The 72,089-nt window shown below is 36.1% G+C and overlaps 1 long non-coding RNA gene across 1 annotated transcript; it reads right to left on the bottom strand.

The window, feature by feature from the left end:
* Positions 1–12,656: 12,656 nt before the first annotated feature.
* On the bottom strand, positions 12,657–40,314 carry LOC107311363. The gene is made up of 5 exons (XR_001554026.1): positions 40,268–40,314; positions 32,109–32,299; positions 27,070–27,127; positions 14,793–14,874; positions 12,657–14,189 (listed from the first exon to the last, which is right to left on the bottom strand). It is a non-coding gene; the product is annotated as an uncharacterized LOC107311363 (long non-coding RNA).
* Positions 40,315–72,089: the final 31,775 nt, after the last annotated feature.

Here is a 72,089-nt window from a genome sequence, read left to right on the forward strand (position 1 = left end):
AAACTTAAAACCATTTCCCCTTGTCCTGCTGTTATCTACCTTTTCAAAAAGTTGACTCCCTCTTACATAGTACATAGGGTCTGTTTATGTACTGAAAGACTGTAATGAGGTTGCCCCGCAGCCTTCTTTTTTCCAGGCAGAACAAGCCCAGCTTCCTCAGCCTGTCTTTATAGGGGAGGTGCTCCAGCCCCCTGCTCATCTTCATGGCCCTCCTCTGGACCCTTTCCAACAGCTCTCTGTCTTTCTTGTACTGGGGGCTCCATACCTGGACACAGTACTCCAGATGGGAACTCACAAGGGTAGAGAGGGGCAATCACCTCCATGTCCCTGTTGGCCACTCCTCTTCTGATGGAGACCAGGATGCCATTTGCTTTCCAAGCTGCAAGAGCAGACTGTTGGCTCATGTTAAGCTTTTCATCCACCAGGACCCCCAGGTCCTTCTCTGCAGGGCTGTTCTCAAGGACTACTCCTTCCAGTCCATATAGATGTCTGGGATTCCTCTTGTACTTTGCTGTGTTGCACCTCATTAGGCTTACCTGGGCCCACCTTTCAAGTCTGTTGACATTCCTCTGAATGGCATCCCTTTGAAGGATGAGAGAAGGGCCCCACAGTAAGGGAGAGAAAGGGACTTCACAGAAACAGAGGTAGTGAAAAGATTATCTAGAATATTTAGTTTATTTAGAAGTTGTTAGAAGAATGGGGATTGCAGATACTGGGTCTGGAATAACAAGGGAAATGAAGGCCATAAAGATAAGGGTGCAACAGCCCAAGGACAGTGAGGTATTGAAATGTCCACAGGGCAAGCTGGAACCGGTTTGGGGGGTACCCCTCCCACAGGGTAAAAAGTTCACAGCAAGGAAGACTATGAGCCTCCCTGAGCCTTCATCCTACAACCACCCCCACAACTCACCACACACATGCAAGGGGGGAGGGACTGTATGCTAATGGTATTGCAGGAATGTAATGAATATGTATCCAAATTCTTGCAAACCACTCATTATGCATTAATTCAGCCTATATCTGTAGCATGCTTTCTGCTAATGGTGTGCAAGTGAGGTGGAGCTATCTTTCTTGCACCAGTGTGTATGCGCATCACCCATTAAACATATCTGCTTTATAACTACTTTGTGGATATAAAGTTTGATTTCTGCATGTCACCTTCTTTCCACTGTGTCAACTGCACCACTCAACTTGGTGTCATCTGCAAACTTGCTGAGGGTGCACTCGATTCCATCATTGATGTCACTGATAAAGATGTTGGAGAGCACCTGTCCCAAGACAGAGTCCTGGGGGTTGCTGCTCATTACCGACCTCCACCTGGACATAGAACCATTAATCACCACCCTCTGTCTGAGGCCTTTCAACAAATTTCTTATCCATCAAGTGGTCCCACCAATTTCATATCCCTACAATTTGGAGATAAGGATGTGGTGGGAGACCATGTCAAAGGCCTTGCTCAAGTCCAGCATGACCTTCCCCTGGTGAAGCTGTGCTGGCTGTCTTAGATCACACTCTCATTTCTCATGTGATCATTATGACTTCTCTGATTATCACCCAGCAGTTATGTTTTGCAGTTCAGCATGTGGTCTGTTTATATATTTCAGTAAGACGATAGTTAGCAAATCAGTTTCTTAGAATAGAGTGCATAATTCTTGTCTCAGTATCACCCTGTGATTTATCAAAAATAATGCATATAATTAATGCAGGAAGTTGCTTATGTTCAGAACTTCACATCAAACCAGTTGCAAGTGTTTCACTCCTGCTTCATAAGTTAGACAACTTCACCAGGGAACACTTGGAAAGACTTCAGACTGGGTGCTGATCAAGGATAAGATCCTCTATCTTATCAGGTCCCCTATCTTATCAGACTTCTGACAAACACAGTGTAATTACACCTGTATATCAAGTCAGGAGAGATCCTCACCTAGCTCCCAATGGCTGCAGCTCAACAGCAGGAACTTCCTGCCCCATGCAGGCTGCCATCAACTTTCTGTGGCAAAACAATAATGATGAGACAGGGTCAAAACATTAAGAATCATTTATCAACCGGGATTTGACATTCTATGCAGTTGTTCAGATCTGGTACTAAGATTTGAATTTTTGTTTAGACAGCTACATCTTTGGTCTCTTAAGTTCTTTAATGCATTTTTGCAAAGTATTTTCTAAAAGACTTTTAGTGTACTACTAAAAATGAAATGTTGTGCCCTTCTTTATTTCCAGATTTACACTTCACAGAAACAAACAACAACAAAACAAACAAAATAAACAAAGCAAAACAAAACCACCAGGAAGATTTAACACATCTGAATAATGTAATGGTACTCTGTTAAACTACAGAGTTATTTTCACACTCAGAGACAACTAGTAACTCTTCCCATGGGGATAGTTAGGCTAAGATGTTTATACATAAAAGCCTGAGAAATAGATCACAAATATATTAATCAAAATTATTTGTGTACTAAGTGAATTCCATGGCAATTTTCAAATCCATAACTCAATTTTAATATCTCAGTTTCAAGTTACTGTGTCATTAATATGAAATTTACTTGATTCAAGCAAAAATTAACAAGTTCCTTTCCTATCTCTCATAGTTAATTTGACAGGTTTGGCTTCCTTTGTGTCTATGTATATAAGAGTTTATACGCAGGTTTAAAAGGGTCTTTAATGTATGTGCACGTATCCAAGGGAATAATTGAGAAATGCTATGAAGAAAGATGTGTGCTGCATCACTTTTTTCAGCATTCTTCAATAGTTTATACCTAGGGATCTAAGTAAAATGTTTTCCTCTTCTACAGGTCAGGAGACAAAGGGAGGTTGGATAAGATCAGTATCAAGACTAGAGGTCATCAAGTTTGGACTGTCGTATAATGATTACATTTTTCTGCATACAAATTTCAGTTCCCAGTTTTCTTGAATCTATGTGATTTTCTTAAGAAAAATTAAATAAGTGAGCACTTTGGAGTGTTTAACATTATGTATGTGATGTGAAATATCAAACACTTAACTACTGTTGAGCCACACCTAGGCTGACCTTGATTAACTTGCCTGGGTAAATGATTCATAGTTAATAGAAACTGCAGCAGCTAAAATGCTTTTTTTTTTTTTTTCCCCCCCTTTAAAAAAAATAATTATTATTTAAATTTTGTGTACCAAATGTATTAAAATATGGTAGCATGTAAGCACTATACTATGCACTGTCTAGAGAGTTACTATTATTTCCTTTAAGTTGTTCTCTTAAATAATACCATCTAATAGGAAATAGAGGTTCCTTTACTCCAATCTCTACATTTTTGTGTCTGGAATTAAAATACTCTGGGTAAATTGTGTTATTTAGCTGAGAGAATGGACCCAGGGAATTGAGAAGGAAAAAACCAAACAAACAAAAAACAATTCAGCTAGAGGCAGTAGTCATGAAAAAGTTCATCATTATCATGGAGCTGCAGTCTAAAGAGCTGCTGGCGAGACAGTGACATTTAAAATGTGAAATATCTTTGCCTTCAGCCCTTAAAAGTTTTGGATTTTTTTTGTTTTGTTTTTTGTTAAACACAGAGTTGTGTTTGTGTGTGTATGTGTGTTTGTATGTGTTGTTCTTGTCTTTGTTAAATCAATGCAGTTTGGGATATTTTTCACATTTTACAATTTTTTTTTTCTTAAATTTTATTTAACCTTAAATCACAAATACATCTGAAACCTATTAAAATAGAAATACATTTTTTTCTTAACTTGCCTCCAACTTATAAAATAGAGACAGTGAGCTAATGATCTATCATCCAATAATTGTATTTTATAATTTAGGAAAAGGAGAATTACCACAGTTTATAGACGTGCTAAATCTTTGTTGAAAATGTCAATATATTTTGGTATATTTACTGTATTTATCAACTTAAAGATGTTTCTAGCTTGATAGATAAAATTTGTGTCAGAGGTTGTGACTCAGTTTCACAAATATGGGCTTTCACCGCATCTCTAACTCAGATAACCCTTTTACAGGTATGGACAATGTTCTATTTAAGTTTTTGAAATTCATATCACTTACTTGCTTGAAAAATAGGTTAAATGTCATTCTAGTCTCATGAAGTTTAGAACACATCTCTGAAGGACAGTATCAGAGAATCCACATCTCACTGCCTTTCTCATCATGCATAAGAAAAAGGCTTGTAACTGATTAAAACAAAACAAAACAAAACAAAAAAACCTTAATTCAAAACAAACAAACCCAAGAACAAAACAAAACAAAACAAAAACCAACAGGAAATAAGTGTAAAGATGAGCATCGACAAGTATAGAAACAGTGTTAAAGCTTTACTACAGGAAACTTCACTCTTGTTCTCAGTTTATAAGCAAATGCTTTTTACAGATGACAGTCACCAATGACAGCTTGGGAAACCACAGCTTCACATTTTGGAGAAAAATGACAGCTGTTAAATTAACTGAAATGACTATTGCCTGTGCTGTTTTAGTTAGCATCGCCACAGAACCAAGAAATAGCCCAGTTCCAATCTCATTGCAGACTTGGAAGCTTTCCTTAGCATGCGCAAAAATACATATTTTCCATCTTAATTTCATAGTAGCGTCTCTTTCTCTATATTACAACTTTCCACCTAGTTGCCTTTTGCTACTTTCTGATGAGGGTATATAACAATCAGAAAGGTCAGCATGGTGGAAGGGTAACACAGGAGCATAGTAGCAAAGCGACTAGTATAAATAGAACGGTGTTACCAAAAATAAATAAATAAATAAATAAATAAATAAATAAATAAATAAATAAATAAATGATCTCCCGTATCTGAAGATATAGGCTCAGAGGAAAAACACCACAAGAGAGGGATCTTCATCCTGAGACCCTTCTCCAACTGCAGCCAGCCCATAAATGAGGTCTAAGAGTGGTGCAGCCTTCCAGTAACTCAGCTGAATTGCCTTCACCTGTGCTTCCAGAGCTAGTGCACTACATGACGTTATGATGTGGAGTACCAATAAGCAAAAATCATAAAACCACAACAGAGGCCCTGGACTTGGATGCAGTACTCCAGATGAGGCCTCATGAGGGCACAGAGAGGGACAATCACCTCCCTGTCCCTGCTGGCCAATCCTTTTCTGATACAGCACAGGATACCACTGGCCTTCTGAGCTGCAAGAGCACACTGTTGGCTCACGTTCAGTTTTTCATCCACCAGGATGCCCAGGTCCTTCTCCGCAGGGCTACTCTCAAGTTCTTCTCCCAGTCTGTATACATATCTAGGATTACTCCAACCCAAGTGCAAAAACTTGCACTTTGCTATGTTTGTTCTCATTGGGTTCACACGGGCCTACCTAGATCAATTTATAGGATTTTTTATTGGAGGGCTTTATTTATAATTTGGCTGATTGCTCTGTTTACTATAGCTTTTATGCCTTTCAAAAGTGATTAGGTTGTCACTCTGCTATGTTCCATCCTGCTTAGTCACACTTCACTTAGCTTTGTTCATTTGTTTGATGCCTTTGATTTTAAATCTTTGCTGGAGTGATCACTGTATTTGCAATTTATCACATAAATATCTTCCATTCCTAAATTTTTTTAATCAAGTAATTGACTGTAATCAAGGACCTTCATGTTGTTGAGCAGTGCACATTCATCTGTCTGCTTTTTATTACAAACCAAAGAAAATAAACACAAACATTTGCTTTATCAGGGTTTCTTCTACAAAGGGATATTGCATTTTCAAAGAGCATCAAAGCTAAGCTGCATTCTGACACCAACTTTATGATGTTTCATAAACTGTGTATTTAATTACAATAAAAATATTATTTTCTTTTAAATGCTTATTTAAAAATATCTATAGAGTTAGTTTTCTCATTTGAATCTCTAAGACTGGCATCTAATTTTATAATAAAAGAAGGCTAATCTGCACTTGTTAAGATCCTGAATGTTTATTACAGGGTCACTGCATGGAGCTAATTTGCTTTCATCACATCTGCTCACAATTAAAAATATATCTAAGTCAGAATGGGTCCACCTCTATGAAAACAGTCATTCTCATTTGAAGAAGCTTAAATTGTTTATGTTACTTTTAAATAAGAAATAGCAAGCCAGTTCAGTGCTTGATGGAGAATTAGAACAAATAAAGGGAAAACATTAGAAAGACTGAAGTATTCAAATCCATTCCTTTATATTCACAGAAAATGAACAAACCCAAGGTATTTAAGGCTTTTAAGTTCCCTCACAGAGGAGGAACAGAAATTATGCTAAGAAAATATCTAACTATTTGTATGAATTAGACCAATCCATGTCAACAACATCTCAGAATTTGATCCAACAACCTCAATTTTCATTCATGGAAAATGTTCTGTGCTTGGAAGGTGTGTGGACCCAAACAGGGACTCCAGGCATTAACTCTTGCCAACTACACAATTCCTGACATACAACATTACTGGAGTTAGAATTCATGTGCTGAGAGTTCCCACCTATGCACATCACTGTATCAAAGGTCAAACAAACCTCACCTAGGCCAGAGTGTCAAAACAAGATCACACCAAACAGGGGTTGTCAGATTGTGTGGAGTCTTTGCTGGTGGGATCTTCTACACTGTGATGCCTTGGAGGGCAGAGTTCTGACTGCCTTGGGCTAAAAAGCGTTACTAGGACTGGTTCTAGGTTTCTTTGAGACCTTGTATTGTTCTTGTCTCAAAAATATGGATGAACATTGTTGGACCAATATTGCTAACATGAGCTGCTGAAGATGGTTCTCTTCAGGAGAATTTAGCTCTGTGAGGATCTCATAGCAAGATGCTTCCAGCATGCTGAGGGAATTCACAAGTAATACTTTTCCTAAGCAGCGCCCCAAGACTCAACAACTCTGCCCAGGACCCAGGGCTCCTTGTCAGCCCAGAGTCATCAGCACCCACTCTAAGCAAGGCCACAGAATGGCCAGGCTCCAGCTCTCTACAGCTTTGCCCTGCTCAGCCCTGCTGAAGCATGGGCATACTTCCTTTAATGGCCCTGTCACCTAAGAGGAACCTAATACCCTTGTGTGCTTGCCAGCCCTGGGAACTCCTTTTACTCCTGAGGAAAGCTGTGCAATGCTGTCAGGTGTCTGTGGGACTCACTAGCTCCCATAACATTACAAGAATATCCTGACCAACAAACAAGAGCAAGAGAAGTGACCAGAAAAGGCACTGTGGAGATCTATTTCCCAATACCCAACAGGAAAGACTACAAAGCAGGGTAGTTAATCTTTGAGTTTTTAAAATCTCCCAATTCATGCAAGCTCCTCTGCATCTGGCTTCCACCCAGGCTTTTCTGAGAAGTGTCTCCTTCCCAAATCTGCTTGCTCTCTGTGTACATTTCATCATTTTCTCCAGTGCTTACTGCCAATAAACATCAGTTTTATATTACTGGACACTGCTCCAGATGGACTGCAAAGAAGTGGCATAATGATCTGGAAAAGGAGAGACTTCAGTCCTGCTCAGCATCGCATGGATGTTCTGGGGTAGCATGTTGGATGCCAAGAGCTTCAGCTGTGGCACTGGTATTCAGATAATCACAGTATCACAGAATTGCGGGGGATGGAATAGATCTCTAGTGATCACTGATTCCAACCCCCCTGCTAAATCAGGTTCCCTACAGCAGGTCACAAAGGTAGGCATCCAGACAGGTCTTGAATATCTCCAGAGAAGACTCCACAACCCCTCTGGGCAGCCTGCCACAGCTCCATCACTCTGACAGTGAGGAAGTCCTTCTGTTTGTAATGAACACAACTGCTTGTACCCACTTCACTGTGAGTTGTACACCCCTCAACAACAACCAAACAGTATGCTCATTATCATCCCTGAAGAGCTCCACAAACTTATGCCACAAATGTTACAAGAAAAAGAAGACAGCTCAATCTTAGATCCATTTGAGAGAGTAAAATGTTGCAATCTGTGAAAGCCAGAAAAATAGCAGAATAGTGAACAGTAAGGCAGGAAAGGACATGGAAGAGGAGGATCTCTGTATGCTAAATTGATTCATGTAACTTTTTGTGAGCTTTTGAAAAGAATCAGGATCAGAAGCACTTAAATTATTTCTGCCTTTTCAGACCACTTCTAAGCTCATTTCTTAGATTATTTATTATTAATCACTAGTATTGTCATAATGTACTACTTCATTAGAAACATTTCAGTTATGAAACTTCTGAAATGAACTGAACACCTATGCAACACATGAAATTAAACACTGATTTAAAAAAATCTTTTTGAAAATAATGAGGGAGTAATAAACAATCACTTTATTTTTTGTTGCCTTGCAACACAAGACTGAAAGCAAGATTTACAAATACTTAATACTGTTTATAAATAAATTACTCAGGAAAAAGCATACTCCAGGACTGGGTAGAAGTGATTTAAATATCAATAAAACATAGTTTACTCTACTCTCAACATCTTCTGACAGGGAAAAAAATATATCTGCTATGTCTCTATTTCCTTTCACCTTTTTAAAAGAATTATCATGATCTCACAGGAAATATGAAATTGATAGAAACTTTTCTGTCTAGTCATTCTGTCCAGTGCCTCGAGGTAACAAAATTAAGAAGCTGGCAGAGAAAACAATTGATCTGTAGCAATAACATCACTATTTAGGAAAAAGCTCTTGCCCTTGAAACAAAGGGTAAGTGTATGAACTGAAAAGCTGTGACTTAGTGTAAAGCAATAGAACTGCAAGATCCTTGCAGAGTACAGATCTTACTATAGATCTCAAGCAAAACATCAGCTTCTTTTTAATCTTCTTGTCTTATTTCCCAGTTCAGACTGTTTAACTTTTACTTGAGAATCAAGGAGCTTTTGCTTAATTAGTTTTTCACATATGTTAGAAAGTTTATTTCCTTTTACAATTGTTCATTGCGTCTCTCCTCCTCCCAGAGGAAAAAAAAAAAAAAATACTGCTATCCTGTCCACACAATAATCAGACAATGTGCACTGCAAAGGCATATTTGTAGATCATGACAGTAATCAGGTTTATCAAAGAAATGTTTGTTGACTGTATGGGACAGCAGTGACTACATCAGCAGAAAGACAAGAAAATATCTGCACTGTTTCATATACCTGAAACAGTGTATGCTCAATGGAGACTGACATCTTCAAAATATTCATAACGATATTCAGATTCAAACAGGTGGCTTTTTTTCCTTAGTATTACAATACCATGACTATATGTTCAGTAATAGAATCCAGTTTCACTCAGACCTTTTGTTTTCAGTTAGATCACTAAACCTGTGTAACCTGTTAAGCTACAGGAACTCACTGCTTCCATTGTACTGGATGTTTATTTTCATATTTTTATGCAATTACTTTGTAGTAACAGGTATGAATCTATGTCATCAAATCTGGCTTCTAGACTAGATCCGGTTGGGAATTTACACCCAGTATCTGAGATGGGAAGGAAAAGTAGCAATGATTACAATTAACACAGCTCCTGCATTTTTAAAGTAATTTCTTACCAGGTAATTGCTGTATTAAAAACTGCCAAATTAATTCTGAGGCAATATGTGACTCCTGAAGACCTATTGGAGAATGAAAACTTCAAAGAAAAAAAAAAAAAAAAGGACAAATCGTGAGACTGTAGTTGTAGAAAGAAATGCATAGAAAGTGTGTGGTTGTAGATAATAGAAGTTTTATCTTTGACTGTTTATATCTAAGTACCATAAGTTTGAATTTCAGCTACTGAAAGAAGGTGTGGAAATCCAGTAGAATTTTTCCTAGCCTTAAATAGCTTGTCTAGTTTTGTTCTAGTTGCAGTTCACAGAATAACATCTCTCTACCTCAGGAAGAGAAAATATTATGCTTCTGAAAATCCAATACCAAGTATTATCCAGTGTTCAGCATGAAATTAAACATAACATTAATCAGAATTTTTGGCAGTACTGCTAATGCTTCTCATTCTCTGGATTTCAGAATGTTTTACTAGTAAAGACAGTGCCATTCTACAGATGGAGAAATGAGAAACTAAGGCACAGAGAAGTGACATGGATAAACTGCTTCAAGACAAAACTGAAGTTCAAACTCAAAACTCTTTCATTTTAACCAGTATCTACTTACGAGTTTATATTTTTTTACAACTTCTTTGGTCACATATTTTTATTTATTTATTTATATTGTTATTATTATTTTTTACGTGTAAAGGGAGATCAGCAATAAGAAACAAAAGTTCTAACACACTGCACATTACTGCAGTCTGTTTTTGTTTGGTTAAATTTCTTCAGAAATAAAAAGACACATCTCAAGAAAAACAACTAGCATATTACAGATTGTAATAATGGTTTATGAGACTAGATTTAGCTTCCATGTAGCCTAAGGGTTTTTGTTTTTATGTGGCTTAGATTATCTAAATAGATTTTTGCCTGCAGCACTTGTATTTGCAGAACAACTTTGCGCAAACCCGACCAAATAATTATTCTTATCAATTATCTTTAAGTTAAGAAGAATTACAACTTTGATAGCCTCAGCTCTAATTTCAAGAAAAAAAAAATTAAAAATGTTGCTATCAGGAAACCTGCATTCATTTAGTGTACATTATGGAAAGGTTTTGTCAAGAGGTCAGAAACTTGGGGAGTACCACATATGATATACAAGATATGATCTGAGATGAAGCACGGGAGATCAGCAGAGTAAGCTCCTCTGCTCATTTTTCTTCACTCTCACAGTCCTATCTATAAAGGGCACTTCAATAAGGAGGGAACTCCTGGGGCATAAACCTTGTGTCAGGTTCCCAGGTGGTCAGAAACGAGTCTTGAAGGTTTGCGGCTTTATCTGCTTCAGCAGGAAGGGGCAAGGAGATCTCTTTTGCCTGGCTGAGGTAAAGAAAAAGAAGACAGGATCAGAAAGGAGCTTATGCTCTTTCAGCAGGTGTAATGTCTTTCAGATATTTTGAATGACTGCTCTCATTTCCAACTGAAATCACAGGATGAGCATTCCTCAGAAATCAGCCCTTTTGCAACCTTTGGCAGACTCATGCACTCCCCTCTTGACCTCTCCAGCTGACAAAAGCTTGACACTTGTTTCAAATAAGTTTCAACTCTGTCATTCTCCATACTAAGGAATACTTCAACAACACATTATGGATAGTACCTTTTCAGTTCATTTTTCAGGTTGCCATGTGCCTTTCCAGAAAATTGAAGCCGGTGTTACAAGCTCAGGAAATTAATCAAAGTACAGACCCTGCCTCTCTAGAGCCAGCACTAGGCACAGAGAGCTACCTGCACATAAGAGTGCAGGCAGTGACTTAGTCATTACTGCTCTAGGGATTGATTAGATGAATCAGCTCAGGAGAGATATCATGATAATCTGAAGAAACATGGAGATTGTTTTAAAGGATAAAGCAGAGATATAATTAGACTGCAGGAGGAGCAGAGTTCTGTCGCCTACCTGAGGGAGGATGAGAGAGTATATTTTGGAGATAGCAGTGCCTGAGTAGGTGCTTAGCATACAAAACAATAAAATTTGAGAGAAAAGAATGGGAAAAGAATCAAAGTGCCCAGAAATACATCAGCTATTTGTTTCTAACTGAAAACTTATTTATTGATCACAGAACAAATCCAAGTGGATTACAGTGCAGAAGACCTATAATTCTGTGATTCTATGACCTTTTGGTTTAGCAAAGTATTTATGACTTGTCTTGAGGGTGTGATGAGTGGTCTTCACAAATGGGCTGAGAAGATGCTTGCTGGTTCCAGGCACATTAAACAATGATTCAGTTGCAGAAGGGAAATAAAGGGCTTCAGTGACAGCTATGCTGCCCTGCTTGCCAGGGTCTAAGGTGTGAGTCACTGAATGTGCCTTTCTGTCAGGAGCATTGCATTACAAGGCAAATGCAGTTCTGCCTAATTAAGTACTTGCTAAAGAATACCTCAACTGTTGGACAGCGCTGAAGTCTTGCTGAAAACTCTGAAAGGTCTTTCAATAGCAATCTAATATTAAAGAGAAACAGGCAGTGACTAGCATCTGGGTTCAGATGTTTAGTTCACTTCTAGCAGGAGTTTCTATTTCTATTTAGCAAAGGTAAACAAATACATGGGTTTCACAGTTTGTTTTCAAGTTAATGAAGCAAGGACTTTCTCATGATACTTTATTGTTCCACACTATATCTGAGAGGAGGATCAGGTGAGAATTAAAATAGCAGTGGAGGAAGAAAACTTTGTCCAAATATTTTGCAATCTATTATAGTAGGATTTAAGCATGAAATCTATATGTTGTTTAAATTATTATCTGTGATGAGAACATATATGTGTGAACTTAATCTTGATTTCTTAGTTAGTACTGAATCTTCTGACTTTTCTAATTCTACATATCATCTTTTCTTGTCATCACTGTTTTGAAAATCATGCACTGCTATTGACAGGAATTGTGATCTCTGATGTTGAGGTACAGGTTCCTGCCAGCTCCATTTGGCAACTGCCAATTTGAATGCGAGCATCCATGAGACTGGGAGAAGTTCATCTGAGTGACAATAGTCTACAACAGTTTTCCTATGCTTTTCTAAATTGCCTGAATGCAGTGAAATTTTTGGAAAAATTGATAGGAAGGCATTCTGGAAATATCAGAATTTCTGACTGTGTATCTGTAACAATCCTGACTGCTCACACAAGAGGTAAGTATACCTTATCAAGGCTTGGAAATGTTTGAAAATCTAACTTCAGGAATATAACATATGAAAATTAGCAATATTTATTCATTTGGCATTCAAAATTGGCTAATTATCAGTTATCCAAGAAAACAAACAAAAGAATCATACCAATGTAGGCTCTGATTAAAACTTTCAAACATCCAAAAAGGAAACTCCAGTGGTTAGAAATAGAAAGTACATTCCCTCTTCCTTTTCTTGGAGAAAAAAAACAAAACAAAACAAACAAACAAACAAAAAGTGCATCTTTGATACCACTTTACTGAATCATTAACCTGAACTAAGTACCTCACCTTTTTGTGCTAAATCTGATGACTACCTGAAATATTTTGTCTGTTATTAATTAAGTCTGAACTGCACGCAGATAATATAAACTAATTGCCTGAAAGCAGATATGCAGGTTTTTTTTGGTACTGGAATATCAATTCACTTCCCTTTCTTGGGCAACTCTTCTAAATTTAGATTTTCATTTGGGAGAACCAAAATATTTGGAGTGTGAACATAGTTTTAATTTGTCAGAAGTTATTTTACATAAACATTGTTAGAATAGAAGTCCTTCAAATTCATCTCTGTCCTCTTTTTAGTCAAAGAAAACACTGCAAAATATTTCCACTAAATATGCAGGGGAGGTAATTTGTGCCTTCAAACCATTCGACAGTATAAACAAAGTATGCAGGTTTGTTTTCAGTAGCTTGAAAGTAATAATACCATTCAAAATCAGAATTAGAGGAGCAGAAATAATACTCCTGTTTTCTAGCTATGGTTGACTGGCTTTTCAGAGACACTGAACTCAGGCAACTAATATTTGTTTCCTGTTACAAGCAGAAGCACAAAGAATGTATTTCCTTTAAACTCTTTGATAAGAAGGACTTTTTATTATAATTATTTTTTGCAGTGTCTGCTCTGGAAGAGTAGTATAGAACTAATGTTCACATAAAATGAGTCCATAAAACACACTCAAAACTGTAACGTAAATTTAGAAACTTGTATCATTATTTGCTTTTTAGGCATTCACCTTATTCTTTCTGTAATAGCTAGGAATCTGGGAAAATATAAGAAAGCCAGCTCAAACTGCTTGCTGCTTTAGAAAACAACTGTTTTAATTATTTGTTTATCTAGCCTCCGTGGCCTCCTTTTTTCAAGGAAATGTCTGAAATCAAGAAGGAAGCTACAAAACCATTGAACTCAAAACTCTGGAGTCAGACCTTGGTTTAAATCATTAAGAGAAACTCTGAACTGTGGTTCGGACCTCTCAGCCAGAGCTGTTACTGCCCTTGTTGGGTATAATTAGAGAGAGAGATTGCAAGACTTTTTATGCAATACTCAGTACAGCAGAGGGTTACATCAAACGTATCCCTTATATATTTGGTGTATTTGTAAAGAGAGAACACATTAAAATGGCAAAACCTTCATCTGATGATGCATTTCTGCCAGTTTTATCCGGTGGAACGACAAGGGAAATTTCTGGAGAAGCAACCTTGCTGGAGAATATGACTGCTGCATTCAGTTCTGTCTGCTCCCAGCCAGGGAGATCCTCTTCAGCAGCGGTAAGGGCCTTTCTGTCATTACACAGAAATACAAAGGAAAAGAAAACAATGGCTTGATGTGCAACATCACTAATCTAAAATCATATTGCTTTACAGAATAACATTACAGTGATCCCAGATCTTTTCTCTAATAATCCCAGAACTCAAGTTAAGCAAGAACCATTATCTGACTTCAAATGCAGTGCCAACTACGATGTCCAGACTATGCTAGATTTAGGTTTCATAAATGTAGTCAGCAATGCTCAAAACATGTTGAGAACAAACAATGTATCCTCCTCAATATATTATTATTTAAAAAGAGGAAAATTCCACCATATTTAGATTTTTCTTGACAATAAAGTATTTAAAGAATAGAAAGTAAACGTGCTGAGAGAAAAATAAATTTTGGTGTGTATATGTTTGGAAATTAGAAAAGTAGTTCTTTGGATTAAACCACATCTCACACTCATTGTTATTGTGTAAAATAAGCACTTGAATAAGAGAGGAAGAATGCATAAAAGGTAAAGATCTTCTTGCACATTTTCCAATTGAGTTTACTAAAATCATGCATGTCAGAAAAGTTATGATGGCATAAATGAAGTTTAACTGGGAATAACTCTAATAGAAAGGACTCACCAGATAGCAGAGAAAAAACTTCACAGAAAGGAGTTGATCCCAAATGAGCCTTATCCTATGAGATTAAGAAGCAAGTAACATTCTGAAATAAAAAGTGATAAAAGACATTCAACAATAATGAATTTTTAAGCAATGCTATCGAAAAACTAAACTTTTTTTTTTTTAATAGTATTTCCAGCTTTTGTTCATTTAACAAATCAGAGAGGAAAGCATATTTCTTTTAAGAATGGAACAGAGTTAAAAAACATCACTCACAATTAGTTCTATGAAAAAATGTATATGGATAAGGAAACTGCATCAAATAATTCCCAAGTACCCATTCTGCTTGTTTTGGATAATAGAAGGAAAAAAATGCATTTACATGCTACTAATATGACCATTTTTCTAGATCTGGAAAACACACATATATGAAACACATACAGGCTTTGCAAGGCATCGTACTCAACCAACTGAAAATTTTGGCAGCATTTATTAACTTGAAAAGGTGAACAATGTTTTCTTATTATCAGAGTTAGAGAAGCACACAGGACAGTTAGAAAGCTAAGCAGCACTAGGAACATCTTGAGAACTGACAGAAGCAGAATTAAACTAAACAGTATAAAGTCAAGCATACAACCCAGAAAATTTTGGGTGGATCAGCTTATGCTGATGAGAAGCAGTAGGCAAAACATGATTCTTCACAACTAATTGTGAATAAAGTCATTGTTGTATTTAGTATAGACAGCGCATATCTTGTTTTTGAGTGCATTCACTGAAATAATGGTCCTGGGGACAAATTTGTTTAAACTTGTCTTTCACCCAAGCTTAGATTTCAGTGTCTCAGCATTCTAGTAAACTGCAGATTTGTCCACAGCACCAATTTCAAGATCCTAGACCTTGTAACATATTCTCAGAGATATAAATACAGTCATATTAAGTACTATTGTTAGTCAGTTAAGTTGATCTGAATTCCATACATGTTAATATGGCTTTTCATCGAGATAAACTGGACTAAAGGATTCATTATTTTTTTTTTTGACACAGAGGTACTGTGTGATTAGTGGAGACTACAAACATTTCCTGCTAATTCCAGTACCCTGCTCCTTGAGAATTAGTGTTGCACAGCATTATGGCATTACTGGCATTTTCTGACAGCACTTATTTTTATAGTTATTTATTTACTTTATTTATTTTAACACACCTACTTGCAAGTATTTATGCTAGGATTCATTTCCAAGGAGTAAGGGACTTCACTTGTTTATTAGAGAGCAACTTGATCGAGCCTTCTTTCTTCAAGCACTATTGTGATTACTTCTTAGGAAATGATTCCTGTGGTGGTTTTCAGTGTTCCCTGTCAGAAACTGAAAAAAAAAAGCTCCCATTTTGAGACCTCCTTCCAGAGAATTTCTTTCAGAATCAGTGTAAAAGACATTATAGCACAGAACATCATGTGCTTGATCAACCAGTCTTTCATTAGACATCCTGATAGCAAAGGTCAGTCTTCTGTATTGTCCTTTTTGTTGTTGTTGTTTCTTTTATTGGGTTTTTGGTGGGTTTTGTTTGTTCATTTACTTATTTTTCACATGTAAAGGCAAAGCATTTCAACTAGTCAGTGGGCAATTTTGGCCCATTCCAGACATATTTTTAACAAAGATGACAGAAGACCATAGTAGCAATTGAACTATTGAATAACAAATTGCTTACAGATAATTATTTTCATTAAAATAAACAAACTAAAACAGTATAACCAAATGTGAGCATTTTACACTGCATAAATACTCCTTAATAAGGAAAAATTACACAACTGACTGTTTTAGGCTTCTAGGTACACCAAAAATTTCTTACAATGCCTGTATTTTTGTACAGTTATTTTTCCCCTCAACTATATTCATGTTGTTGTTTTGATTCTTATTTTTTTTAAAAAACTCTGATTGTGAGAATATGGAATTACAGAAATGCCATCCTTGTTGAAAGGCCTTAAGGTATCAGAAAGCAGTGTCCTGTGCTTTTCCTGGAAGCAAAGTCTCCTACTGTCAGATTTTTCTGGGAATATTACACATGCTCTACTACTCACATAATATTAATTAGGAAATACCTGCTGGTAGCTTTACTCACCACTCCATAGCAGAAGTGTTATCACAAAGGGAATTTTAAGACCAGAGACTTTGCTGGATATTGTGACAACCCAGAGAATTCCACTCTGAATCACATGCAAGTTCCAAAAAAATAGAGAGCTGATCTAGGGAGACTTCAGATTTAAAGATTAATATTTTTAAGAAAAATAAATTCACATTTTCTAATAAAAGAGAAACAACAAGTCTAATTTTAAAAGGGGGAAAAAATAAAAAAAAAAAAAAGAAGAAAAGAAAAAACAAAAAAAAAGGCTTCTACTTCCAATCATTTGCTGAATAAAAGCCCGGGGAATAGGACATCCCAGTGTCTGAACAATTTTCATATTCTATAGGTAGTATGTGTGGTGCACTGGGAGAATCAGAGATAGAATATGCCTCTCAAACATCACCTTTCCCAAGACATTAAAACATGTTTTTCTTTCCTCTGAGCTCTGCAGGGACACTCAGGAGCTACAGTAGGCAGCATCTGGAACCTCCTGTATGCGTGAGCCCCAATTGTGAAGGAATCACAGATGACTGACAACAGCTTTTGCTATCAACATCCTGCTGAGCCATTAGCTCACAGTTTATACTGCTGTTTATGCCTCCTGACAGCCATGAGCCATGCTATGTGAGCAGTTACTGCAAGGGTATTACCTGCAGTTGTATAAGCTGTGGTAAATAAGATCTCTATTTGCAGTTGCATTTATTTTCAACATCATGGACTCTCCAGTAAACAGGAAACAATTATAAATGTGCAGGATGCCAATAATGTTTTAAATTGGCTGACTTCAGTGATTCTTCTGCTTCCCTCCCAATAGGGCTTTTTCTTTGCAAAATGAGCAGTATTTCTAAGTTCATGGATAAAAAACAACACTATTTTAAATGCACTGCAGAAATGAAAAAGCATCCTACTTATTCTTCTCTTTGGTAATATCTTGTGGCAAACATAACACAGGTATTCACACTTCCAAAAGATGTCTCCTACTGCCTGAATTAATCTCAGTTCCACAAATACAGTATGCCCATAAAATATAATAATAGTAGTAATAAAAATTATATTATTAGCTGTAAAACATTTTCATTTCAGTTTGCTATAATCTACTGAAATCTCAGAAAAATTAATTTACATAACCCTGCCTTCTCTTGAAAATAGATAAAGATTGATTTTATACATATGGGAAGAAAAACAGCATTAAGATCTTCATATATGCATTACTGTTTTTCCAGCAAACCACTCTGAATGAAGTTAGCTCCAGGCTATGTAAATTAGGTGAAGGGATGGAATGCCTCAGCAAATTTTTTGCTGCAGATCACCCTTACAGTTTGTGAATAAGAAATTATTTTATCTTTGAAAAATGAATTCTGCCATATGAACTGTTGCCCCATTTTGTTAGACATGGACAATTTGGTTATTTTTGCCAAATAGACAGCTATCACTGCTAGTCTTCATGGCTAGGTAGACTTAAAGGATACACTGTTGTGCTCTCAACTATGTAAAGAAAATATTTGTACAATCACGATCCATGCAGAATTGACATTCAAATCACAACCTCATGTTTGTCAGCAATAAATAGCAAACTAAAATAAGTGCTTTTAACTACTTGGCCTTCATCTGAAATCTAAACAAAATGTTCTTCTTTTACCTAGCTTCATGTATAGTTTACAAAACTTAGCCAGATATTGTCACATGTTTGTACTCACTATGCCGTAAGTACAGAAGTAGAACAGGTGCTGTATGTTTTAACATCTTGATGCTAAGGGATCTACATGCTATACAAATTACTTGTGAATGAGGGAACTTGAATGTCCGTGGGACATAATGAGAGCTTGAAGAGTTGTTTGTGCATTGTCATCGCTAATTTTAGCAGAGTTATTGCACATTTGAAAGAATCATACTTTCATACATACAAGCTTCAGTCACTTTGGGCTATTTTGGCCTGAATATAGGATGAGAATTAGTAATGCTATATGCTAGGCCCCAGTTAACTGACAAGAGATGAGGGATTGATGGTGTTTCATGGCAGCCATGGTGCTGGCTCTTGCAGCGCACCAGATTTTCCCTACACCAGCACTATCTGCTACCAGTCGCAGGATGTCATTCTGGCAGGCCTTGCTGGTCCACTTTCTATGAGAGTGCTGCAGGTAAACCCAGGGGGTCAGTCAGGCTCCACGTGGCCACTTGCTTTTCCCCAGCTCAGCAGGATAGGGAAGAGGAGCAGAAGGGTAACAACGAAAAAAAAAATAAGTTGAGGTAAAGACAGTTTAGTAGGCAGAGCAAAAGCTGTGTTGCAAGGAAAGCAAAACAAGGAATTCATCAGCTACTTCCCATTAATGGCAGATGTTCATCTTTTTCTAGGAAAGCAGGGCTTATTACCATAACGGTTCCTTGGGAAGGCAAACACTGTAACTCCAAACATCCCCTCTCCTTCTTTACCTCAGCTTTTATCGCTGGGTACACCATAGCCATACTGTGTGAAATATCCCTTCAGCCAGTTGGGGCCAGTTGCCTTATGTCCCCTTCACATCTCTTTATGCACCCCCATTTCCTCACTGCCAAGGTAGCATAAGAACTAGTAAAGTTCTTGACTTCGTACAAGCACGACATAGCAGCAAATAAACAGTGGTGTGTTATCGGTACTGTTTTCATCACAAATCCAAAGCACTGCAGCATTTTAGTGCAATGAAAAAAACTAACTCTAACTCTCAGCCAAAACATGCACAAAGAGGCAAGACTCAGCCCCTGAGTTTTTTCCGCAAATTACCTGAGGTGGAATGAAAAGCATTGAAAAAAAAAAAAGTCCTGTACAGCCAGTTCCACCACAGCCCCATGTCATGCAGCTTGGACGAGCAGGTGCATAGCATCAGAGTTGACAAGACCATCATATCCAGGGGGCATTCACCCATAGAATATTTTCTCTTCACTCCTAAATGCACTCATCAACACTCACTGCTTTGCAAGGCAGAAAATACATATAGCACATGAAAATACTCTGCATTTTCCAAGGCTTTCAATACTGAATGCTCTATTTTCTTGCTTCTTTATGAAATTACATTTATAGAGGAGTACTTCATACATCCAACTCTCTGGAGAATGCCATCAAAGAGTAAAACCAAATAAATATTGTAAGACACTTTGGTGGTGCATTCACAAAGCTACCTGAAAGAATTTGGTTGGTCATTAAATTAAGTTGGACTGACTTCCAGTAAGCTTTCAACAAAATAAAATTGACCATGAGAAGGTGGGAGTGACCTACAGAAGTACATAAAGATTGGCTTGACTGTGAAATAGAACAGTTCCATTTCACTTGTTTATAGGCTCTCACAGAAAATGGTGCAAAGGCCAATGAAACTGCACCTCTATTCAAACACTTTGAAATAAATTAAAAGAACTCCTACATTAGTTTGTAAAAAAACAAAAAACAAACAACAACAACAAAAAACACAAGAACAAAAAAACAAAGTTCGTATTTTAAATGGTGCAGGCTTGTGCATACTGCAATTGGAATACCACTGTTAGAATGAGTCCTACATTATAACACCTCTTTTTTTTCTAGAGGTGTTTTAATCTGGAGGTTGTCTCTATTGTCTGAAGCATTATAAATAAATCCTTTATTACTTAATAAACTTAGTTACTTAGTACTTAGTAAAGCACTTAATAAATCAAGAACTAGACAACTTTCTGCAACTCAGTCATTAAAGTCAGTCCTGTATCTACAGATGAAGTGTTACTCAGTCCTGCATTAAATATTTCTATATCTACAGTCAATCCTCACATTTGCCTTTTAGTCAAATGTACTGAGTACATCTTCTAGTTGGCAGGAAATGACAAGTCTGAAATCTATCACGACTCACTTTGGAATCAATGACTGAGATTAAACTTCCTAAACTGAAATAAGGCTACAAGAGTGATTCTTAAATTTTAATTAAGTATATGTCAAATGCTCAACATTAAATGTGTTTTTTAATCTTGTTGGCAGTTGCCAGAAATCTGTAGCACTCTTCCAAAACTGTGAAATCACAGCTTTTTAATAAAATATTCAACATATTTTCATTTATCAAATATTCGGTCACCTCTTGAATGCTTTACATATAAGCATATTGAACTTTAAATAACTGGCTTTACCAATGGAGCCAAAAAACTAAATCAGTGAAGTGCTTATGATAGGATAACATTGCTCTGTCTCCTTGAGAGTCTCATATTCCAGCAGAAATCTTGAATAACCACTGAGCAACAAAACTACTGTGCCTTGCCAATAAATTTGATATTGCAAGGATGTTTCTATTCTCATTTTGCAGTTGAATTAACAGAGCAGAGTGTAGTGAAGCGGAGAGAAAAAAAACATTTTCTTGATAGAGTTCACAAGTGACAAGTTTCCTTGGTCCTCTAAATTACCGGTCAAATGAAAGAGCAAGTCTGAAAACTTCTGTAATTATCTAAACTATTAACTCTAACAAAGATTTACATGCTTTTCCCACTGTGCTAAACAAGGGCAGTTTCAAATCATTAAGCTTAAAGCCTTTTGAGAGATGCAGTTAACAGTGTCCCAGAACAAGACAGCTAGTAACAAACCACTCTAAAAAAAATTTCACTGTAAGCTTAAAAATTTAACTATTTCTCTGACTGAACTATGCCGTTCAAGCTCTTTAAAGCAAATATCTCCAAAGACATCAGCTTGAATTAATGACTTCTCAAAGCCCAAATCTGTCAGAGTGCAGATTTGATATCATTTTTTTCCGTTAAAAAAAAGTGTGTTCTCCTTAACAAGTCTTAAAATTCTGGGTAATAAACAAATTAAAAATAAGTGACTAAAGAAATTTAGTTTTAAATGTGGAATAAAAAGCAAATTTTTTTCTGATTGTTATCACTGACAGTTATTAACCCTTCTGCTTTTGAGTGGGCACGTACTAAATACTTCAAAAATAATTTCTGAAATGTCATTACCTTCCAATAGCTACATAGCTACAACACGAATGCAGTTATTGTTTCTATACCTTTCTTTATGGTTACATCTGGAACTGTAGAGCAGAAGCATTTCTGCAGAGAATTTTATCTGTAATGCAAAGCTGGATTTGTGCAACTTTGAAGTTTTCTCAGATTTCAATTCTTCCATCAGAAGTCTTTCTTTAATATCATTTCATTTTTTGCTTTTTGTGTGTGTGTACGTGTGTATTTTGTGTTTGGGTTTTTTGTTGTTTTTTTTTTTTTTAAATCACCAAGTGAATTACTTATCTTCTGCAACAGAGCCATAACCTCATAGGCTGGGGGGGATGCTTAAGAGGATTGAAAATATTTTCTGATCAGTAAGAGCAAGAATCTATACCAGAAAAAAATTGCTTAGTCTGGGAACTTATGTCATGTAGGTGACATCATGACACTCATTAATATGACAAAATGGAGATACAGTATTCACAGAGAATACTTCATCAAACATACGAATAATTTTCAGTACTGGTAAAGTAAATCTAGGAAAAATTTACTAGTAAATGCTCTAAAAATAATTACTGTAAATTTCACAATCAATTTCAGGATACACTTCTTATTACTCTATTCAAAACAAACATGGGAGGCAACTTCCTTGTCAGTCTACAAGTGTAAAACAGTACTACTAAACTACCTATATTAACCACAGATTTACAGCCAGGGACATTTCATTTACAGAATGCCAAGAGAAACAGATATTTTAACAAAAGCAATGTTGAAGCTGACTGCCTACATCAAGATATAGATGTAAATTTTGAATTAGAATTTAATTAGCCTTTCTCCGATGCCAAAAATAATGAATACAACTGATTAAAATTAATGATGATATATTAAGTAAGTGAAGGTTTTCTAATTGCAACTTCATTTTAAACAATGCCCGAATTGCCTAATCAAAAATTTTACACCTCTTGCCTAAATAGCAATTGCTTATGAATTGATGCTTTGCCACTCTGATTGCCCTTCTTAAAGTACAGTAAATTACTGAAGCTTGGAACGTCTTGAGCTCACAAGCTTATGTAGCTGAGTCTTCTATTACTACTGAAGCACACAAGAAAATTATTTGCTATGACAAATATTGAAGTGTTATGCTAAGCATGACATCTCTCCTCCCTCCCCCCCTATACCCCCCCCCATCCCCCCCCCCCCCCCCCCCCCCCCCCCCCCCCCCCCCCCCCCCCCCCCCCCCCCCCCAAAAAAAAAAAAAAAAAAAAAAAAAAAAAAAAAAGTTAAATGTTTAGATTGGATTTAAATGTAGTCACAAGTGACCATCCTCTGAAGTGTAATTATGTGGTATTTGGTATTTGTATTTAGCTGTCTGAAATGCTGATTCAACATACAGCTTTCATCTTTTTTGTTTAAGAGGAATAACATGAAGTGTATTCGGGCAGCTAGACAGATCCAGTTCACTGCTAACCAGCAGACTACTCTAGAGTCATTCACAAAATTTGCAGTAAGGTCTTGTCGGAAGCTTATAGACATCCAGCTGACTCAGTCCTCTCAGTTCAAATGGAACTGAGACTCAAACTGCAACATGCAATTCCTTTCAAAACACTTTCCTGACTCCTACAGGATTAGCAGGAAAAAGAAGATCTACACGTGATATAGTTGTTTTTATAGGGTTCAACATGCATCAGATTTGTGCTCACTTGAAGATGTGGGACATATATCAAAATATCACTGAAAAAGCAGAGGGGGAAAAAGAAATAAAAAAAAAAAATCAGATTTCTCTTCTTCATAACAGTTAAAATCCATCATAAATAAAATGACACTCGAAGTCACGTTATTACAAGGGAGTGGATGTCTCTACTCTCAGTACATTAACACTTCGTTTTAGGGTTTTAAAAGTCTGTTTGATTTGGCCATGCAAAGCAGCCGTACTCTGCTAGAATGAGTGGCTGCTAACACCTCATGAAGAGCCATGATTTGGCTGCTGTTGATTATTTTAAAACAGCATTCTTCAACATGAAACAATCTTGAAGATTATTAGAGCCAATTTGAAAGATTTGATGGACATCATTGGTATCCTGTATTTCTAAAGATATCTCTTTTTAAAGCTTGTGCTTTGTAGTAGATATTTCCCAGGTGGATTCCTTTGTTATAACACTTTTTGTATGCTAATATAAATTAAATACAAATTAATTAAAATATGCAAGTGCATACGTCAATATAAGTAGGAAGTTAAACTAGAGTTCACAATGGAAAAGAAGCTGATAAATTTAAACTTCAAAGATGAGTATTGCTTGTGGGAATGTATGAATTTACCTATTACTATCTGATAGAAAGTATAATGAGAATCAGTTGAAGCCTGTCAAATGCAGAAAAATGTGCATTCAGAGTTTATAGAAATTCAAGACTTAAAAGCTTACAGGTAACTTTAAGTTTTCTGAGATCTGTATTTTCTCCCTTACTTGAAACGTGGAAAGTAACATAGAATAATAATAACCACTTTCTAGCTGTCATGTTGCACGAATCTGAAGTGGCTTTAGAAAAAGAAATTGAGATTCAGAGAACTAAAGTGACACAAGGTAGCACTTTAATGGCACCCCACAGATACTAGTTACATTGCCTGAATCCCAAGCCCCAGTCTGCTAGCTGAACTGCATACTATGTAGGCAGTAAGCGCTACATTCTCAAACAATCTGCGTTGCTTCCTGATGGTGACAGGGCTTTGGAGAAAACACAGTCATATGACCTGTGAACCTCAGAGGCTCTCTAGCATTTCTTAGTGCAACTAAAAGTGTGACTGAGTTTCACTTGGAGATTTTAGGCAGGCTGAAAAAGAAGGCTAAAGCATCTGCTCACAGTGAGCAGAACCAAATAAATTTTCAATGAACGTACCTCATGTTTGGATTTTTTTTTCCCCCATTCTATTTGTTCTTGTCCTCTCCAGATTGAACACTTTATGCCACACTCTAAATTCTCCAGAGCTTAAACAATATGTGTGCTAATTAGTTTGAAAAAGTGAGAGCACACATTTAATTAGTGTTTGCAGTAGGTCTTCCCTCATTCAGTGATTTCCTGTATTTCAGTATTATTCAGAAAGAAGAGATCAGACAATAAACTTGACAATGCCAAAAATAAAAGCAGCTTACCACTGCTGTATAGCTGTCTATCTCTGATGGCTGCAGCTTCACCCTAGCCTTTTTCAACACCTATCAGAATATGGATTACATTATTATCAGTGCCAACCTTTGTCGCTGCTTCTGCTTCTGGGGTTCATTCTCTGTACCAGAGAGTCAGTCTACTTCTTAGTTTTAGCTTAAATGTTTGTATGTGGACCCTGGTGTCTGACACATATAACATGTGCATGAGTACATATACTGTCCTTACATATTTAGTTATATGAAAGAATAGTAGAAAACAATTAAAATTATGTATGTGAAACACAGATCCCAAACAAAATGATGAGCATACAAAAAGAATATGGTTGTAAATAAATCAACTCCACCACAAAATACCTAGTCAGTCATGACTAAATGTATTGCCTTGAAGATTTATCAAAAGCGTAGCAATAGAGCAGTAATAAACACATGAATGATTTTATTTTGTTTCTTTGTTTTGTTGTCTTGTTTGTATTTAACTTTTGAACTCTGGATAAAAAAATTAAAATATAAAAAATATTTAAAAAAGAAAGAAAAACAAAAAACAAAAAACAACCACAGATCCATGGTGGCTCAGTTACCTACATACTAGGGTCTTCTTATGTACTCTATGAGAATCTTGTGGAACCAAGATGTGGCTGTTCCTTATGGAGCACAATCTCTGTGCATAGTGCACAAAAAGCTGCTCTCATAACACCTTTTCACAAACAGATTTTCTCATAACACTTTCTTTCAAGTCTATCTAACTATTGGAAAGAATAGATGCAGCAACTGATTCTGTCAAGAGGAGTTCGTACCAACAGATATGGTTCATTGTACAGAGGGAATTACAGCTCTTACTTTAGGAGCTGTTTTAGAAACACTGAAGGAAGAAAAGGACTACTTAAGACATGATTTCAGGGTGAAGACCAGAAGCAATACACCATACACAGGAGTTCCTTAAGGCCATAACTGTACTGCTTTGGTATTCTATATAGCTAATACATTGAATCTTACATTACAACAAGAAGGATCCAGGGTCAGAGTAGCTGCAAAGACACCTGTGTGAAACTTACTCTTCAATTTGATTTCTAGGGGTTAGACCCACCTATGAAAATCTACCAAAAACTACCTATGGTGGAAGTCTGTTATTTCCTATTTCTCTATATCGTTCATACATTTTAGTGCAATCCTACAAGGTAAGCATTTCTGAAATAAACAACCAATGAAAACAGCAGTGCCCTCTGATATTAAAAATCAATAATTTACATAGCACCTTCTGGGAAATGCTGTGTTTGCATATTGTTTCCTGTGTTTGCAGTCACATTGTTTATTTTCCAGGTTAGCTATTACTATATAGCTGATTAATTTGCTTGTTTTTATGCAAGATAAGAAATAATAAATTGTAAACAACAAAAAAGAACAAGTACAAAAGGTACAGCAGCTGGTATCAATTGGTAACACATTTTATACACTGCTATCAGGACTAGTTAAACTTTGGAGACATGAAACAAGATTTGCATCTCTTGCCAGGAACAATCATATACACAAGCTCTGCAGACTTATGACTGTTCTCAGAATTAAATGATGCTATAAAGAAAAAATATACATATAACCACCTGACTGGAGGGATTCATGCATGATTTGGATGATCTAAATAAAAAAAATTCATAGTGTAGTCAAACTATTTAGACTGTCAGTCTTTATTTACATGATAGCTTGTTTTAAAGTGCCCTATCAGCTTAATGCAGTGGCTCTCCCTAGAGCAAGCAGAGCATGAACAAACATTCAGCCCTTCAAGGAGGCACAGCAAAGGTGTCAGATAAAAAACGAATTCTCTCCTGGAAGTGATACCCCTGGCAGAAGGCAAGGCAACCACATCAATGCACATATCACTAGATCACACTGCCCTCCAGTGATTCCAGTAGTATTAAAATATTTTTTAGACTTCTAGCACTGAGGTGAAAAGCATAACTCAAACAATAAGTGATAGGATATTGTTTGCCATTAAAACACCCTCCCATATCAGACACAGACTACCCAAAAGTAAAACTATGCAAACTGTAAGAAAAGCACATTGATGAAGGAAACTGCCGGCAAAATTTAAGATATGCTACGCATACCTTATCACATCCTTTCTGGAGCCCTGCACTGACACTTGATACTTTGTTCAGCAAGTCCCTGGAGAAGAAAGGTTGAAGGAGAGAGGAAAATGAGGAAGTGAGATTAGCAGTGGGAAAATGGCAACAAGAACTCTGATTTCCTTTTTCTAATGAAGGGCATGAAGAATTTGGGACATATTCCACACCTATGTTGTGGAATGATAGGCCAATGATGAAGTGATCATTAATTTGAATGAGAACATGACTTATTTGGTTTGGCTTTATTGTTTCTTATTTTCTAACTTCATTTTGTATCTGGCTAGAATGTTTGGGTTTAGTTTCAGGTGCTGATAATAGCTTCCACACTATTAATTTGGTATTGAAAGGGATCTCTCTATCTTGCATTTTTTTAAGATTCAAGCTGACTCAAACTGACTGTGCACAACCTGAAAGCAAAATCCACTCTCAGAGGTCAAAATGTAGTATATCAGACTGACCAGTTCCTTCTGTTTTCAAACCACATAATTAAGCTCAATTAAACATTTAAAGAGTAACTGCAGATAAGTATATCGACTGCTACCTTTCTTTAAATCTTAACTACAGGAACAGAGGTTAATGTTCTGATAAACTAGATCATATCTTGTAAGATGAAAGAAGTCAGTAGTTCTGAAAGAAAAAAAAAACCAAAAAACTAGATGAACAAATTAAAACTGGTTTAAGGATGGAAGCAAGGAGTTTTTCTGACAGTCAGACAAATTTAAAAAAATATATTTCACAGTTAAAGTAAATATTAAAGTAGCCTTCAGTCCTTTAGATATTTTTCTTTGAGTCAGATGGATAAACAGCTAGAGAGACAGAGAGAAAATGAAATATAGAAAGGTGAAAGACATTTTGACATGGCTGTTGGAAATCAGTTATGAGAAGTTAAAGGTACTTGGACAAGCTGTTTTTTTTTAAGGATCTGCTTGATTTACCCAGCTCACAGTGCCACTCCTTATTCCATTTTGTTTCATTGTTTGTTTCATGCTAATGGCATAAACAAAGGCTTAGCTACACTTTTGAGCTTCAGTTTTGAGAGAAATCAGCTTTAAGCTTGTCTACTCTTGCTTTCATCTATATGCATATTTGCAGATCTTATTTGAATGAGTCATCCCTAAATCCAGTAACCAATTTCAACAAAACTTTAAAAATGGGTTAATGCATGGAGATTGGGACACTACTAGTATTCTAACAGAAAGGCTCTGTCTTCACTTCACACTTACTTGACATCAAACACTGCTTTGTGCTTCAGGGCATAAGACCTTGGCAAGACAAGCTTCTGTTATTTCAGGGCTTATTGAGTTACTTCCTTCACTATTTTGCAGGAACATTGGGTTTGAAATGAAAAATTCAGTCCTGAATCTTCCCAAGATGGCAAAAGTTAAACTAAGGAACAGTCAAACTTACTTTCATCATTCATTCCTTATATATAAACCACTGGTGACATAGTCTAAGAACATTCTGAATGCCAGACAATGAAAACCTTCATGCTGTAAAGACACTATCAGAGCTATGTCCTGAGAGCTGACTGGTTTTGACATTTCTTCTGACAAGCACTCTGGTTTTGTAACTGATGGCTTGCTTTGTACATTGGAAAAAAGAAAAAACATCAAATTGTTAGAATATAGCTTATCTCTTTTAATTTTAACATTCGGGTGGTCAAATTTTCATTAGGATTTTCGTGTGTCCATTTGATATCACACGTACAGCATATAGAGAGTAAATTTGAAAGAGGATGTAGGAAATGTCAATGAGTACCAGATTTAGTAAATTTGAGTAAATACTTTTAGTATTTGCCTTTTAGTAGCATTAGTTTCTCTCACATATAGGGAAAGAGACATACAGCTAGGGTTTTCTTTTGCTCACTTTAGCTTTGGTCAGGAACTTCTGACTTCAGTGTATTTCCTTCTTACTTGTACTGGAGACAGTGAGAAAAAAATCCAGCAGCATGTTTTCTCACTTTGACTGATAAGTTTTGGGTTTTTTTGGAAGAAACTGGAAGTACTATCACCAGTGTCATGGGAGAACGCTTGTGTACAATGGCAGAACAGGTCTGTAAGTAATTCTGTAACTGTTCTCATTTTGACTTACAACGTCATTTGTTTTCTGAAACAGGGTCTTAGATTTCTCAAAGAAAAATAAAAAAACCCAGAGATTAATAGAAAACTTAACACATGTCCTCCTGGAGCAGCTCTTGTTACAGCTGAGTCACTTATAGTTAATGTGTTCTTCACATTAACTATAACTTCACAAGCAAAGAGCAGCAGCTCTTCCAAGGAACAGCAATTCTTGTCCCACTCTTGTGAAGAAAGGCAGCAAGGTAGTAAAACCACGCTAGTTCTGCAAACCAGAAACAAACGAAGCAGGAAAACAAATCTTCTACTTGATGAGGACAGGGAATGCTGGCAACTGTGAGTCACAAGTGGAAGGGAGAAAGGAAGGAATAAATAATTCAAATAACAGACAATGAAAAGAAAGAGGGAAATCCAGCAAATAAAAACAATAAAATATTAGGGACAAAAAAAAAAAAAAAAAAAAAAAAGAAAGAAAGAAAGAAAAAGAAAAAAAAAAGAAAAAAAGATTTCAATAAACAGAGTGAGAGACTAGTAAACAAGCAATAAATTCAGACAGCCAACTGTGTCTTCCATTCTGACATGATCTGACATCTAAAAGCTTTCCAGGAAAGTATTCAACAATCTATTGTGAAAGAATACAGTAGTTACCCTAGAAGCTATCTGTCAGAGAGGAACATTCCTGTACAGGTTGTCATGCATGAGAGGAGTCTCAGAACAGCCCTGGAATTTCCATTACTCAGAGTGAAATATATAGAACATTTTGTTTAATTCTTGCAAGACTTGGCATGTACTAGAAAAGAGAGGGTTGAAAACAGGAAGATAGAAGAGCCTGTGCTAATAACATCAGACTCCCACTGTTTCTTTAAATCATAGTACTTATTTTTTATTATACTTATTTTCATCTAATTAAAATTTCTCAGTACCACATCAGTAATAAAGTTGCATAAACCAACTCTCAATAGATTCAATTGTACTTATATTAAAAAGCACTACAATCCACAGATGATCTTACTGGACCACTAAACCACTGACAGTCACAAAATATCATGCTCTCAGAAAAAAACACTAGCAAATTCTTGGTTGAAAAGGTTTGGGAAAGGTATATTGCTGGGGAAAGGAATTCAGGCTTAATTTCCATTTCCTTACCACAAAGGCTAGCTAATGTGTTCTACATTCATTTCAGCTCTGCAGATATTCTAAGTTCACCTTTCCTGAGGTTCATCTGTTTGGTCATTTGGGACACTGCCAATGCAAACAAAATGTTCTTCTGTTTTTCACTTTAGCCTGATCATTCTACTAGTATAATAAACTGTGCTTAAAAAAAATTACATTTGCTTAGTAAAAGATTGAAATATGTGTTGTAGACAAGTCTTGCTTCCATTCAAAAACTCTGCCACCATTCCACTTCCTTTCTACACCAGTGAATGCAGAAAACTTAGAAATTGTATTCACTCAATTATCACATGGCATGACTGTATGAAAAATCCTATTACACCAAAGGGTATCACATTTCAGCAGGGCAAGTACAGAAAAAAAAAATTAAAACACTGAAGAAACAAAAATTTCATAAGGGTAGATTGCCCAATCCCTTCATCTATTTATTGTACTTCACATTCTTCATTATAAGGCTTTTTTTTTTTTTGTTTGTTTGTTTGTTTCTTCTCCTCAGACAGCACTCAGACTCACTTTAACTAAGGTTTAAATCACAGAATGGCCCAGGTTGGAAGGGACCTCAAGGATCATGAATCTCTGCCCCCTTGCCACAGGCAGGGCCACCAACTTGCACATTTAATTACTAGACCAGGCTGCCCAAAGCCCCATCCAACCCTGGTCAGCCTGTTCCAACACATCACCACTCTCATAGCAAAGAACTTCTCCCTAACGTCCAACCCAAATCTTCCCTACTTCAACTTAAACCAATTTCCACTTGTCCTGCTGTTATCTACCCTTTCAAAGAGTTTACTCCCCTCCTGTTTAAGAGATGCTATGACTGCCACAGCAAACATATTGAACTTGAACTGTTGTAACTTCTGTTTTTAAACAGCAGAGAGCTCTTCAATTCAGGTAGCAGATAAGAAAGACCCTTCCAGAATTCAAACAGCTACTCCCAACGGAACTGAGGACCAGACAAAATCTGTAGTGCTTGCAAGGCTATGTTCTGCTTGATTCACTACATTCTCAACTTAAAACTTCCATCAACTCACAGAACTTTACTCAAATTCAGTCTCTGAAGATATAGGAGCTCTCTTTAAGTTCTAACAGGAAAAACAAAACAAAACAAAAACAAAAACCTAAAACAAAAAAACCCTCAAGATTTTCTGTAGCTGAAAAGTATTTAAGATCATTCTCTTTGTGTCCTACACCTTAGCACTTCATAGCTTTTGTATCTCAAATCTTCTCTTTCTGATTCTGAGCACATTTTCACATTAGTAGAAAGAGCTTCTTTACAGACCCCAGGGTATGCTGCATTACCCATCTGAAAACAGAGCTAAAAACACAGCTGGACATTAATGTATTTCATGGTCGCTCTATGCTTCTAGCCCATTCTGAGCCACTGTGAATACATTCTTAACTTTCCTACACAAAGTAGGGCTTAATCCTAAATAGAACATAATATTCCCTGAAGCCACATGTGTCTTATTGCCAGAAAAAACAGAAGAAATTTTAAATAGTGGACTACTCCTACTATGAGAAAATCCTATTGATTACTCTAACTAGCACAGCTAAAGACACGACCTAAAATTAGAAGTACTAGATAACTGGGAGGAACACTCAAGTAGACTACAGTTCAACCTGGACAACCCACAACCTTGCTGTGCAGCCTCTACTGTTTCCTGATTCTCTCCAAGTTGAAAATATTCTCTGAAAATTTAACAGTGATGCAGGTATAACAGCAGAGAGAAGAGCACAATGGGAAAATATACAAGAAATAAGAGAAACACTCACCAGTCTCTAGACTCCTCAGAAGAAAGACCTCCAATCAGAATTCCTTCCCCACTGGTAGTGAGCACTTAACTGAGGTTTAAGCAAGATGCAGCCAGACTCCACCCTTTCTGGTCTCACATCTGAACTGCCTTCACCCATGCCCCCAGGGCTGAATGGGCCCTTTCCCCAGGTGCTCAATCAGTGGTTCAGGCCTGCAACTCAACAGTCACCATACAGCAGGTAAAACAGTAGAGATAAGAACACAGGTTCTGTTACACTTTTCATATGTTGCTCTACCACTCTCCCCTGTATTTTCCCACAGTATGCTGCTTCCCTATTGCTCTATGATCACCTCTCAAGCTCAGGGGGTCAATTCCTCTTTATGTCACCACAGGTACTAGCAGTATCCAAATTCCAGCTCTCATAGGTATTTTATTTCTCAAGAAGAACAAAAAGGTAGATAATTTACCAGGAAAGAAAAAGAAACTGAGCTTATTTGGCAAAGATTTTACAGCATATGGATGAGATAAAAGAAGGCACATCTGGCTTCAATTTTCTGCAGTATAATTTAACATTCAAAAGTATAGCAAATATTGGTAGAAAGATTCATTCAAAACTCAGTTTGGCATCAAATTTGTGGAACAGATTTGGCTCAATATACTTGTTTTAAACACAAAATACAGCTCAAAACTTATTTTTATTACTCATTAAATCCAATAACAGTAACATGTACTTGTTCTTTGGTTTTGGTAAACCAAATGTGGCCATCTATGGAGCATTCATGTATGTTAGTGTTCCTATTCTGAATTATTACAAAGCAGTACTATTACTTCAGTTTTACTACTGAAAATGAAATAGATATAAAATTTAATCCTGTGTAGTTTCTGAATTGTAACTGGTACAGAAAATATTTCTTCCTCAAAAATGTCACACTATCATATACATTCAGATTCACTGAACACTGCTGAAAGATGTCCAATGTGTAGTGACTCTGGGCTCTTCTTTTTTTAATATTTAACCAGCATTATGGTTATTGGTCACAGGCATGAAGGTGTTATTTTTGCATTACTGAAAGTGACTGATTATAACACAGTCCATAATTTGGGAGAAAAAAAGTAGCAGGGTTGTTTATAATCTGAGAACAGATAGATGCAAAAACATTATCTATTAAAAAGAACTATTACTCCACCAATGCTATAAAGAATATTTACATCCTTTCTAACTTCCCTGGATATATCTATCTAGTTTTCACCTAATTACCTTTTGCATAAGTCACCTAGCTTACATCAGAGCAGTGAGAATTACATTAAATAAGACTGTCTCAGGTATAACCAATGCAGAAACATACCCTGCAGTACCATATATGGAGCAGGTCTTTTGGCTATTGGAGACAAATTTTACAAATTGAAGAAATTATAGTAGTTCTGGGATGGTAGAGATCAGTCCTGCATTCAAGTATGGATGATAGCTATTAAGTGGTAACAAATAACCTACAAAACTTCCCACAAAAGCCAAGTGGGGTGGAGGGAATATCACAAAGAGGACAGTAGCTTGTTCTTTATTGTTCTCAGGTGAGTGGGACTATGCATTTGCCTTCAAAATCTTATTATCCTCAGTCTTTCCAATTCTGAAAAACATTCTCTTCTTCCCTTTGCACTCTGGAGGTCAGCATGATTGCTTCCTCCCAGAGGCTTCTTGTGAACCTCCATCATGGCATTTTTCTAGCAACCAGGCTGATTTTGTTACAGGCTTGCTGATTACTATAGATTTCCAGTAGCACTGCCTGGTAATAAAATGCAGTGTATTCTACTGTCATTGGTCCAGAGTGACTGCAATTTCATGTTCATAGATGGCAATTGTGCATCCCCAGGCTTGAGAGAGTTCTTCCTCCTCACTGCTGGGAAAGCAGCCTACAGGAAACTGCAACATCTGTCACTCAAGTCTTGCTCAGACTGCCCAGTTCCTCCAAATCCCTCTTCTGCCCTGCAAGAAACAAAATGCACCTCCACCCTTCAAGCATAGTCCTTAACTATGGCATTAACTATGGCAACATATGAAACTGAAATATACATAAAATAATTCAAGTTGTATGCAAAAGAGCCTGAGAAAAGGCAGGTGAAAGTTTTGTGCAGAAGGAAAACATCACTGGTATCTCTGATTAAAACGGCAGATCCATAAAGGTAAAATACAATGTGACATTAACAGTTATCCAATGTCTTAAAGAAATGCAGTGACTTCCAGAGTTTCTTAACTATGTTTTCCTCTTTACTATTATCACAGAGGCAAAGAATCATAGGAATTAGAAGGGATTTCTGGAGATCATTGAGTCCAACACCCTGATAGAGCAGGTTCTCTCTGCAGTAGGTTGCATGGCAAAACATCCAGGCAAGTCTTTAATATCTCCAGAGAAGGAGAATCTACAGTCTCTCAGGGAAGCCTATTCCAGTGCTCAGAACTCATATATTTGAAGCAGAAGGAAGTGCACTGAAATCCATAGATTTTATATATAACTGAACATATCGTACTGAGAATGTAGTGAAACAGTGCATACTCAGTATTCCTAGTTATTGCAGTTAATTACATTCTGGAAGATTTCTTGAAAATATCCTACCTTTAAATCCTAGACACTTCAACTAAGCTCTAGAAAAAAAAAAATTAAAAAAAAAAAAAAGCAATGCAAAATGCAAAAGAATTGTGTTTGATTCCTACTATACAAAGTATACTAACAACACCCTTGGAATAAAAGAAAGGACTTCAAGGAGAACATGTTTTGAATACATTTTCTTCTAAAGAGTAGGAAAGTTTTGTATGTAGAGCTTTTGATTTAACAATACCTTGTTTGGTGTGCTGCTGGTAAGGATTTTCATGTACAAAAAACCCTTTCAGTCTGTGACTGTGTTCTATTTCTGGACTATGCAGACCACCAGCTTTCTGGGTCATAACAGAGGAGGAAAGAAACAATTTCTTCAAAGAGATGAGGACAGATACTCCTCAGCTCCACTTTGATCTGTGCCACTACTTGGCGTTCATGCGGTGTCTTACAGCCTTTCACTTAAACATGCCTCTGAACACGATTTATAACAACAGAAACTCACATTGGGATTAAATTCTCATTTATGTGACTGGGGACTGTCTAGACTATTTGTGTGACTCTGGGGACTATGCTTAAGCTTATACTCCTAGAAGCTCAAGCAGTAACAGATTATTTGCTGTCCTGGGCAGAAATTTTAAATATCTGTTGTTTTTTTTTTTCCCCACAGGGTTTCCAAGAGATTTAAGGCTGCCTAAAACTTCAGAAAAAAAGATAACAAGATGTATTAAAGGAATTATCTACATGTTATGGGCACATAAAGTAAAAAGGAACTCCAATTTTTTCATCCACATCTGCATGGATGAGCTTCACAGCTTTAAAATGGTGATCATATTTGCTTCATTTTTTTGTCTGCATATAAGGGATAGAAACTTCTACGACAGGCAAGGATTTCTTATCTTGTGAGCTATGACCTGATACTATAATTATCCTCTGAAGTTGCTATCATTCTAGAAGTGCTATCAGAAATGCAGGCAGACATTGGCTGGACTTGGCCCAGGATGAAAGAAAAATGGTTTGGCCACAGCTAGCATTTGACAGTGTTTAGGAAAGTTGGCCAGTGGAAAGTTGTGGAGTAAGGTAAAAACCAATCTTGGTCAAAGCAATGATCTCCTCACTGGTACCTTGAGTATACCTTCTAATAGCAAGTCTGCAGCATTCTTTGCCAGAAAAGGGTCTAAACAATCCAGAAATGAGAAGGGAAAAAAAAAAAAAAAAAAGGAAAAAAGGGATTAAAAAAATAACTAGAAAGAAAGCTATCCTTGCAGAAAAAGAATTGTGAGGTTCGAACAGTGCACAGAAATCTAATCTCACAGAGAACAAACTGAGGCTGCGACTGAAGTACTTATGGAAGCCTTGTCCAGAGTGGCTCAAGAAGAGAGAGAAGAGATGTAAAGCAAGAAGAATAAATTTTGATTCTGTTTGTTTTGTGGATGTCTCATCACCAGCTAAAATAAATGATAAATGCATGCTACACTGCTCCTTTTCATCTCTTGAAGTTGGAAAAATAAAACAACTTCTTGTATGTAACTGCAAAAGTATGTGAACTTCATGAACTGCTCTCTCACAAGTACACACAAGTGGTAACTGAAATAGTGAAGGACAATCAGCACAGCTATATTTTAGCTTCTGAGAAACTTCTGATCTATTTTCATATCCTTTTAGTTTAGAGGAGTATGAACTGCTGTTCTTAGCAAACTTGGAAGAAACAGGAGTACACTTTTTAAAAATTTAACTTCTGCCTGTGTATGATTCATGAGTATATAGATGTTACATAGAATACAGAGAAGTTAGGCTGGAAGGTTATCAAGTTGAAAAAGATAATCAGAGATAAATGAAAAGGGCTGACCAGTGTTGTAGATGTGCAACAGACTCCCCAAAGAGTATCTCCAAAGAGACCAGTCAGTCCTTAAATGGGGTCTAGGAGTGGTGGAGCCAGGCTCCAACCTTTCTGACCACACAGGTGAATTGCCTTCACCTGTGCTCCCACAGCTGACTCAGTGCTCACCTCAGGTGATCAATCAGAAGTTCAGGCTGTGATTCAACAGTTTCGATACAGCTTATAACTCCAAATAAATGTTATTTCCTTAGAACATATCTGTGAGTGGTAAAACTTTTTAAATGTCCCTTTTTTAATTATGGAAGGCTACAACCAAACTAATATTAATCAGTAATTATAGTTAAAATACCCATAACCCAAAGTAACAGAAATTGAGGATATTTCTAGGATCTCTCCTGATATATCATCTGGTGATACATATAAGCATTCCTTAGGTCAAATATATCATTCAAATATCTCACATTTATGCATATTTACATCTACTATTCATACTTGCACATACTGGAATTTAATGGACCATTTTGTATGATAAGCTAAAAACATCTGAAGAACATTTAATTCCAGGCCTTTGAGCTTTTCTACTTTATTTTTCTTCCATCTCAAAAAACAGGCAATTTCCTTCAGTCTCAGCCATTAGTTATTATAAAATAAATATTTCATGGATTTTCTGGGAGCCCTATATTACCTTGTACTCATCATATTTCTCTACCAAAACAGGTGCATAGGCATCATCTAACTACATCTCTGTCAATATATTCATATGCCCCAATAGATGAAAAATGGTTTTCTAAGTGATAAACCTGGCTCTTCAAACACCTGAAATAACTTTATCTTAACTTTTATGTTTTAGAGAATGCCAGTGTTGCAGATTATATTGTAACAGATATAAACCTATATTGATTGTGATTAAGCTACCTTGGGTACTGAAAAATATCAAGCAGCTTTGTAAAACTGAGATAAATTAATGGATTCTGTCAAAAATATGACTCTGAAACTCATAGTATCACAACTAAATGGCTATATTCAACGTTATGGAAAAGCTGGTTTTGCTGTATCACTAAGAGAAAAGCAATTTAAAAATAGCAGATTTTTTATGCGTTTATTACAATATTTTCCTCCCCTTATTCAAGTCATCTGCTGTTGTTTTTTTTTTAATAACATATGAAAGGTTACATTTATTAGACTTTTTCAGTTCTTATTTTTTAAGAAAGAAAACAGAGGTGGAGAAATGGCAGACTAGCATAAGCGCTACAACACAAATATGTAAAAGAAAATTACTACTGTATTTGCAGCTCTATTATGTCCCTGAAAGATTTCTTGAAAGTTCAAAGAATATATTTCCCCTTGCATCTTCACATTACTTCTTTAACACTTCTAATATTTTATAGTAGAATCTCTGTGGTGAACAGACCAACACAAACCTCAGTCGTTATTTTATTTTGATGCGAATTGCTGTTTGTTTGTTTTTGTTTTTTTCCTACTGGTCTTTAAGATGAAGAATTATGACTGATAGACTTTGTGGAGATCTCTGGGAAAACGTCTTATCATTATGAGCTCCAAAGATTTTTAAAAGGATTTTTCTTTTCATCAATATTCTTGGCTCTAACCAGGCACATAGCATTCACTATTCCATCTCCAAATTCTAATTTGCTTAAAAAGAGACAGAAAATACCTCACCAATGCCATCCATGACAGCAGGGAGTCCATTGCAACCATGACAGCAAGAAGGGGTCTGTCACATTCCATGGACTCATACCTGACCTGTCTTCTTCACCTCAAAACAACACAGCAGGCCAACAGCTCCACGCTGCTTGCGCTGTCTGACTCACCTGACCCTTGACCCATTAACTCTCACATAATTGCATGTAATTACCATAAGCATCAATAATTTTGTATATCAGTAATGATGCAGCTCAGCCTGCACTTGCATCAACGTAATTCACAACTAGGGCAAAACTAGTGCCCAATATGTGCCCTGAGCTGAGCGCTATGAAAAACGCTGCACAAATTTATAAAGACATAGAAGCAAAGAATACCTTGGGTTGATATGTAAATTAAAGATCATCCAGGTCCAACCCACTGCTAAGTTCAGGGCTGCCATCTAGCAGCTTAGTCTGCCCAGGGCCTGTCCCACCTGGCTTCAAGCAACTTCTGAGATGGGACATTCAGAACTTCTCTAGGCAACATGTGCCAGGGCCTTAATCATACTTTGAATAATGAAGACAGTCCCAGGAGTTTAAGTTTCTCTTCGGAATGGACAGCTGTATTTGATACTGCCGCCTATTTCTCTGCCATGACTCAAAATAAAAAAATAAAATAAAATAATTGGTATAATCAATTGATTAGAAAAGACTATGAATGAAATGTGGATTGTTTTCTTTTGTGTTCAGGAGGTCAGCCTGAAACAGATTTTAGCTGTTATGGATGACTTCATCGGTACAAAATCCATCTGTTAATTCCTGTGAGCATTTTTGTGTTTGTTTATTTGTTTCTTCCTAATACAGATATACTGGAAACAAACCAAGGGAGCATTTCTGTATTAATAGCGCTTTGTTGTATCAAAGTAAAGCAAATCTGACTTGGATTTATTTTAAAATGAGAAATATAGCAATCAAGAAAGAAAAGTATAAACATTGGATGTTTATTTTATTGGAGGAGGGGAAAGCATCTTTCTACACATACGTAGCTCAAGGCCTGTTTACAAACATAATTGAAATATTTAGTGTTGTTGGAAGGTAAGCCTTTAATGATTACATATTTTTAGCATCATCCTGAGAAATCAGCCTCACAGGACAAGAAATTTGAGATAAATTTCTTTCTAGGCAGCATAATAAATCAGCAGTTCAGAAACAAAGGCAATCTTTGTTAGGGTATGGGGTAAGAAAACTAGGGAAGGATAGAAAGAGATAGAGAATATGCAGTGTGCTCCTACACACCATGGGACAAGACCTTTATGTTGGACTGAGCTTCACCAGGGGACAAAGGAAAAAGCAGAAGAATTCATCACCACTTTCACTGTGAGGTATAATCTGGAACAAAATATGCACTGATTAATTACTAATAGTTTTAATTAAGTGCTAATAATTCTGATTATTATGAAAGAGGTAGGGATAGTGGGTTAATTTTACTTTATCTCTGTTTCCTAATTTATTTCATTATAACTCCTCAGTATCGGTTCATTTAATTTCTTGCCTATGGATATAACATATATTTGCATAGACTTCCCTGCAGGCTGGTCACTATATCCAGAGGGGGTGGAGAACACTGAAGCCTCACCAGTTGTTTGTTTGTTTTTTTCCCTCCCCTCTCTTTCTAATCTTAGGAATTTTCAATGTTTCAAAGCAGCAAATGCCTAAATCCCTTATTGGGACAAACAAAATGCTTTTGTGTTTAGGTGTATTTAACTGCCTGCCTTTAAACAAATGCAAATATTGTATTAATAGTTATCAGCCTTTTTGTTTGATTTTTTTTCCTTTCTGATTCTACAATTTTGGTTCTTGTAGGACTGAAAGAATTTTCTAGCATCCATTTTATTTCAGTGTATCATCTATGTTGTTATAAATATATTAGTCTTTCTAGATATTAATGAAAATTTAAAAAAAAATCCTTTCTTGTTTTTGTTGTTATTGTTTTTAATAACAAGGAACATCACTTCATCACAACATGCATCATTCCTTTAGCTTGTGAACTGTGACAATAACATGAAGACGGTAGAAAATATCCAAAAGGTTATTTACAGGAAATACTCACCCATATGGAAGCCTTCAGTCTTCTGGGAAACACTGAGGCAATCTCCACCAAGGAACAATCTCCAAGAGATATTACCTTAGTGGTGGTCAGCCCTTAAATGAGGTCTAGAGGAGGTAGAGTCAAGCTCCACCCCTTCTGGGAGCACAGCTAAATTACTCTCACTGTGCTCCCACAGCTGACCTGACACTTGCCTCAGCTGATTAATCAGAGGTTCAGGTTGTGATTACCAATTTCCCATACAGCTTGTCTCAACAGATGCATGCAAGTAACACAGTAAATCCTGAGAAATGATGCTGTAATTTTTTTGTTTTTTGTTTTGTTTTGTTTTTAAGAAAGAGAAGTATGTATGATAGAATCTTATGAATTTCCCCAAAAGAAGGATTATCTGGTTTGGTATCTTGGTGGGAATGCCATTCAGTGAATCATTCACAGAGAAGGAAGCTGTGGTAAATAATTGTCAATGGTTTATGGGCTGGTTCAGCCTGGTTCCATGATTAGTGGGGCAGAGGGATTTTGCAAAATCTGCACCTCCAGAAAAAGGAAATAAGGGACCCCAAAATAATTAAAAACAGCAGCAATGATCTGAGAAACAAACTAATTTACTAAATATGGTATCAGAATACAAGATAACACACTATAGTACAATATAATTAGAATTTAAGCTAATAGATCAAATATAATGAGAGTATCTGAAAGCTGTAGGCCTTACAGTAATACTGAAGTGTAGCGTGCAGTGCAGGACAGGCAGCAGAGAGCAGTGGTGAAGGAGAAGAGCAACAAAGAGAAAAGCCCAATCAGGTGACCTTTCCAAGAGTTATATCTCCTCTCTGACCACAAAGTCCCCTGGGGAATGTAGTTCTTCTCTTCCAGACAGGTACCTGGAACTGGAGCATTAACACTTTAACTCCCAGTGCACCACATGATGTTATGATGTGGAATACCAGTAACCAAAAATCATAAAACCATGACAATACTTTTTATTATTATGTAGTCTGAGTCTCTTACTTGATATGCTAGAAACTTTCTTTGTCATCTCCAGTTAAGACAGGGATATGAAAACCACAAAAAATATTTTAGGGTGTGTATGCATACATATATATAAGTATATACTTATGTGCATATAAGCATACAGATAGCTATGGAAGTGTTTTCTATTATGTTAGTTACCATTTTTTTCACCTTCACACAACACTTTATAACAACGCTGAATGCTAATACATCAAGGAACAGACATCTTGCGAGGTGGGAGAGGGTAATCACCCTCCCTAGGCTGTCAGGAGACTGTCAAAAGCAAATGGAAAAGTGTAATGACTTTTCTTTGGTAAGTCTCGTCGGTTTCATCCAGACACCTGGTGCAGGTGCAGAGGTGCATGGAGGACTTGTGCTTTGTGCCCAGCCATCAGCTGTCCTGCTCTGAGCTCAGCCTCACATATGATGAGCTGTATATACATGTCAAAAATTCTCCATAGCTCATTCAGCACTACCTCTATGTTGAGCTGCTATGAGCTCTCCTGTATCAAAACCACATCCAGAGCATCAGTGACACTTTTCTGTCTTCAGATTTTGCTTCTTTTTCCTGAAATCTTTCATATAATATAATAATCCATAGTAATGCAACAGGGAAAAAATTAATTAATTAATTAAAAAATAAAGAAATAAAAAGCACTTTTGCTTTTTATTGGCAGAATGTTTGTATAATGGAATCAATATCCATTTCTGACACGTTTGTCATTTTTACTGATCCTGCACCTCCAGCTCCTCTTTTGTCTAGGAGCTCTGTGGTCATGTAGAAAATTTTAGTATATCAGGTTATTTTGAACTGGCTTTAAGGAGCTTAAGAATAACCAGGAAATCTTTGCATGTGAATGTGCATACTGGCATGCACACACACACAAGACTTTGCTAGAGTGAGGTGTACAGAACTGCACAACCATTCTGCAGAAGAGAAATTCAGTTCAGTGCTGAAGTAAAAAAGTAAATGTGTGTTAATTTTAACCCAGGAAAGAGATAAAAATTCACACATATTTGCAAATACTTACAGTTTTCTATGATCTTCTGTTAAAAAAAAAAAAAATCACAATGCTTTTCCACTTTAATTCTTTAGAGTTATGTGCTTAATATGTCCTCAGTTAAAGCTATGTTTTACAGATGGAGAAAGGATAATTTCCATAATTACACTAAATGAAGCTAATATAATATTTTTATATGACAGTAATTTATCAGTGTATACAACTTATATCATACATAATGGTTTTTGTTTTTTTTTTTTACAAAATAGAAATCCATGTTTTCTTTAAAAAGATACAGCCAGACAATGATAAAACGTTGCACAAAGATTGGAAAACATCCAGATATCCATTAAATATCTGAGCACTCATTCTTTTCACACTGAGCCTTTTAGACTTTAAGTCCACATTAGTCTTCCTGTGCTCCTATGTAGACAGAGAAATACAATATATGATCTTACTACCAGGTATGTGGAAATAGATGCATAAGAAATAACACACAAATTCCCTTTTAGTGAAAATAAAGAAGAGAGAATGAAACTAAGACATAAACATTTTCTTAAATCTGCCTTATTTTTTACCTAGACAAGACAAGTGAGAAGATGTTAGCAACAGTTCTTAATGAAGTCTGGCCTGTCAACCTCTTCTTCTTTAATTATGAAATCCCTTGTGAGCTTCCAGAATATTTATTCTTATCTAGTCTTGTCTGAGGGCTATCAAACCACACAGGTTTATATAATCTTCTGCGCAGATTAATTGGTTTCCAGTAATAGAACTTGTACACAAGTATTTTAATCTAATTGTGTCTGCTACATTGGTTACAGGGAACTCCACAAGAACCAAGACCAGGGCCAGCAGTGTGCTAGACTGAGTGACATGTCAGAGGATAGAAAATGTGAGCAGTTTCAGCTATTTCTTCATTCCATACTGCAGTGCACATCACCTCACAGCCTGTATGGCTCTGTGTTGCATTTCATTTACATTGTTAACTGTTACTCTTCCCATTTTGCAAAGAGAGAGAACACTGTGTCCTTTGTTAAACGTCTTTCTCTACAAATCTCACGAGACCACCATTTTCTACATACTTTTTGTGAGAAAACAACTATCACAAAAATCACTAGTTTTAGATTCCTTTGAGATATTACTGTTTTAATATTGTTAATAAGTTTTTGCTTTTATTTTGTGGAGCATGGAAGGAAATTAATTTTGCTTAGAAATGTTCCTTTTCTCAATTCATACATTTTCCCATTCAGCACTCAGTTACAGCCGCTGCTTTGAAGCAAGTCTGCCTTCAGAACCTGTATACTCACTAACTTATTAGCAATTCAGTGAGTATCTCTGGCACATATATTATAAAACTGCTCCAAGTATTTCAATATTATTCTCCAGGAAAAAAAATCTCATAAACCCCTCTCTTTCCAAATTTATTGTATTCCAAGTGAACAATACCAGAACAGCAGTCAAAAAGCAGATTGACATTTCTCCAGCAAAAACTAACAAAAAACCAACCAAACAAAACAAAAACAAGAAACAACAGGGCAGAGATTTGCCCTGTGTCCAGCATGGATTTGCTGTGTATCTATTCTTAGCAGTATATATGATTTTATTTTCTAAATACATTGAAGTCTTTGCTGAAGTTCAGTGTTGTAGTAAAACTAAATAGATGTTATTATTTTAACATAGCTTTAAGAACCATAAAATTATTTATGTTGAGGTACAACAGTTCATAGAGCAAATACCTTAATTATAATGTGTCCTTTCCTAGAGACTAGTCATCTTGTTATGATGCTTTCAAGATTCCTGTTTAAATAGTTCTTAAAAACAGAAAGAATGCTGTATAATTCTTAGTTTAATCATGGATGGATTAAAGGTTTTCCTTTAGGCTAATACATGGTAAGTCATAACACCAGATATAAGAGAATATAAGTTATAAAATTATATGATAGTTTCACTATAGTTTAAATTGAAATCTGAGATTTCAATGTTAGAAATCAAACCTGAAGGTAACACTCCAGCCATTGATACTAGACATCTCAAAAATAAGCTGATTCTCTGAAGTTCATTGGTCTCCGTCTTGTAAAAATGTGGACAACTATAAGGTTTAAGCATGACAATACAATTAGTTTTATCAGCAAATAGTAATGCTCTGCATCTCATCACCAGCTTCATGCTCTGCTCTATTTCCCAGTGTACACCCAAATTTTAGAGACATACTTTATATTAAGGCCCACACTAGTCACATTCTCAATCTCTGCACTGACCTAGATGTATAACAAGTTCAGCAAAATTTGTTTTTCTTGTCTTTTGGATACATCAGGAGACAAAGGGCAGTTACTCCATGTTACATGCTAAGGAAGTGTTAGCCATTCCCAAAAAGTCCCCCTCCCTGAAAATCTACAGACACTCTTTTTTCTAATACTCCCATTAGTAATGAACTGTACATCTTCAAGATAACTGGTCATGCACACAAATTTACATTCTCATGTTTTTCAGTCTTGTAAGGAGTCCATTAATTTCCTTTTTCTTTTGCATGTTTTCTATTCCACCAGTAGTAATATGCATTTTATTTTATTTTTTTTTTCATATCTAGAAGTACTTTGGAAATTTTCAGCTCTCACCCTCATGAAGCAAACAAGCAAATAAAAAATTTAGAACGATAGAAAATTAACCTGAATAAAACATCATTTGACTTTTATTTCCCTTATTCAGAACAATTTAGAATGCCTGAAAGTTGTAATTTGTGTTAATGAAAATTATAATGCTCTGTATGATCCATAAAGAAGCCTGAAAGCTTATTTGGTCTCCTCACACAGTGCCTTCTGTTGTACTTGAGATGGTCTATGAGAACACATACTTCTAAATATGTCTTTTTTTCCCTCGCAAAGTGACTTTTGTTCCTCAGCAGGAACCTGCTGGAATTTCTCCATCAGCAGATCAAATGAAAGAGCACAACATAAAAAGGTTATAACATACTGAGCATGAGGCCTGGAGAGACATTAAGAAAAGCCACTGGTGTAATAATAATCAAGATGGGAGGTGACACAGTTTTGTATTAGAAAGAAAAAAACTATAAATGTCATGTAGTTTACGTGAATTAAAACTTGTTTTCATGTCCTACGTTTAAGATCCAATTGCATTTGCTTCTGATATATGATTATTCTCCTTTTTCTGTTTCTAGCTAAAAACGTGGTTATTTTTCTGAAATAATTAGGACTAGTCACCAGCACAGCACCAAGGGTATGATTATTGCCCCATGCTGCCCTCCATTCCACATGGAGAATATCTCATTTTCCCAAAGAAATGGTAAGTATTGCTCCACCCTTAATACTTATTGTTGCTATAATATGGAGGCCAGAAAGCACAGAGCTTTTAGAAGTATTTCAAATATTTGTAACCAGAGGAGAATATTAAGTTTTAAGAGAGATTATCTTGTATGGTTTTGTGCAAAAGAACTGAAAAATAATCTTCTAACTGTTCTTATCCATAAAGAAAACTGTGATACCAATAGCTTTGTACCAGACAAATCAGATGCTCCATTAAATATTGGCATAAAATTCAAAATACTCCCATTTCATGGCACCACTGACATACTGAGTTATTCAATCAAGCAATTAGTTAATATATTTATTTATTGATATGTGATAGGATATTCTATGATGCTAAACATGTTTCCCTTTCTATTAAATTTCTAAGGCCTTAATCTGGCCACTAGCATCACAATTTATGGATTATTTGGGGCAATTTCATTATCCTATCTCCATCTCTCAAGTCAAATACAAACTATCCTCTACCCTTCTCTCAGAGAAAACAGCTCTTTGGGATCTTGCCATGTTCTCTAACAGGCTCTCTTTGTTTCTTTTTATTCCTTCTGCTGCATACTACACATTTCTACAGATTCTTAAAACTGCTGATCATTTAGTTGAGGAGGTGTAAGGAGAAGAGAGGAGCCACTTGTTCTTTTGTATGTGCTCTTGTTGTTTTCAGGACCAGCCAGCTTTCCTTAAGCAAAATACTATTACTTGCGAAAAACAAAACCTATCATGAAACAACAGTTGCTTTTTGTGCATGCCTCCATTATACAGTAGTCACTCACCCTTTGCAAGAATGCCCCAGAGAGTGACAAGTCTTAGGGATAGATTTCTTCTTCTTTTTTGGATCTGATTCTCTTATGGTATCTGCCTCTAAGGTAAGGGCAGCAGCCAGATAATTGACACACTTATTCCCAAATAATTTAAATAGGATATTTCAGAATAAATAATCCCAAACAGCCTTTGATTCATGCACTAGAAGGAAAGATTACATTTGAAATTTATAAAATTAATTCAGCACTTTCAGTGTATACTTGATAATATGTGACAAATCCTGTTTCAAATTTTCAGTTTTATTTCATCAAAACAGAGAATTCCTCTGTCTCTCAATCTAGTATTTTATTTACTGCTAGAAAAAGATTTTTAAATAGTTGCTTCTGTTCTTTTCATTGCAGTGGATAAAATCGCAATGCAAATACATTAAAAATATGTTCCCTATATTTTTTTTTCAGGATCCTCCTGGGTTAAAAGACCATCTGTATCAACATCACTGTAAGTTTGTCATCATCAACTGTTTCCAAAGTAGAGCTGTTGAGAATGTTCTTAACTAGCAGTGTGATTGTGCCACATGTTTAAACAGTTGACAAACTGAAATGAGATTTCTTTCTAGTGTCTTATCAGCCAGGGGATGAGAATTGCATCCTGCAAGCAAATGGGCATGTAGACAATTTCCATGGAAATTAGATATTGTTTAAAGCAATTTAAGGTGTTGCACTATACATAAAAGCATACAGAAAAAGAAAGTTCCTAAGGAAAAAAAAAAAGAAAGAAAAAGAAAAAAAGCGCAGCATTGAAATAATAATGCCCCTACGCTGCAGTTTTTATCCACATAAGTGTGGTGTTTTAGAGAGATATCATGCAGAACTATGCAGTGCTTTCCTGATGAGCAGAGATATCACAGAACTTCACTGTAGGGCATTGCTGTATATATCAAAAGCATAAAAACCCTTTATGCAGGGAGTAGGGATCATCTGATTAAACCAATCCAGACATACATTTAGATGCTAACGATACTGCTGACAATGTATCTCCTTATACAGATAAGACAAGAAACAAGATCCTCTGTCTGATACAGAAGCAAAAGACTGGGAATAATATATGAGGTCTCTTGTTCAGACAAATATCTCCAGATAAAGTGTATGTGGCTGTCTGTGCAGATGTAATCATAAGTGAGCTATAAGGGCAATAGCTGCAAAGATATTCACTGAAGGGCTGAGGAGAATACAATACAATAACGTACATTTTTTTTCCAAAATGACAAGAGGACAACTGCACAAGTTCACATGCATGTCCTTGTCTTTTTAATTTACTAATTAAAAAGAAAAAATAAAATAAAAACAGGAAAGAAAGGAGGATAATAATAGCTTGACAGTAAGTTAAAATAGGGGTACTATGGACAAAGTTGATACTAAAAAAACAGTATCAAAGGAAGACAAAAAGTACTGTGAGACCACTAGGCACCTTAAATATTTAAAGAAATAGCAAAGGAAATAGGGAGAAAAAAATGTAGAAGGCAGTCTGGCTACCAGATTGAAATGATTTAACTTCTGTACTAGAGATGTGATAGATTAGATAAAAAATGAAAACAAACAAACAAACAAACAAAAACAAACATAATTTGAACAGTTAGCATTTTTATTCAAATAATGAAGTAAAATTAAGAGAGTTGGGTATTGTAATTTGTTAATAGGTGCGCTAAAACATATTTCAGGTTACTAAAGCAAATGGCTAATGAAATGTTATTAATCATAGAATCGTTTGTGAACATTAAGGAACAAAAAAAGAAAACTCAAGTGGAACTGTGTGATGGTGTGTTTCTTCCTGCCCCTAACTTCCTCCTTTAGCCTGGCTGTAACTCCCACCCTTTTGGGCATAGGCAGACAGTGAGAAGACAAAGACAAAAGGTCGGGACTGACAGCAATGGATAATAATTAAATAACTGTGAAGGCAGATAATGACCGCACCATTGTTTCAGATTGGGTGCTCAAAGAACAGATTGCAGACTTCCAGATAAACAGATATCAATTGAGCATGTGCTAAATGCTATGACTGTGAGTCAGTCATCTCACCCCATAAACGTAGAGCAGCTCTCAAGGTCTTGAGACAATGGAGTCTGGACACCTAGAAGAAGAGCAATTAAATAGGTCGTGCTCAAGCTCTACCATAAAAATCAAATTCTAACTGGTAAATCTCATGTGTAATCTGTGAAAATGTTCAAATGAAAGTACTGCTGCTTGGATTCTGTGATCAGAAAACACTTTGTAAGACAAAGCACGTATCAGTTTCTTGGTGTCAGAAGAGAAGATGCATTAGATTCTTTGGAGATTAACATTTCACTAATAAGTAGGATGAAAGAATAGAGAATGTGCAAATCTGTATTTGTAGAGGTTTCTAAGTGGGGTGAGGCTCCTCAGAGACATGATTTAAAATCTAAAATGACCTTGTCAATTTAAAGAGTATTTAAAAGAAGATACTATTCAACTAGTACAAGATAATGTACTGCAGCAGAAATGGCAGATCATACAGGATAAAGATAAAATAAATATCATTTAGATATGAATCAGCAGTAAGCAAATCCCATAGATGGCTGTATGTAGGAGTAGAGTAAATAACTCCTTAATTATTCAGCCTTAGGAAGTTTATCCCGAGTAGCTTTTCCCTCTTTTGTATTCATCAAGACAGATGAAGACTGGTTGGAAAATCAAATGGAAAGTCTGTCATCACAGGTCTAGAAAATCTAGTAACATGAGGAAAAGATAAAGAGGAAAGTGAGAACAAGTCTTTTTAAGGTCTAAGATATGACAGCAGAGGTAACTACCGAAATAGGGAAAGATCTAATACATGGAAGTCCAACATCTTGGCTTGTCTGGGTCACAATGATTGAAGAGAAATTATCTTGGACCACATATACATTAACTGCACTGTATGTGGAATATTTGAGTTCAGTTTTGTAAAATTTATGAATCAGGGTATGGTTTAATGGAAGTGGCTGCAGTTCTTAGCGTGTTTTCAAGGTGCTTGTCAGACATTTTTTTATCTAATTTTACTCTTCCTGTGTTTCATACTTGAAAATAGTTTTTAGTAAATGTGTATACTGCCAAAAAAACAATGACATGAATAAGACATGATTGTGATGCAAGTGATATTTTTCTCTGGTAAGATAGGTCTTATAAAAGTCTAGTAAAGAGACATGATCAAACTTTTCTTTGAGTTGAATGTCTGTTTGCATCTCTATAAACTTCTGCAATGAACATGGCAACTCAATTAATTATTCCATGAAATAACACTAGCCCAAATTTAAAATAAATATCTACTCAATTAAAAAAAAAAAAAAAAGGCATGTCTTCGAAGATATATGCATGTAAGAAAATTGAAATATTATCAGTGATCACTGCACTCACCAAGTGACATAAGCACATGTAATGTGTAATACATGCAGGTTTTGATTCAACTGAGTGTGTGTGATGAGCAAGAGAGATGGAGTTGGCAATGCACCATGCTTTCCGCTCTATAATTATCTGTTGCCATCAATGCAGCATGCATTGACCTACATGCAATTGACTCATGAAAAAATATTGTTAAAAATAACAGTATTAAAAGTTTATGATCTTGTAGGGTTGCATGACTAGCTGTCCAGGGTTACAAGCAGTCCATGGGTTTGGAATGCCTATTCAGCAATCTCTTTATCAGGGGATTTTGAACACCAATTGGAACCCTTTCCTAGGCTTGTGATTCCAGTCTATTTTTACAAACTGTCCTGAAAAGTGCATTAGATGGCACTATATCCATATGATTTATGCCCAATCAGTCTGGAAAATAATTTGAGCTCTCTATCATCCTTCACAATCATGTGTCAGAGGTGAAGATAACTGACAGACAATTCTCTAAACATGGGTACACTTTAAAAGCCCATATAGATCATAAAGAAAAATATACCAGCTGATGGATCTGGTAAATGTCTTAAATAGAAAGAAGAGTGAAAATCAGATTTGATTCTTCAACACACGGCTGAGTAACTTATGCTGTCACTGGTTTCTCAAGAAACTTTAGGTTGCTTCCATTTTGTCTGAATTTTTCGCTAAGAATTTTGGCAGAAGATTTGAGAAAAAATTATACCAGGTAAATCAAAATGGTATTTAAAACTCTTCTGTATGTTTTGTTGTGTACAAAAAAGCAATTCACACTGAGGATGCAAAATCTTTACAGTTCTGGTGGGTGCATACTTCTTGCTGTTCACAGGGTTGTGTTTAGCCAGTGTATCACAATACATAAACTTACTTGCCATAATTTGACTTGACACCATACTTGTGTCCTTCCTGTGTCTCTGTTTCAGCCCAGATGTTTGGTTAGTGCTGAGGGGCCAGTACAGGGCAGGGGACTGCTGCAATGAAAGCTGTGCAGGGTTGCATTTGACTGGACTTTGACACTTTGACTCTCCCTCTTTTCCATGATTTGTTCCCAATACTGTTCTGTCAGGACATGACAAGACTGCCTTCTGGACTGGCAGAATGGGATTAGTTGAATGGTTTTCCTTGTTAAATATATTAAATAAAAATCCTTATCTTCTGTTAGAGGTGTGGCTGGAGCTGATCAGAGCTAGGATGTATTGAGAGCCATTAACATTTGTCTACACCTAAGGAATCACTCTGAACCAGTTAAGCTAACTTTTCTTTCCTTAAATTTGTTTGGATAATAACTTATTTGAGCATAGGAACAATGCTATTTCATTTTTTTTTTCTAACTTTTAAATGGTGTAGAATGAATATTTTGAAATATGTATTGAAGTAAAAATCTATGATAGCTAATCAGCCAGTGGTAACATCACTACCAAAAATACTTAAGTCTCTCTTAAAAGAGTGAATAAACATCTGAAGATTTTCATAATCTATAGTAATTTCCATAACCCTTGGAGAGTGGTGTGTAACTGAATGTAAAAGAGACTACATGCATAAATTCCATCTTTCCTTCCAGTTAAGATATTATCTGAGACTGATCAAAGCCAAAGTATTCTTGAAACTTTTGTAGCTATGATTTATCAGTGCATGGCAACACACCAAATCAATAAACAGAATATTCTTTTCAAACAATAAAGGATGATATATGTCTCAAAAAATTAGAATTGGTTTCTGAAACATTTGCATAGTAAACCTATTTCCAAAACATAACCAGAGATGGCCAGTCAACCATTATATGTTTTATGTTCTCTTATGCTATATCAAATGTAAGTTATGCTTCTCTAGCTACAACAGTGTGAATGTGACTTGTGACATATGGGTTTTCATTATTCAGAATTTTATTTATGTGATACATTTCTCATTGGTTCTTACTTCTATGAATTGTATGTAGTATTCAGGTTTTTGTTGTTGTTGCTTTCTAATTTATCAAATCGATGATGCTTTAACAGATGTGTTCCTATATTCCACAAACAAGATATGATGGAATACTTAGTTTGCATAAAAATATTCTTTTTTTTCCATAAAAAAATAAGAAGGGCTCATCTAGGGAAGGGAATTCCATAAGTAAGTTCTTTTGATATGATAGTTATTGTACAAACATCAGTAGAACTAAGCAGTGTAAGTCTAAAGAGAAAATTCCTGTTGTCATTTCCTTCTGTTGTTATTAATGCATTTCTAAATTCTGTATATTTAACCAAGTGTGTGCAGCAAACTTCAATTTTGCTTGAAAACACTCTGTTTTACTTGGGCATTAACACAGAAGTAATGTTTAACACAAACAATTGAGCCTGGCTAACATTCATTTTCATCAGTGTGAGACGGTGAGCCAAGAATTAAGGGGCTTCCATCTGTCTACATCTTCCAAAATGTTTTCAGGTAACACTTATGAAATTTGATACAATTCATGAGTACTGGAAATCTGATCTGTATTTCTTGACCACCCAATATTTCATAAGTTCATTGCTCACCGGAATGGGAAAGAATATGCAAATGTGTTTTTAACAGACTGTGGAGTAAAAATCACAAATTCTGTTCAATGTCACAAAAACTTTGATCCCTTGAATGTGTCCAAAACTATATCTTAAACTAAATACGTTTGAATGTTATTTGACTGCAGCAGTTGATGCAGAAAGGCATCTGTTATTCCTTCACACCCAAACATTATTTCCTTGCTTTCACAGTTTCTGAAATTATTTTGTTTGAGTTTATAACAATTGGTGTAAACCCATCAGCTGCTTAGCAACACCAGCCTCAAACAATTTCATGAACTGAATTGCTCACTTTATCACTATAACTGCATCTCTCAAAGGACATAGTTGCATAACAGGATTCTTAAATTCAATAAATCTACAGCCTCCTTTTCCATAGAAAAACTTAAAGTAATAGATCTTTTTCTAAAGCAACCAATATTTAAAGCTTTTCCTTCCTGCCAGTTCCACATAAATGTGGGGCCTCAACTGTCTGAAGGCACCTCAGTACAGTGCTAAAGTATCGTATAGAAAGGCTCAAAGCAGACATTAAATGCCATTGTTATCAACAATAAGAACAATTTTCTATACCATCTCTCATATGAGACAGCATAGAGAAGCCTGCTTAAGGATCCAGTCCCTCAGCAGGAAATGTGAGGACCTTGAGAAGTTTTTGTTGTCAGTAGACAATAACATCTTATGTTATGCTTTGTTTGTTTGTTTGTTTGTTTTTGTTGCTGTCATTGTTCTTAAGATTCAGCAAGAGTATGTTCTATATTGAAGTTTCCCGTGCCCTATGTCAAACAATTCAGCCTGTTTGTGAAGAGGGAAACAAAGAAACACAGGAAAAAAATAGCATGCTGCTGAGGCTGAATTGAACAAGCATGAGCATGCAGGGAAGAGCCAATGAGCCCTTGGAGGAGATAGATAGACACTTCTCTTCCTAATACAGTGCCAAAGGCAATGGTGACAAAAATACCTTCCTTAGTGCATCCTCACTAGGCACTGGTTGCTGTCTGGTAGTCACAAACTGCACATGGCTGAGCCCTTTCCACACTCCTGCTGCTTGTTCTCACGTGGATTTTTTGAGCCATGCAATGAAACAGTAGGACAGATTTGGCTTCACTGACAGTATTAGGGAGGGCAGAGGGCAAATGTAACTGAGTTAAGCTGTCAAAATGGTTGAGAGGACAACTTGAATCCTAAAGTCAGTCACCTCACAAAAGCTTACACACTCTTAGTTAGTTAGGTTTTAACAAGATTCTAGAATTGACTTTTTTTTTTTTTCTCTGCATTCAAACAAACTGTTTTACCGTAACACACAATATTGTAATTCAGCAGAAACAATTATTTCCCGCTAGTAAGAATGTTTGTATATTTCTGAAATCTATAGTGATAAAATACTGATGTACTCTAATTCCACTACTCTTAAGGCTAAAACATTGCTTATTTAGGGAAGTAATTGGATATACATATATAAAATGCCATGCTTTGTGATATGCAGTGGATCCCTTAAAATAGCTGTCCTGATATGAAAACAAACCAACCCACCCCTCATAGAGTTTATGGTTTAAAAAGAGAAGGAAAACTCCTAACTCCCAAAGAGATACTAATTCAAGCTGGGAAGTCTTTAATGTATACTTTAATACAATTACGCAATAATAAGTTTGAAAGACAGAAAGGAGTAGCCCAGGACTTCTTAAGATATTTATATCATATTTCAAGTAATTTATTTTAGAGGTATGAAAAGTTTTTGTCACCATTTGGGTCACGGGAACAATAAAAAAATTTAAAGGCAGAGGAATGACTGAAAAGGGTGGAGGGGAAAAATAATTTCCCACTCTGAAGAATAAGATTTTTTATTCTACTTTGAGTCAAAATTAATACCCATCAAGAATATAATACATGTGAAAACTCTATACAACTAAATGCATGCACCATAGCGTATATTTTTCTGGCTATTATTAGATTAAGAAAATTTTCATAGGGAATATAATATGCATTCAATTACTTAAAAAGAAATAGTAGTAGCAGTATAATACTGAGAGCAGTGTTAAATACCTTATAAATATTAAGCAATATTTTCCTGTCTTAGTATTGGTTATTTTCCTATCTTTTGTATAACTTCTTATGTAATTGCCAATCTTTAAAGGAAGAATATATACAATTAAAGAAACCAGCCATTCTGCTTCAATGTCTGTTGTAGCTGCAGAGGAGAAATGATCAAAGGAGAAGTATTAGAGCTATATGGACCTTGTAACTTGCCTGTAATCTGCATAATGAATGATTCACTGCTTGAAGATGGCATACCATGCTCTTCTCATATAAACGATCATGTTCTTTGTGCTTCTGCTTAGAAATTAAATCTATAAACAAGAATACTTTTTCTTTTCTTAGATGGCTACAGATCTAACATGGGACAGCAACACAGCAGCACTGCAAAGTGATGTGGCAATAATTAACTGAAATATTCCCCCCTGAAATGTATGCAGCCATGAGACATTTCTAGTGTGTGGGAACTAAAAACTTACAAATCTGGCACCAAGTATATAGATACGCAGATCTCACTCTGGCGTCAAACATGTTTATTTGGCTAGACACATGATCTTCAAATGTCATTTGGAGTATTCCTACTCAAGCCCTTTCCAGAAGGCAGCTGGCCATTTCCTTTTCCCAGAATACTGTGAAAGTTTAGAATAGTTCCTCATTTGGCAGGAAGGTGAACAGGAAAAGTAAAGTTAAAAGAAGTTCTGTGCTGGGAATATTCAGCTTACTGAAAAGAGCAGTGAGTGACTGATAGCTGACTTGCAGCCCACCCTGTGAAAGGTTGTGCTGCTTTATTTGAATGCTCTACTTGGGACTGTACTTGGCAGAGCTTCTGATTTGTTTCTAGTATCAAAGTCAGAGCACTCCTGGAAGGTGTTGCTGGTGAGGCCAGACTGGTAGAACTGAGATAAAGAAAGAATAGAAAGAGAGCCAGTGTAATTCAAAGTTATATGACATTTTCCCATGGTCTCCCTTTTGGAGATCAAACAGTCAGTAGCAACAGGAACAGGAATAGGGTGTTCACTGAGAGAAGTGAAGAAAGTCTCATTCAGTGGATCCTATGAGAACAAACAGATGCATTGCAACCTCAGTTCAGAATTATGCAATTTATAGGAGATTAAAGGTGAAAATATGGAGCCACTGAAAATGGCAGAAAGACAGCTTTTAATTCAGTAGTTCCAACCTGAAGAAGTGTATCAGCCATAGTTCAGAAAATGAAAGTGCACAACATAAACATAGGAGGTGTGGGTAACCAGAGTCTCAGAATCACAGGGGTAATACTGAAAACCAGATAAGGCAATGCTGCATGGCACTCATGAGATAAACTTCAGCCATCGGCTTGCCAGACCTGGGAGAAAGGCTGTGTTTCTTAGTTGTGCGAGGTGTATGTAGGCTTTTATATAGGTAAAGATGTATTAATTGAAAACAAAATATTTGGATACAATTTATTTTGTGGGAATTAAGAACAGCAGCAAAAGGAGTTCTTTAAACATAATGTAATCCTTCCTTTTGACAGTTTTGTTGCTTTTGTTGGTGGAGAAGTGACAGCATGGCCTGGAAGACCAGCCACATTGCTTACTCTAGGCAAACCTTTATGAGACCCTAGGGAAGAAAAGGGTCAATGAGGAACACAGTCAGGAAGGATGAAAATATGCTCCAGGGCTTTAGTGGGAGAAAAATCTTTAGACCATCAGCTGCATCTTGAGTCATTTACATCCCTTAAAAGCATATCCTTTAGTGTGTGCTGCTACTCAACAAACTATGCTGAGTAAAATTTCTGGCTTTCACTTCAGTGTACTTTAGTGTCTGTGTAACACAGTGAAATAACTGGCTTTATGAGCAATAAGTGCATGTGAAAGAGGGCATGGGAGTGGGTGGGGGTACTGGTGCTCCTTTCCCCTTACAGGGAATAAAAACTGATATAGGCCAAAAGCCAAATAGGTTTGATTTCAACAGTAGGCATAGTACTGGATATTAAACATTAAGGCTTCACTGTAACCCAAATATACTACATTACTTTTTTATAGCCACTTTCATACCATTTCCTTCAAGAGCATATTTTTTTAAACAGTTTTAAAATTAATTCAAAAAAGTCTGCCTCCAAGTGAGTAAAATGACAGTCATCTGCCCAGAGGGGAAAAATAATGAAAATTATTTAAGTCAGTGAAGCTTAATCAAAATTAATATATTGAAACAAATGTTATGCGACATCTGATATTTCTGAAGTAATTGATTTTCATTTGTTAAATGAAACAACTTCAGTTCAGAATTATGATTTACCACACTTTTTCCTTTGTTTCAAGAAACATGGCTTACATTTCATAGGTGCTAAAGGCTACCACCATGTTTTAAATATATGACTCGTAGAAAAGAAAAGCCTCCAGGAAATGTTTTGCTTGATGGAAAAAACATATGAAAAAAAATATCAGACTATTCACTTTGAATAACTTTTTGGTACAATATGCCTACAGCTATATACTCAAATTTTGATGTATCAAAATGCATTATTTTTACTCAAAATATTCAATGAAGTTAATTTAAAGAAAATAGCCTTAGGATCAATAAGAATTAAATAGTCTTTCTGAACTCAAGACTCGTATATCTGTAATTTATGATTTATTAAAGGCTGTTCAGAGTTTGAGCAATCTCTCCCCACTATTATTTGTGATGTTCTTGGTATCAGAATCACAGAATCATAAAATTACTCAGGTTGGAAAAGACCTCAAAGATCATCAAGTCCAACCACAGCCTAACCATAGTACCCTAATTCTAACAACCCTCTGCTAAATCATATCTGATACCGTATCCAAACAGCTCTTAAACATATCCAGGGACTGTGAATCAACCACCTCCCTGGGGATAGGCTCCAGTATTTAACTACCCTTTCTGTAAAGAAGTGTTTCCTAACTTCCAACCTAAACTTACCTTGGTGCAACTTGAGGCCATTTCCCCTCGTCCTGTCACCTGTCACCAGTGAGAAGAGACTTGACCCACTCTCACTGTAAACAACTTTCAGATACTGGAAGAGAGCAATATGGTCTCCCCTCAGCCTCTTTTTCTCCAGACTAATCAGACCCAGCTCCCTCAGCCTCTCCTCATAGGGCTGATCTTCCAAGCCCTTCACAAGCCTCAGTGCCCTTCTCTGGACCTACTCCAGTACCTCCATGTCCTTTTTGTACTGAGGTGCCCAAAACTGAACACAGTACTCGAGGTGAGTACCAATGCCGAGTACAGGGGCAGGATGACTTCCCTAGTCCTGCTCATCACACCATTCCTGATACAAGCCAGGATGTCATTGGCCCTCTTGGCCACCTGGGCATGCTGCTGGCTCATATTCAGCCAACTGGCCATCAGCACAGTAAGGTTCCCACTAAGGTATTTTATTTTGGAATTCTTACATCCATAACCAGATCTTCACATCCCCTTGTGCTAAATCTTGATTCTGAAGACGTCTGGACCAGTCATGTGTAAGCTTGCCATTAACTGTGGAAGAACCACAGCTTAAACAAAGGTAACATGATTTCTTCATATTGCAACATAATTTCTCTTACATTAGCAACCTGAATATTCCTAAAAATCTAGATTTCATATAGTGATGTTTCTGTATGCACACTGCTTATACCTGTGAAACAGCTGGCTAATTTAAGTCAAGACTTCCTACAGTTGTGGAAATCTCCGGATGTTTCAGAGACTTTTCATCCAGCCTTCAAGTCTGCTTTCAGTCTTTGATTCCTGAGGCATTAGTTTTGATAGCTGATTTCCTCACTTTACAGATTTCTTCCATCTTTGCAATGAGTGTCAAGATAAGTTGTTGGGAGAAGTTATATTCAAAGGCTTTCAACGTTGTTTTTCTATCTGCCAACACTTTGTTGTTTTCTGCTATCGTAGCTTGTTTGCCACTTTTTCTGATAAAAGTAGAATGAAGAGAAAATGAAAACAAAACCTGTGATATTTATACTGTTCAAACATCCTACTATTGCGTTCAGACTGGCTGGGTAGAATTTTCCTTTGAGGAAGTATTACTAGGCAGACCAGCTGCATAAGGATTATGTGCATGCAGCTGCAGTATTAGGGTGCTACAGGTATAAAATATTATTCCTGTAGTGGTGGATTTTTTTTGGTTTTGTTTTGTTGTTGTTGTTGTTTCCACTGCTATTTTTCATTGTATATTTTACCTTGAATCTGAAAGTTTAGGAGGAGTAGTCATGGTCAATAATCCAGAAGGAAATAAACAAGCTTCTTAATGTGTTTTCAGCCACAGTAAACTCAGTATAGGATCAAGGTTTCATGAAGTCCTAAAGAATTTGTCCAACTTACTAATGTTAGTTTCTCTATTTGCTTTCTAGCTTGCACTTTTACCTCCAAATAGTTCTTGGTCAGAGTAAAACTTTTTTTATTATATGGAGTTGAGATCTGTTGCCCACACCACAGAATCTGTACTAAAATTTACCTAACCAAGGAAAGAATCAATGTGAAGCCATTTCAATATAATATTTTGTTGGTAGTGTTTAAAGCTCTCTCTATCTCTCTTTGTTCTTTTTTCTTTCAAATGGTTCAAATGAATAGGTGGAAGTTCTGGATGAACACAGATAACTTCACTCTTTGAAATTGAGCAAGAAAACTGTGGGTAAATAGAGCAGATGATTCATGGGAGAACCTGAATTGTAGCTACAATTCTGCTTGTTATGATCCAGCAGGTAGCTGGAATTAGTCCTTTCCATATATATTCACATACATATGTATGTATGCCTTAGACTTCAGAAAGGAATTAAAGACATTCTTAGACTTAAAGGCAAGGGAAAAAACTACTTGATTTATCTCTAGTGTGCCTTTTAATATGTATTATTAGTTTTGCACGTATGGCGCGCTATGGATGTCTTTTCTGAGATAGGTATTTAAGCAGAAATATAGTATAGGAGTTATCGGCGTAACAATTTCAGTGTCAGTAAATAGTTTTTCTTTGAAGCCTTTAAGGAACAGTTAAATTCTAGTGGTTATTGGAAGAGGTGTGATAGGAAAAGAAAGAGAATGAGTTTTTCATATTTTTGTTTTCCAAATTTGAATGTTATGCCAGGCACAAGAAATATTACAGTCACTTCTTGAGGTAAGAATATCTCTGTAAAATGTTTTCTTTCCCACATGCCACTGCACGATGGATGTAGAAGCTACATATGATGATTTGTATGTTTCATCAAATCTAAGCATTTTCAAAGGTTTTCAAGGGCTCTGATCCAATTGAAAATATATTCCATTTACCTAAATCACTTATGAACATTCAGAAAGTTCCATTTTAGGGGTGGAAATGAATTCCAAGAAGCTAGCCTGGTATAACATTTTATAATTCTGATGTGGGTATATAAAGAGTAGCTGTCTTATTCTAGACTAAACAGCTTTAAAAATGAAATTACAGTGTCTGCACATGGAAGATATGTGCAGTTGTCCTCAAGAAATGCTTCTGAAGTAATTTACTAGTGAGAATCGAAAGCATTCTGGAACTAGTGGGAAGTTGGACTTTGTACTTAGCAATGAGTAATATATTTGGTTAACTGGGTTATGGCCTATCTAATTTCAAAATATAGATTGATGTCTTCATGAAGAAAGCATCTTCCTCAGAGTATCCACAATTAATTTTGTTCACTGAGCTGAAATTCCTGATCTTAATTGCCCTGCTTGTTATATGCCTATTTGCAGCTGGTGGTGTTATTGCTAAATCTATATCCATCTGGTTATCCATCCATGTGGTTTTATTAAGCCCATTTCTTTTTTCTTAATGATTGTTTTCTGAACTCATTCTGCAGGTCACAGATGGCATGTGTTTTCAAGTTATGGTATTTCAAGAGGCAAAAGACTTATTTATTTTCCAATAAGATAACTTGTATGGGAAAAAAAAAATAAATTACCCAGCCAATTCTGATCCACATCATACTCACAGAGCATTCCCCCATGAACTACACAGCTTCCTTTGCCATCAGACTATATAGGCAGAAGGTCTTTCTCAAACTTACCTTTATTTTACATAAATGGTTCTATTGTTTTCAGCAAGGGAGTGGCACAATTGCAAATTAGTAAATCTTGTAAGAGTGGATACATATGGTGGCTGTGATCTGAAAAAAATAATGGCAATATAAATCCTTTCCCAAAGTCGTATGCTTCCATCTGATTCTGGGGAGAAGAGAAAAACAAAGTTGTACCATACTTCTGCAGTTCCTGAAAAATGACAAGAGGTTTTGAGGACTGTGTTTGCACCATCACATGAAAAAATAATAATAATAAATGAGAGGACACAGGGGCAAGCAATGTAATTTTAGATTGAATTTGCTTTCCCTCATACCAGGTTAACTTCTTCAGTGTAATTGCACTATGACCATCTCCATAATGTTGATGTTAATTCTTCAGTTTACTGAGATGTAGTATGCTTGTCATAAAATTTCCCAGCTCACTGACTGATCAGTATTTTTTCCAAGAATGCAATCAGAAACTAATTTTTTAAATTTTATTATTATTTTTTTTATTAGGAAAACCATGTCAAGCCTACTGAGCTCTTTTTGGAGAATCAGTCACTATATTGTACTTGGTGGTAGATAAGGATTTTATTATCTTATCTGTTCCTTTTCCAGAGTATAGTCAGAGTGAAAATTCAGTAGTTTTTATATAATAGTGTGTTAAAATACTGACTAAAGATGAAAAATACAGGACAAGAAATTCTGTTTGTGTTACCTTACCTTGTGAAAATGCAGCTTGATTTCTTATTTTTCCCTTCAAATGGAAAGTGCCTCCAAGTTTATCAAACTGTGGGTTTACGAAGCTTTAACTGAGAACAGATAAGGAATTTGAAACCATATACTGGATCATATTTCCTTCATTAATCAGATAAGGTTAATACATTAATTAGTATCATACTTAATTAGAACATTACCTTATCATTAGAACTACAGTTTTATTAAAGCAACAGGTGTTATATTCAATGATGGAAGAAATTATTACTATAACTGGTGATTTTTCCAGGTTAAAGAAGAATTAAAAATAAATAAATACATAAATAAATAAAAGCAAGTTGGAAAGATTGAGAATTATACTTTTTTTCCTTCTGGTACATATAAGGAAATAGTTTTCCTCTTGAAGCATTGCTGTTCATATAGAAAAGGGAAGAGTCAAGAAGAATGTGTTAGTCTTAAAGTAATCTTAGAATTGTGATAATACTTTGAAGTGATTTTAATGTCAGCTCAAAAACCTTTCACACTGGCCTTGAATACTAACTAAATCTGTCCCTTGGCCATGGATCAACCCAGCTCCAGACGTGATCGGAGGTCAGCCTTCCACCTCCATCTCATACCCCACTGCCCTCTGGTATACTTGAAAGCCACTTGGACACAGAGGCCACACAACTCCCTGCTCATGGAATCTTGGCTTCATACAGGCCTCTATGCTGCCTCTCAGGGAGTGGTGGAAGCAGTCAGTCTTGAGATGATGCTTGTTGGATAAGATTAGCAGCTGTACGACAGACTGGAAAGATATAGCTGTTGTTTTTAGCAGACCACTAAAATCAGACAATTCTTAAATTGGCAAGTACTGACTATATAATCTTTCCAAGTTAATGTTCTTCTGAACAGAAATTAAACTATACCAATCCTGTAATTGTTGATGTATTCATCAGCAAGACTTAGTCATGCAATTCAGGATGTTTACCACCATGAAGAACTCTGCATAGATAACTGGGAAAAGAGACCATGTAATTACACAGGAGAAAATTTGTTTCCACATCCAGTGAGTTTTTCTAGGATGTAATAATATCAACATATAATTAAAGTGAGCATTAGGCAGGGAAAGAATTTTGAGACTTACTTAATATGTTGAATTTTTTTTTTATCATTGATTGACCTCTGTTCTCCTGAATCATAAGATTTAATCTGAACTTTCCAAATTATTTTCTTTCCTTTTTCCCTCCCCCCTTTTGTTTTCCCCTTGGTGTGCTTATGATTCTGCTTGTAATTTGCTTTGCTATTAGGAATACAGCCAACATAATTTACTAAGACCTAATTTACACAGTGACTCTTATCTCACAGAAAGACGGTTCTGTGGTCGCTTTTACATTTTCTCTAGCAACTGTTTTGATGACTCAGGATGCCATACTCTGAACAAGAAGTTATGACTACTTCTCAAACTTAATACCTGTTTTTATAAAAATGTTCCTCGTTACGCTGGACCTGACTCACAAATCTTTCATTAATGGCCCATTTGAGTCATTAAACAGTACTAAAATTTTCCTATTGTGCTTAGTAATGAATTATTCATATCCTTTACTAGAATAAATTAGGATTATGAGTATCAGAGAAGAAGAAATACACTGTTGTTTTATATATCTTACCATTTACTGGCTACATGATTTCCTTCTTTATTTTTAGCAGCTAGGGTGGATTTTGTTAAAATATATGAATAAATACATATGCATAGGAGATGTATGGATCAAAATAAAAAGCTTCTCTAAGTGCTTGTGTGAGTTTTCCTCCACACACCTGCACTTGCTCAAGGCATTTTAGGAGCTAGAAGGAAATACAAGAACTCAACATCACCTTTGATTTGGGAATGATTGCTTGGAGATGTTTGGGTCTTGTGTGTACTGTCATTTTCTTAAGTAAGTGAGTTGTAAATGGAGGTTTCAGTGCATTTGCTAACATGTGCCACATGAAGAGGATAAACCAACACAAAAACTAATGCATATGTGTGTGGCAACCTATGCCATCCCAAGAGAGAAAACTTCACAGACTATGTGTTTAAGATAACCTGATCTAAGTTCTTCAATACTTTACTGAAACTTAGCAATTCAACCCTTTCAACTGATTTCAATTATAATAAAATACCCAATTTTATTAAAGAAAGAGAAGAGGTAATTGCTGAAAGATGCAGAAGTTATTCATTTCAATATTAAACAACACTGCATTACACTATTAGCTGGAAACAAGAGAAGAGGTATATCTCAGTCAGTTTAATTAGTGACCCACAGAACTGTAGAGAAAAAGATTTATTCCTGGAGGATCTAATGGGGTATTAGAGTTTAATGAAACATCTGCTTCAAGCTGAGATTCCTTGTAATGCACCTTTAATTATTGCATCATTATTTGTAAGTGATTCCAAACTTCCATAAAAAGCCAATTCTGCTTTAAGTTAATTAAGTGGAGAAGCACACTGATACCCAGCTTGTTCTGCTCTCCTCCTTTATGTTTGCATATGCCATGATGCTCATGTGTAGGATCTGGCTGGGTCTTCACGTCATGGTGGGCATCAAGGGGATCATGTGCAGGCAGAAGTTTCCCCGTCCCCTTTATGCTGATAGCCTCCACCTCCCCCTGTACTCGTGCAGAGAAAGCAGCCCAGCGGTCTGCACATCCTGCCATGGAACCAGCCTTGATGCTAGTGAGAGGATATAGGAAGAAGACACAGTGCAGGCTCTATTTCAACCAGTTCAGTCATGCCACAAAGGATGAAGGACAGGAGGAAGAGTTTTGAAAAGGCTAGCAGGTGAAACAATCAGCTTAGCTTGGACCAAACTAAACAGGATTGAGTGGGAGAAGCCATGTAAGAACTGCTAATGTACTTGATAAAACAATATCTTCTGAGCCAAGACCTGAGAAAGAAATACTATCTTCTGCCTTCTGAAATTTTAAAACTCATATATATACACATATGTTTTTGCATCTATTCATGTGTGTATATATACATATATATACACACAGAGAGAAGTAGCTATGTATTCTACCTTCCTTTCGTCCTCAGTGCATCTGCTTCCTTCATTTAGGAAAATAACGCCTCTGAAAACTGTTACACTAATCTCATAATAAAAAAGAATCATCTAATGAGTGTCACGCATCATGCCGAACTTGATTTCCTATTGTAGCAGAAATTATTCTTCTCCAGAACTTTTGCTGAATATGGTATTTTACCACAGTAACAAATAAGGAAGGGATGTCGGATACCATTCTTTGTCATTTCTGTAGCTCTCTCCCATCTCTTCCCACTTGACAACCCAGTGATTTAGATGCAATCAATAACATTTACAGAAGATCTTTCTCTTTTAATGGCAATATTTGATAGCTTCATCTGTTTTGTTTGCAACTCAGTTGCATTTTCACTAGCTGATGCTTATTTCATATGAATCTTTTTTACCATACATCTATAACAGAAACAGGAGATGTTGCAGACAGAACATATTTCCTCTATCTCACAGTAGTTATTTAGCACAGAATATCTAGCTGTCTCTATAGATTCAACAGATAGATGAAGTTATCATCAATGAAAGAGAAAAAATTACATGCCTTCCTAGCAAATTATTGATCTTTGTTTCCTCTTATTCTTACTTGCAAACAAAACAGACTTCTTTCAGGCTTTTAACTGAGAGCTAAAGGGACATTTCTACATGTTTATCTTAACATCACAGCCAGAAGACCTTGAAGGAAAACAAATGTATGTAGAATAAAGGTTGATATCAAAGTACTAACATGGAGTATGTACATTTATCTGCAGAGGGGTCTGCAGCACACAAATACAACAGAAAACATTTTCTCATCTTCTAAGAGAAGAGATGTGCTGCTTTATAATTTAGTCCTAGGTTCAGTTAAGTCTTTTGTATCTGATCTAAGCTATTATAATAGTAAGCTTCCATGTGGATACCTAATATATCCATATATTGTCTGCCTGCAGAGAGTGGCTTAGCTTAACAATTGCTTAGTACTGAGAGTGTTCATTTGTACAGAGAAGTGCTTTTGCCAGCAAGGATACCATAAAATATTACTTGAGACTGAATTAACTTTTCCACTAAATGGGAACTTTTAAAAGTTGGCCAGAAAAGTAATAACAATTGAGAAAATTAGCATGCATACCTACTGATGAAGGTGTGATATCTCTGAAACTAAGAAAACCCCCATGGAAAGTCTTTCTCAAATCTTCCATTAATAAGAAATGGTGTAGAAAATCCCATTTTCTTTTCAAAACAATCAGTTCTGGGTTTTTTTCTGTCTTGAACGAGCATTCTAATAGATAAATTAGGAAGGTGTTTGTTTTTTTTTAATCTTACTGTATACTTTTATGAAGAACTAACTACACTAAATTATATACCTTATACCATAAAGTAATACATTTTTAATACTTCTGTAATTGTGTAGAAAAAGTAGAAGGCTATTTGGGGAATGACATTATAGAGAAGAACCCCTCTGTGGCTGATTTCTATGTAAGGGGCATTGATCTTGGATGATAGAGTATGAATCTATTCCAGTATTCTTCACTTTCCTGCTCTGTACTGTCAGACACCCAACAAAGACATACCTACATCATGGTTTCTGTCTTCTTCCATCTCCACACATGTAATTCTGAGATGGCTGCTCAGACAGGAGAACAGGGTGAAGTTGTATTGCTCTCAACAGTACCAGCAGGACTGATTGGCATGCTGTAGGAAAAGATACACGTGCAAGGACCACCTGGTAAACATGTCTAGCTTTTCTACATAGGAAAGCAATCATTTTGTATTTCCTACAATACTTTCTGCTATCATACAGTCCATCCTATAAACCAGCAAACTGCATAAATTATGCCAACCTAACAGCAGGTGTAGTACACAGCTCCCGCCTGATCCACCCATAGTAACCTAGATATTAGGAAGAGTTCCTTTCTCCCCTCTCCCACCCTTTGCAGATCCAGCAGATCTGCAACTCACATTGGTTTGTTGTGGTACATCATGCCTGTCTATGTTCCCATAGGAAAAGATACATCAGGGCTCAGTGGCAACATCTAGCTAAGAAAACCTGAAATACTCTCTAATTTTTATAAGTTCTGTAAAAGTTGTCACCTGTAGGTCTGATTGTTACCTTCTGCCTGAAGGTTTTGGAAAGGGAGGGGGAATTGAGGGAGTACCATGGTACAGGGAACAGGCTGATGACAGCTAAAAGGGACTCCAGAGAGTAGCAGAATAACAACTGGATATTTGAGATCTAATGACTGGGGAAACAACAGGCACTGCTAATTACATCAGACCTCTAAGTACTGGCTAACTGCTCAAGGGAACAAGAGTTTCCCTGAAGCAGCACAGCAGTAAATGGTACAAGAACTGGCATCAGCCCAAAATTAATGATGTGTAGCTCTGCAGGGAAACAATTGCTGTAAAATTAATGGGGGAAAAAAAAAGAAAAAAAAAAAAGAAGAAAAAAAAAAAAAGGAGTTTTTAGAATGAAGGTGAACTAATTCTAACAGAGACAGAATAAATAGAAGAAAATGTTAAATTCCTATAGTGTGAAATAGATAGAAATTAAACAGAATATTACATAAATACAAACATTATGCATGCAGTTTAAAGCTCTGCAGATAAACTTAGATGTATACATTGCTGCTTCTGCAAAAGATCACAGTTACCATAATTTTTACTGAACTATTAAGTATTGATTGAACCTTTACCTTACACAGGAGACTACTTGGGATTGAAAATGTAGACACACGTTTTTAAAATCTTGGAAAAGCTCATTCTTTTAGCATTGTGAAGCTGATGGTGACAGAATCAATGCACAGCTCTGTCAGGACAGTGATCTTTACAAAACAGATGGTAGAAAAAATGCCATATCTTTTTCATGTCACAGCTAAAAAAGAAGAGCAGCTTACAGATCTCCTCTCCCTACACTGCAAGGTCTCAGTTCCTTCCCATCTTTTCTGCCTATCCTCTGATACTGCATATCTGCCAGGAAAGAAAGCATAGATAGCCAAAGTCTTCTAGCACTGTAAAACTTAATTTTAACATTGCAAAGATAAATCAGTTTTCCTTACTGCAACATGCATAACTGCAAGTAACCACACACCTTGGCTGCCTCTGCAGCATCTGGAAATCACAGTGCCTATCTGACTTACCTGCTACATATACACATCAAAAATGAAACAGAATTAAAAGTTCAGCTGAAGTTTTATGTCACTGTAGATTCCATTGTCAGTCATCAACATTTGCTGAAAATGTCCAGAGACCAAAGAGCAGATGTGAGCACAGTGAGGTTGTGGGTGCTGCATTTCAGCGTTGGCAACAGGGAAGTGAAAAACAAGCCATGTCCTAGACAGTCGTGCTGAATTTTTTATTTTTTAAAATAAGTGCAGCATGCAAGCTCTTGATCATCACTGGCAAAAATATACAGCTAACGGTGTGGTTAAGTTGAAAAATAGTGTTTTGTAGCTGAGAATTTGCCCTATCAAATAGTGTCATTTTGCTCTTTGTAGCTATTGTAGATGGTAACAAATAGAAGGCATTACTTTCAGGGTGACCTATATAAATATGGTCTGCAACCCACCTACTGCACCACATCACCTCAGAGGAGTTTAACTCTCAGATCCAGATGGTAATAAATTGATTTCACATTATTTTTTTAAAATTCCACCTCCTAAAGCTGAAGGATTTTTTTCTTAAAATTCAGCAACATTAGAAGTATATCTTTGCAGAATGTTTTACATCAGCAGAATAACATCTCAGCCAAAGAATAACAGAAACCTAAGCACAGCAGTGAGACTTCTGAAGCTTTTGTGGATTTCAGATGCATACACTTATTTGAAACAAAACATTTTTAACATTTTTTCTTAGTAAACAAGCAATTTAATTATTCAAATGTTGCAATTTAGAGATAAAGCAGCTTTCTAAGGGTTTTAATTGACAATGTCAGCTACATTTGCCACTCTAAGGAAAACAATTTTCTTGGTATCATATCACTTCATAAGCCATTCTTCATTATATTGTAACAATTAAAACTCACCTACAATGCCAACATTAACGTTTTTGAAATATAATTTCAGTGGTCCATAGCTATATAAGTCTATGAAAGAAACATGCAAAAATTCTTTCCAACAAGAGGAAAATTGAGAGGCAATTACAGAGATGTTAATTAACAAATAATTGTCTCAGCAAATAATCTGAGGCTGCAACTATTACGTTCTTCACCAATTATGTCTATGAAGTGCAATTTCATGGCAAGGTAACTGTTAACTGATTTCTATGCATATTATACTATGTAATGGAAGAACAAGGGCTAGTAGTGTGTAGAAGCTAAGAGAACTTCTTGCTTTTCCAGGACAAAAATGAATATGGGTCCATTTAGGAAATATTTTAATTTTTTTTTTCTTATCACTTTTAAATATCTCACCTCAGTTAGGTAAATTTTGTCCTTCACTTTCATGTAGGATTACAACTACTGCCTTTAAAGAATTCTGCATGATTGTATACTTGCTTAAAGTTGACATTACTTCCTAAAGATGCCCCTTAATTTACAGTCCTATTCATATTTCAAAATAATCTAGATTTCCACTGCCAAGGCTAACAAACTTTTCATAGTTTAAGTAGAGTGTGTGAAATTATATACTTAGTGCCACAAACTTATTTTAAGGCATCTGTGTATTGTTTTCCCTTCTGGTTTTCAGGGATTACAGTAATTTAAATTAAAACAGAAATACGTTTATTATTACATTAGAGCAAGCTCCTTCATAGCTGAATTATACTTGTTTGAACTGGTTTAATAAAGACTCAGAAGAATTTGTGTCTCACAGGCATTAAGATGCTGTTTTCTCAAACTTGTATTCTCAGAAATTCTTTGGTAAGGAGTGGTTCATATAATCACAATTTAGGAAGAATGGAGTGAAAAACTAACACCTCAGGATATAATGCAAATGAAAATAAATCATTCAGATTCTAAGTGTGGTTTACAAAGATAGTAGGATACTTGCAGTCAAGGCAACAATGAGAACAGATATGATGTTGCTGAGAGACTGAGAGAAATTTTTCTTTGATTAGTTTTCAGAGTAAGCTGTGGACCAACAATAATGAATGTCAAGCATAGTCTCACCAAGAATCTTCCAGGAAAATAAATGTTTCTGAATGAAATTGTAATTTCTTGAAATGGACCTTCTCAGTCACCTCCCTCTCATTAAGTACACTATCTATTGGTTGAAAAATCGGCATGTAAATTATGAAAAAAATAACATAAAACCAAAAGATTACAGAGTAAAGTTTCAGAAATTTAGCAAATTCACAGTGCTCTGAATTTAATTTGCTCACCTCTTTTGTCTCACTAGGTCAGATTATTGTGAGTAAATTCTTAGCATAAGAAAAGACTGTGCTTTATTTACCTGCATAAAGCATGTCAACCACTACTGCCGTGGTGGAACACTGAATTGATTCAGATTTATTAATGACAGTTTAATTTTTATAGTCAACATACAACTGTTACTAATCTTTTTGTTTCACAGGTGAGAACTGAAGCATTTAATTCTTCTGGAATGTAGGGAAATCTTACTGCATATGGAGTATAAAATAATTGGCCTATTTAAATACTAATTACATGTAAGAGTCTTACTTCCCTAGACAGAGAAATTCAGCTTTAAACATGAATTGGATATAAACTTACTGGAATACATCTGTGAGTACAAATACAGACATTAATGAAGAAACAAAAGCTATTAAAAGTTGATGGGTTATGGGAGGCCAGAGAGTAGATTCAGAAAATCAGAATAGTTTCATGCCCTGAAGTGGATAATAACAGAGATATGATTGCTAATCTACTGGGATCTAGGTCTTCTGATAACTTCAGCAATCAGAAATCATAGCAAAATTGTACAAGTTTAACAGCATGACAGATAGGCATCTTACTGTATGTGTAATTCAAAAGACAAATTTGTTTCTCACATCTTTTCTCATCACTAAGATAACTTCTGTCCCTTTTCTTGTCTTGCTTATGTTTCAGATGAAGGAATTCAGTTTCCACAGCAGTTAGGAAGCGGGATGTTTCCTTGTTGAGAAAGAATCCTAGGTTATGCCTTTTATGTTGATGAGCCTCAGTTTGTCCGACATTTCTACTGTTTGTCACAAACAGTTATTTTACCAGTCAGTCTCTCAGCAATCAGAGAGCTCCATCTGAATTGATGGAGGACTTGGAAATGCACACCTAAAACTGCTTTTGCCTGCGGCCCAAAGCTTGGAAGGAAAGATAAATCACTGCTGCAGGATGATGACAGTAAGCTCTGTAGCTAGTGCCTGGATCTCTGATTCATTTTTGTCCAGACTGAATGGGATAAATTTTCTGATCATTGCTGGCTAAGAGAGAACATATTCCAGTAAATGTATCAAAAAATACTAAGAATTCAGATACCTTAATTCTGACAAACAAGAAATGTAGATGCCATTAAGAAAATTATATGACAAATTAAAAAAAAAAAAAAAGCCTCTGAAATAAACAAATACTACTCCAAATCTTACAAATGTAAGAGATGATGCTTAGAGTTGATGAATTTTTTGATCCATGATGAGTATTACTTAGTTATAAATGAATAATAAAGTGCTCATGCCAGAAGAGAGTAAGCTGACTTGGAAAACCAGAGGAGCCCAGAGAAAGCTAGGCAAACTTGTGTGAAAATGTTTGCTTCTGTAAAGACACAAGCAGAAGCAGCATAACTTCACAGAGACACTGAAAACTCTTCCTCCTTGTTGCTGATTCCTCAACAGACAGTTAATAATTTTTACGGCCACTGGCAATGTGATTTACCTTTACATTAAGTGGTCAGAATAGCTTGTTTATGCATTATATTGAAGTTCACAGAAAATAAGTGTAAAAACAGATATTCTCAATAAAGTTTTTTTGTCAAACATGAACAGGCTAAGATAATTTCTTTAGTTATGCTTTGGGAGAGGTTGAAGGTGGAAGAGGAAATACAAATACCACAGGAACCTAAAACAGTTCTAATGGGAAATGCTATCAGGTAGTAAAAACACAGGAGAAGAGACTCTGGAATAGCCGGTTGTCTCAAACAAACACTGGAGAGCCACAAGCTAGTGCTCTGCCACAGGTACCAGCTAGGCTGTCATTTTCTCAGGAGTAACCTCTGTTCAGCCTTCACTTTTATTGGAGCAAATACCTTTTGTATTACTAGCTTAAACGTCTTTTGATGCAGATACTTGAGATTAAATCTGTTAATTCTGCAATCACACTGTATAATACTGAGTCTCTCTTCTTTTTCAATTGGTAGTGTTTTCAACATTATTAACCATTAAACAAAATGACTACAGAAGAACACTCTATATCTTCAAATTACTTTTCATCTGGAATAAATAATATTAACTTCAAAATATTTGTAGAATATAGGGATTTACTTCTCACGTTTACATAGAATTTCAGAAATGGTACAAGAAGACTTCGTACCTATAGCCAAAGAGATGGAAAGGATATTGTACTTTGACTAGTAGATTATACAGATTTATATCTTTGCTGCAAAGTGCAAGAGCTGCTGATAAGGAGACAGGGAGTAAAAGACAGACCCTGTCATTAACAGGATAAAGCTCCTTGATCCCAGGATCTGCAGTCTCTCTCTCTCTGTGTCTTGTTGGGTACAGGGTCAGGCAACTTCCTTGCAGTCGTTTATTATTCTTTGTCAAAAGGAACACCATACAAATACCATACGTATTTGTTTATTTTTAATATTTTCCCAGGCTCCCTCTACCAGCACTTATTTTAGGCATCACCTGATCAATCAACTATGTTAAATCAGTACAAGGTTTTCATATGGCCCTCAACAAACTAATCATGAAATCCTATATTTTTATGTAACAAAATCCATAATCTCTATTACCACAGCCATTTTTCCAGGGTCACTGCTGAGTAAAGGCATTGTGTTGGAGCACCTGGAATGAAAGCCTTAAGGCACCGTGCTCATAAAAACAAACAAACAAAAAAAACACCGTGAGAGGTTGAGTTTAGTACAGA

Source organism: Coturnix japonica, chromosome 3, assembly GCF_001577835.2.
Source record: "Coturnix japonica isolate 7356 chromosome 3, Coturnix japonica 2.1, whole genome shotgun sequence".
Classification (NCBI taxonomy): domain Eukaryota; kingdom Metazoa; phylum Chordata; class Aves; order Galliformes; family Phasianidae; genus Coturnix; species Coturnix japonica.